This window comes from Gossypium raimondii, chromosome 3 (assembly GCF_025698545.1).
Source record: "Gossypium raimondii isolate GPD5lz chromosome 3, ASM2569854v1, whole genome shotgun sequence".
In the NCBI taxonomy this organism is placed as follows: Eukaryota; Viridiplantae; Streptophyta; class Magnoliopsida; order Malvales; family Malvaceae; genus Gossypium; species Gossypium raimondii.
The window spans coordinates 42,588,304-42,660,392 of NC_068567.1; the positions used below are offsets into that span (position 1 = coordinate 42,588,304).

A 72,089-nucleotide genomic window follows, 5' to 3' on the forward strand; every position below is an offset into this window, starting at 1 on the left:
AATAGCAATGGTTTGATCGTGATGACTTTCCAATGTATACTTCTAACTCTCATTTCCAGTAAGCAGAGGTGAATCCAGAACAAAATTTTAGGGGCGAATGAAATTTTAATTTTTTATAGTCCATATCTTTATAATTTTTAAAGAATTAAATTTAATTTTTATAATTTTAGGGGGGCCAAAGAACAATTTTACCTTTATTAATTTAAAGTTTTAAAAAAAAATTCAAGGGCCAAAACAAAAAATTTTGATTTTAAGGGGCTGTACCCGCCTCTGTCAGTAAGTGCCTTGGGCTTCACTTTTCTTCACATTTAAAATTATATATATATATATATATATATATATATATATATATATATATATATATATATATAAAATGCTAAATGCTATAAGAAACCTACATATTATGATGAAATTTAGTTAGCAATCACCTATTTATAATTGTGAGGGCACGGTAGTTAAAGATTTTAAATAAAAGATTTAAAATTTTAATTATGTAATTAAAATTATGATAAAATTTAATTATAAAATATAATATTTATCTAATTTATTATATTTAATTTTCTTATTTAATTAAATGAACACTTTATAATAAAATGGATAATATATAAAAGTTTTGAATTGTAAATTTTACTTAAGTTAACCAAATTATGTAATTATTTTTTTAATTTTCATGTTAAAGTTAAAATTAAAATTTAAAATACATAATATTATTGATCATATATAAATAAATATTTAAGTTATATCAAAAGGATAATTATCTAATTGATTTTCTTATTTAATTAAACATTTATCTAAATTTATAAATTATCACTATCTAATTAAAATTTAAATAAATCTAATTATTAAACATAATAATTATCCAATTTTATTACTTATGAAATAAAATTTTTATAATCAAATGGATAATATATAAAAAAATTTGAAATGTATATTTTACTTACATTTTAATTTTGCTTAAACTATCCAGTTACATCCAAATTTGATAATTATAAGTTAAAATTAAAATAGATAATATTTAAATTAAATAAAATGGATATTAGTCTAATTAATTTTATTTTTAATTAAATATTTATTTTAGATAATTTTAAATGTATGGTGATTTTTCTTAAACATCTAATGTAAATTTTAGAAAAATTAAATTAACTAAAAATTAATTCAATTTAAGCCATGAATAATTAAAACTAAAAAAATAAATAGAAAATCTATAATAGCACCACTTCTCACAATTTGCGCATGTATATTATCATATTCATATATACATAGATATCAACTTGCTCTATCCGTCAACAATAAATCCAAAAACACAAATAGAATTTGCCACCCAACCCCACTAAACAGAAGGTTGCATCTGATTTCTCGTTAGTAGTTAAACACTAAATCATAAGTGTTGGCACCATGTTTTTTGATAAAACGGGGTTGACTTGGTTTTTAAAAATGAAACGAAAATGGGAGTCGCCACCAATCTTTTTTGATGAGGTGTGATTGGGTCACATCGAAAAGTGGTTGTTTTTAATAAACGATTTAATTTTATTAAAACAACGATTTTGGTCCACGAAATTCAAAAAAATAGGTTCGGGAGTCGGTTACGTATGAGGAAGGATTAGCACCCTCGTAACGCCCAAAATTGGCACCTAGTTGATTAATTAATGACTTAGTGTCGAAGATTGAAAACTTTAAAGGGATTTAAAATAGATCCTTTATTGAAATGTTGAAAATTTTCGGGAAAAATGGCATATTTTACGTTAATCGAGAAAGAGAATTATATCCAGTAAGTTAGGACACAATATCTTGAATTCCCGATGCGCGAATGAATGCTAAAAATTTACTTATTTAAAAGATATTTAGCTATCTCGGATTTAAAAAAGGGATCATGCACAATAAGTTAGGACACGATCTTTTCTTAATTCCCGAGATCGTTTAAAACTTAAGGAAAAAAGGATCACGCCCAGTAAGTTAGGACACGATCTCTTCTTAATTCCCGAGATCGTTTAAAACTTGAGTTTGAAAAGATTTGTGTATTTAAATTTATTGTGAAAATCGAAACCCAGTAAGTTAGGGTACGACATTCTCGAATCTAAACACGAGATTTTGCTTATTCAAAAAATCATAATTTATGCATTGAATAAAATTACGAAATAGTAGAAATGAAACACGGTGTTAATGTGGGTAACAAAACAACATTGAACACGATAATGTAAGCATAAATAATACAAACATCATCGTAAATGAGATAAATTAACATCGAGTGAAACAAAATGCAGTAAATAAAATTAATAAAACTATAGAAAGTATAAGAATACGTGTGCATATATATATTTTAAAATTGTCAAAATATAACAAATATATATATAAATTATAAAATACATGTACATATGTGCATTATAAAATGTATATAAGTATACGTATATTTTAAGATTATAAAGTATATACAAAAAAGAATATATGTATGTATATATAGGGGTTATAAAATATAAAACACATATGTATGTATAAATATATAAAACATAAAATATATGTGCGTATGTATATTATAAAAATGTGACAAATTTAAATAATGATTCATAATAAATTTTGAATAATAATATATGGTAAATTCATACAATATTAATGATAGATTTAAAATAATAATATATTATAATATTGAAACAGTGTTGATAACAAACAAAAAATATATTAAAATTAAACATAAAAAGAAAGTTAGATTAAAAAATAAAAAATAAATATCTAGAAACAACAGAAAATGAATTTTAAACAGAATAAAAATCAAGTACACTAAATTAAATAGGCATGGATTAAATCATATTTAATTAAAAGCATGAAAATAAAAACAGAATTAGGACCAAAAGAGGAGCGCGCGGATAATATGGGGACTAAAGTGGGAAATATCCCAATCCACAAAACGCAGCGCTGCAATATGGACTAAAATGAAATCAGCAGGAAATTGTGCGGTCAAAACTAAATAAACAAAAGGGGCTATATTGAACCACAGTGCAAAAAGGGAGGACCTGGCACGCAAATAACCCTTCCAATACCAAAACACGCGGATCTAGCCGCATCTAGGTCGGGTCAACAGGTCTGGCTCAATATGGCACCGTTTTGGAGCCATTGGAACGGGCCTCAAACGGTGCCGTTTTAAGGTCTGTGTAAAGCTAAAAAAACAAACAAAAAAAAAACACAAAGGCATTAAGCCATTTTACAACAGATTTGTAAACCCTAGCCTTCCTCACGCCGTTCTCAAGGTCGAATCCCTTCGTCTCCGATGCGCGCCCAGGTAAGGTTTCTCCTCGCCTTCTCCTCTTTTTATTTTATGTCTATATTCTTATATATATACATGATTAATAAAAACGAAAAAAAGAAACATGCATCCGAAAATAAAATGAAAAAGAAAGAAAAAAAATGAAAACTTTCTCTTCAGTTTTGTGATTTTTTGATTGATTCTGTTCAAATTTTTTTTACATTCATTTTCTCCCCCCTTACATCATTTGATTCTTGGGCTTATAAAGCCGAAATACAAAATTCTTTTTTTGTTTTTTTCATTTCTTTTTCCTTTATTGTCTGCTTCTGCTTGTTGTTGTTGTTTTCGTCTTTCTCTGTCTGCAGGTACATGGCGAAGTTCACGGCTTTTTGCCGTTTTGGTGCAAGGCTGGAGACAGATTAGGTGTACGGCAGCACATGGGGGGCAAAGGGCTGCGGCGCCCTAGGATACTCTGGAGGCTAGGGTTTCCCGAAATTTTTAAGGTTTTTGGGCTTATCGGGCCCTAGGGTAGTGAGTTTAGGTCTGTTGGGCTTGTAATGTTTATTTTGTTTAGTACATGGGCCCGGACAAAGAAAATTGGGCTTTGCAATAAGTATTTCTATTATTTTCTTAAGTTAATAGGTATATTCTTAAGTAAAATTGTAGTTGCAATTACAAAATAATATATGTTTAAAAAGCTATAAAAGTAATCAATCATTGTAAAACACTTTTTGGATTTATAGTTAAAATTTATTCGGATTTAGTCTATAATAAATTTAGATAGAAATTTCTTTGTATAAATAATTGGTACGGTGAATGTGGACTAGAGTAAATGTCTCATAATTAAAATGATGCTACCCACAACCCTATTAACAAAAGCATCGACACCAACCCTGCAAATTCCTCCACTCCGATGAATGGTAATGATGCCACAGACACTAAACTTTCTTCAACCCAAACCAAAACACCGACTCGCCCAACCATGACTATCATGGAAGCTCTAACACAACTCATGAATATCCTTAATACTCCTTCAGTTAATCCTGCCACTGTAGCCTTGCCTTCAATTCTAAACCCATCATCCTCCCCTGCCACCCCACAAAACCCTAGAGATGATCTCTTAAAACAAACCCTCTCTTGTTTAGCCTCATAATCTCAATAAACTATTGTGACTATTCATCCAAATCAGACTTCCCAACAACAACATCTACTGGGTTCCAACACCACGTTGTTGAGATACAGGAAAAGATGTGTCTCATGGAGGAACAACTCCTTCGCTCAATAACGTCAATTCTAGGAACAATAGAAACCAAGGGGGAGCGTTCGATCGAATCAGGTGAAAACAATTTCAAGTTAATCGAGTTGATGAATCTTATTTTATCATCCTAACTTGATTTGAAATTTTTTTAATCAAGTCGAATGAAATGAAATTCGAGTCGAGTTGAGTCGAATCGAATCAAATCGAATCGAATCGAGTTAAATTAAAAAATTAAACATGTCAAATTAAAATCTTTTTATAGTATAACTAATTCCATGTTAGAGCACATAAATTTGAAATCATATATATCTGAAAAATTTCAAACCAAATAATAAAAAAACTTTAGTATAATAAACTTGAATCATTAATTAACTTATTTAGGTCCCCAAAATTATAATTTTAGAAAATTTTAATTTTTTAACTTTCTTTATATATTTTTAGAATTTTTTATAATTATTTTTAAAATATAAATTTTAGAACTTTTATAAATATTTAGAATTTTTGAAAATTATTTTGAATTATTTTCAATTTTAGTGAGACACTAATTTGCTCATTTTCAATCTTGATAGGGACAAAAAGGGTATTTATACCTATATCTTATTCGAATTATTTGAGTTATTCGAATTGTAAAATTTAACTTGATTCAAACTCAAAACTCGAATTACTTATTTGAGTTTACTCGAATAATTCAAATAACCCGATTCGATTTTTTCGAATCAAATTGGGTTTTGCTCACCCCTTATAGGAACGTCAATGTTTGCTAGATCAATAAAATTCCTACAATGAGCAATTGATCACGAAGTTGCACGTGGCAAAAGATGTTATACAAAAGGGTGAATTACCCCTGCAGTAGAACCAAAAGATATAACACAATCAACTATTTGTAAGGATAATAAAAGGCGTAATGATGATGAGATTTTACAAGATCCTCAGCCCGATCGAGAACCCCAAAACAAAACCTTCTTATTGAGGAACAAATTGCACCGCTTCGAGTAGAATTTTTACAAGAGGTTAAAGGCTCTAAATCTGATGAAGTTTCTTGGGGCTATGCTAACGAACCTTTAGCCCCTTCCTTGTTGACACATAACTTGTCTACCTCTTTCAAGTTTCTTAAGTTAACTCGTGCTAATATTGGAGACCCGGAAGATAACCTAGCCCACTACAACAACCACATGAACATTCTTGGAGCCTCGGACGCTATGAAATGCAGAGCTTTCTCTGTGACCCTTTCTATCATAGCCCAAAAATAGTACCTATAGATCCCTCCAAGATCTATAAATAATTTTAATTAATTGGCTGGGTTATTCATGAGCAGATTCTTAGCCAACAAAACCCGACAATAATCCTAGCTTATTTCATATCCATTCAAAAAAAAAAGAAAATGAACCCTTTTGTAATTTCATGACAAGATTTAATGTTGCAACTATGAGAACCAAGGGTGTTTACGATGCTCTAGCCATCCAAGCTTTCTTGGTAAGAACCACTTACAAATTCTTCCAATTTCACCTCATTGATAACCTTATAGAAAAGTTACTCAGCTTAATGAAATGGCCTATCGCTTTACAGAAGGTAATAAGATGGGATTTCATTAAGCTAAGCAAACAACCAAAGCAACCCAAACTTGATGTAATAGCCCATTTTCAGTGAAATCGGAACAGTGGTTTTGATACCACAAATCTGAGTCAGAAAGAAAAAAATTGTTTTAATAGTATTGCATGGTTTTCATTATGATAGGAATGACGTATGAAAATTTCGTTAAGAAAATTTTACCGATTTCATGTTTAATTGTTAGTAAGGACCAAATTGTATAAAATGTAAAAGTTGAATTCTAGTAGCTGGAGGGATCAAATAGCTATGAAATTCAAAAATTGAGGTCCTTATGTGGTAATTAGACCATTAAATGGAGTTAGTAGATAATTATAATGACTCATCCATGGAAATTCAAGAAAAGAAAAGGATGAAATTGGAAAGTTGAAAATTAAAAGATGATAAGTTAATTAAATGAATAAAATAATTTTATTTTCATCATCTTCCTCAAATTTCCTATGGAAACCCTAGTTAAGAGAAAGAAATTCAAGCAAGCTTAATTGGGTAAGTAATCTTGTTCCGTTTTTAGTAATATTTATATTTCGAAATCATAATAATCTAATCTAGCTAATTTGGGGATTAATTTGCAAAGTTATCAAAGTATTAAAAATTTGTCATGGATGAGTATGCTGAAATTTTGAAATTCATGGTAGAAAATGAAAGGTTGTTGATAGATAGACAACTTTTGTAAAGGAAATTTCTATGAAATTGTGATTTAGGGACTAAATTGAAAAGATGTAAAATTCATGGAAAATTTTTTATTTTTGTGAAAAACATGGACTGTTATTGTTATATGTCAAAATCAGTTACGCTTGGAATAAGGATTAAATTGCATGAATTTCATTTTCTGAGCCTAGGGATGAAACTGGAATTAATTAAAAGTATAGGGGAAAAATGATACTTTTGCCTAAAATATGAATTGGATTGAATTGAATATGAATTGTATTAAATTGAGTTAAATTTACTCGTATAGATCTGGATAGACCTAGTACGAATTGGATCGAGGAAAACAAAAAGTATTGGATTAGTAGATTCTCGTATACGAACAAGTGTCGAGATAAGTTTGTGTGTAATAACCCAAAATTCACGGGCATCGAAAAAGTGTAGTATCGGGCCTCCATCTTAGAAAATTGAACCTATAGATAATTATTAGAAATACCTATGAGTTTAGTAGTGCGTTTAATTAGGTTTCAATTAGGTGAATTTAGCTTAATTTAGGGCAATTAGCAAAAAGGATTAAATTGAGTAAAGGGTAAAAGTTTAATTATAGATTAAAAGAAAGTATAAAGGATCAAATGGAAATTAAGCCAATTCACAAGTTTGAGGCGGCATAAGTTAGGTAAGATTGAAGATTTTATGTGATATTTTTATTAAAATTTCATTGATAATCATTAAGGTTTAATATTAAATCATAAATTATATTAATTATTATACTATGAAATAAGTTAAACAAAGACAAATGTATGGTAGTGATTTAATACAAATGTATTGATAGAAATATAAACATTTGTAATAATTATATTAAATTATTAGATAGATATTTATTAAATAAATAATTAAAATTATAAGATTTTTGGTATGATAAACAAATTAGATAATGACAATTGTAATAAAAATATTAGTACAAATGTAAAATAAATATATAATTACTTAAAATTTAAGTTAAAAGATATTTATTAGATAAATAATTAAATTATAAGATTTTGTGTGATAAATAAAATAAATGATGACAAATGTATGTCATAGATGATTTACAAATGTAATAAATTATGTGTGTATAAATGTGTATATGTGATTAATTATACAATAGATATTTATTATTTATTAATATTAAATAAAATATGTTTACTAGATAATTAATTGAATTATAAGATTTTTATGAGGTAAACAAATTAAATAGAGACAAGTGTAAAATATATAATTTACCAATTGTAATATAAGTCTTTGTTATTAAATAGATTTTATAATAATAATAATTATTATAAACTAATATATATATATATATATATATATATATATATATATATATATATATATATATAAGTTATAAAGAAAGAAAAGAAAAGAGAAAGAGTTACGGAGAACCATACGAAAATAAGAAGAAAGAAAGAAGAAAGAAAAGAAAAGAAGAAACTAAGGATTAAAAGCTTGAAGTTTTAATTGGTAAGTCAATTAAGTCCTTTTATTTAATTTTGATATTTTAGAAGCTTTAGAATAAGGTTTTGATGAAACTAAGTTGATATATTGAAATTTCATAAGTTTTTGAGTATAGTTATGTTAAACAAATTGTGAAATTATAGATTTAATTAAATGAATTTCAAGTTAGAATTGATAAAGGGATTAAATTGTAAAAGAAGCTATAAGTTTTTGTTATAGGGATTAAATTGTAAGAAGTTTTAAATTAAGGTTTTATTATGAATATTGAATAGTTGAGTTAAATATGACAAGAAATTAAGTAGAAAAGAAGTATGAATTAAGTTGGAAAAGTAAGTAAACTTAGTTAGGATTAAATTGGGAATAAGTAGGAATTGAATAAAATTCAATTATTTATTATAATTTAATGTTGTAATTAATAGTGAAAATTATTATTATTTTTGTAGCTATCAAAGAACCCGAGGCATCGGTACTGAAAGGAAAGGAAAAAGTTGTCGAAGAGAAATCAAACAAATCCGGGTTTGTATTACTATAATTCAAGTTATTTATTATAAAAAGTTAATTTTAAATTTATTTATTTTATGGTAAGTAAATATTGAGGTAAGTAACTTTATTGAATTGAATTTAGAAAATTAATTGAATGAGAAATATGTGTTAGTATTGAATTGTATTTTGATTAGTGAATGGAAAAGTGAATATGATATTGAAAGTGAATTTTTGAAATGAACGCGAATTTGAATTGAGAACTGGAAACCCTATTAACTTGTAACGGCCTGATTTTTACCTAAATCGTAACAGTAGTTTCGGGACCAAAAATCCGAGTCTAAAAAAATATTTTAATATTATTTTCTGTGCTAAATATGTGTGAAAGTCTCGTGAAATAATTTTATTGTTTGTGTGCTTAATTTGAGAAAATGACTTAATCGCGTAAAGTAAAAATTTGAGGGTTAAATATGAAAGTGCTTAATTATTGTTGTCTTTATAAAATGGAGGTTTTATGTGGCAATTAGGCCATTTTAATGTTAGTGGGTGGCAATGGTCAAAATTAGCCTTATATTATATGTTATAAATATTTATTACTAAAAGGTTAATTTTGTAACTTAGTTAATAAATAAAGTTATAATAAAATAAAACATAAAAGATGGCTATTTTCATCTTTGTTGGCCGAATGGAGAAAAGAAAGAAACCATCCATGCTTTCTTTAGGTTTCGGCATTATCTAGCTTGATTCAAGATCATGAACCAAAGAAAACGGATTTGGATCGGGGAAAAACAAAAATAATCGAATAGTCGTCTATTCCGTCCGTCGATATCCGAGGTAAGTTTATAAGCAAATAGATGTTGTTAATTTTAATTAAATGTGAATTATATGTGCTGAAGTGACTATGTGAATAAATATATGTATTAGCCGAATGTGTACAAGCTTGGCAGCTATGTTTATGAATTCGCTTCGACTGAGTTACGACGTCCGAAATCCCCGTATGAGCCTTAGGAATAGTTAGGATACATATGTCATGACATAGGATTTCGATATGTGTTTTTGTGTAAGACCACGTCTGGGACGTTGGCATCGACTTGTGTTTACGTGTAAGACCATGTCTGGGACATTGGCATCGTATTTGATTTGTGTAAGACCATGTCTGGGACAGTGGCATCGATATGTGATTACATGTAAGACCACGTCTGGGACGTTGGCATTGTACTAGTCTTCCGACTATCCGAGTATCCTTTTTAATTCCGAATGGTTCAACGGGCAAGGATAAGTTGTGTACGAATGTATAAATCAGGCTAAGTGACCAGGTATGTGATAGTTGATTACCTATTTGAAAATAAGGTAAGTTGTATACTTGAATTGATGATATGAAGTTATGTGAAATATGAATTATGTGATTGCATATTTGAATATATATGTATTCGACCTTTGATGTATATATGCATTGAGGAAAGTGATGATTGGTTACATTAATGTTCAATTGATTATTCGGTAAAAAGGGAAGTTATTACAAATTATATAAGTTTTGATATATAAGTTGATAAAGTGAATTATATGTGAAATTATAATGGTTTATTACTAATTTTCTAGCTTAATTTACGTAAATGATTAAATGTTTATTTGCTTATGACTTACTAAGCTTTAATAGCTTACTGTGTGTAATTGCTTTCAATTTTATAGATTTGGAAGTTGGTTAAGAGCACGGGGATCGTCAGAGAAGTCTATCACACTATCGACTATTTTCGGTATTTTACTAAGTTTGAATTTAAACTTATGGCATGTATAGTCTAGTTAATATGTTTGATTTTTGGGTTGTAAATATGAGCCATGCGAAAATGGCTTATTTATTTTGTTAAGCATGGTTTTATGCTTTTGATCTAGTGATAGATATGTTGATTTTGATATTTCGGCTATGGCATATTTATTTATGTGAATTATGTTTGATATGTTTTGTTAAGAAGGTGGTAAATAATTCGGCATAGGTGAGCTTAGTTAAAGCATATAAGTGAAGTGAGTTTGGTATATATATGTTATGGTGTTTTAGTCATGTACTTCGATAATGAGGTAAATGATATTCATGCTTAATTAATCTTGGTTATATATATATGATATGTGTGATATGTCTGGTTTTGGTCTTGGTGTTTCAGCTATGGTTTATTTATAAGTAAATATATGTGAATCTTGTTTGATATGCTTTGTTAAGGTATTGTTATGTAATTTAGTAATTAAGTGACCTCGGTTATGGCATATAGGTGAAATGCTAAATAAATCATAGATGAAATGACAGTTAAATTTGGTTTGTAAGAGTAAATTTGCATTAATAAATTGATTTGAAAGAAACTAGTAATGTGCATATGTATGTACGGTTATAAGATATGGAAGAATATGTGTATATTTGGTCATGATCTAGACCTGTTTTGGAAGTGTGTTTTATGCTATAAATTGGTGTATGGATATAGGTTTGGAAAATGTGAATTGATATGTATGATTTTATTATTTGAATCGAGGTTTGATTAGGAAATGGCATATTTTGACTTATGATTTAATGGCTAAATCTTGTACAATTTATGAGGTTATTTATGGATGCCAATTTGTTATGAAATAAATTATGAATGTGGAGTATTTAATACAGGTACAATTTGCTTATGCAAGTAGACTTAATATTCGATTTTATATTTGTAAAATTATATGAATTGTATGGATTTGGATATGGCTAAAATGGTGTATTCATATGCTAAACTTGTAATAGATAAATATGCATGTTTTGTTAATTTAAATGATATATATATAAATGATTTTAAAGTAGGCTTAAAATTTATGAATAAGATACATACAAATTACGTAATGATAGTTAAGTGAGTAGTACAAGTTTGAATTTAGCTTTTATAAATTTATTGGATTAGTCGATTAAAGGATAAGTTGATTTGTATTGAGCGTGTATAGTTTATGATTGAATGATTTCATTGAAATGGTCATATGTGTATAATATAATGACATCAAAGGTATGTACGACCATAGTATAATGTTACTAATGTTGTATATGTGATTGGACATTAAGTTGTATACATATTGATTTCATTATGTACATATCTGAAGTTATGAAATGCAATGTTTGATATTTAGATAGTGAAATTATGTACGGACATATTTTCTATATATGAAAAGAGAAGATATATGCTTGAATATGATTTAATTATGAAAATATAATTAATACGATGGATTTAGGGAAATTGAATATTGAAAGTATTATATAATTTAATATGACTCGATGTATACAAGTTTGGTTCGAATTTGTTAATTATAGAATATGTTCGATTGAGCTTTGATGTATGTTTAAATTGAATTAGTTTGAATTTTGAAATGTGTTTATTTGTAATACATGCTTAGTAAGGTATGATTGATTTGAATTGTAATTATCATTTATATATTTGAATTTAAAATAAGTGAATTGAGGATATTCAAGTTTGATAATGTATCGCTATTCTTTGGTGTATGAAAGGTGATAAATGACTGTGCTGAACTATGTCTTGTTCGGTAATGCCTCGTAACCCTAATCCGGTGACGGATACGGGTTAGGGGTGTTACATAACTAGTCGGGATAAGTCGGATATAGTTGGCATGCCATATGATTGGAAGAGTTTAGGGATACTTCGACCTCGAGTCGATGAGACACTGGGTGTCATTATATTTCTTCGGATAGTTTCGATGAGGTACTGGGTACCAACTTTCTTCGGCTCTGCCGATGAGACACTGGGTGTCAACTTTGCTTCGAACTATTTGATGAGGCACCAGGTGCCACTCTGGTGTGTTTGGTTGGATCCGCGTATCCGCCAAAGTCTGAGTCTGTTAATAGGGGTAATTAAATGAAAATTTAAATCGAACGAAATGAATCAGTTGAGCCATTGAAAAGAAACATGATTGTGGAATATAATTTGAAAATGTGAATTGAATATGAAAATGTGAATAGAAAGCATGAACTAAATGTTCATGAGATAAATAATGGTTCAATGTGATAGCATATGATGTTAAGTAATGAAAAGCCAAATTGAATTGTAAATATTGAGAAATGAAAGTTATATATGAATTAGTTTGGTAAATTTTAAAGTTAAATGATTTAATTTACTTGGTTATTATATTATAATTTGAATTATAGCAATACCACCGAGTATGAAATACTCAGTGCACGGTTGTTTCTGTGAGCAGGTTAGTAGAAATTAAGGTTCCGGTTTAGCATCCAAAGCAATCCCGACTCCAGTACAAAATTTGGTGAAGTAATCTTTCTTTTGGTAAAGTGGCATGTACTTAGGTGTTATATCGGTCACTTGAAAATGTCTTATACTTTTGGTTGAAAATAATACTAAAATGATATTTTGATACTTGGTGTAATGAAATGGAAATAGAATTATCATAACATATTTGGTATATTTGGTAACAAGTTGAAATAGAATGAATGAAGTTTATTAATTTAAACAATATATGTGAATATTTATTTAGTAAATTACTAAGTTGATGTTTAAGATGTGTTTAGGTGTATTTGAATATGAATTTGTATGGATTGTGATATTGGTTTTGAATTGGTTGCGCTTTGAAATTATAAGGTTAAATATTTATAAAGGGTTTTATTGAATTTTTAAAAATAATAATAAAATGAAGTCAATTAGTAAAATAAATATTTATATGAATTTATGATTATATTATAATATGTTTGTTATTTATTTAAGAATTATTTGTAAATTGTCTGATATGTCCGGTGATGTCTCGTAATCTTGTTCCAGTTATGGTTTAGGGTTAGGGGGTGTTACATCATGTAACTAAATTGTGTACATTTATATGTTTGAATTAAATGTTATATATGTGAACTGTATAATTGTCATGTATATGAAATTGATTAAATATCTAAAAATCGATGGATACAAGTTTCCCATATTGGTTGTTGTCCTGCATATGTTACGGACACAACATAGCTCGAAAGAGCGTCCCGTTATTAGCCCTGTCGAGCTTCCCGTTATATGGGTCTTGTGAGTTTCCCGTTAATAACTCTTCGGAGCATTCCAATTAGTTGTGATCTTACATGTGTTGCGGACACACCACAACTCTTATGAGCTTCCCGATTATGGCTCTTTGTGAGCTTCCCGATAATGCTCGCTTGAACTTCTCAATATTAAGATATCTGGACCTTCCTGTTAATGGTTCTTCGAAGCTACCCAATATTGACTTGCATGAGCTTCCTGAATATGGCTCTTATGAGCTTTCCGATACATGGCTCACATGAGCTTCCCGTTATATGGCTCGAGAGAGTGCTACCCGTTTAAGTGTTCTTTTGAACACTCCTGAATATGAATTGACGAATTACAGATTCGTACACTTCATGTGTACTACCCGATGTCCATCGATATTTCATAAGGTTTAACGAACAAAGTTCTGATATAATTTATGATAAGGTCTAAATGAATTAATAATTCTATCTACCTGAAAATTTCAAGGAAATGTTTATACGATGAGCTCATCTCTGTTACTTACTTGAAATGCATTTGAAATATATGACTAACTTGCTTGAGGATGTATGTGTGTTAGGTTATTGATTAATTTGATTTGGATGTACTTTGTATGCTTATTTTAAATGAATATGAATGGTAAGTCAATTTCCCGTTATACGAACTTACTAAGCATTAAATGCTTACTCTGTTTTGTTTTATCTGTTTTATAATACTCAGAAGCTCGTAAAGGTTGGAGCGGGTCGGAGCGGGTCGAAGCAAAATCACACTATCCTTCAGTTTTTCTTGGTATAAATAGCAAACTTAAATTAGGATATAATGGCATGTATAGGTTAAGTTGGTCAAATGTTGGCATACACATGTTTCGGTTGTAAATAGCCAATGGAATGGCTTGTAATGGTCATGTTTTGATATATATATATATGGTATTATCATGTTTGAAGTATGAATAAGATTATGCATATATGCATTTGGTATCTAGTAAGTATAAGTTTTGGAATGATATAAAAATAAATTGTCTATTGGGGTGCCTTTGTATATATAAAATGTCAAGTTTAAGACTTGGTTTTGGTTTGGTTAAAATGTTTTGAGTTGGTTGATAAATGTGTTAAAATGTTGATGTAGGTGAAAGACCAGTTTGGGTGAGAAATAAGGCTTGGGAATGGTCTTATTTTGTCCACACAGGCAGAGACATGGGCGTGTGTCTCAGCCGTGTGCAACACACGGCCATGCGCACAGGCGTGTGGTTTGGCCGTGTGTCCCTTGCATCTGAAAATTTGAGAAACACAATGCTTCAAATTGCTCACACGGGCAAAGACACGGGTGTGTGTCTTTGCCGTGTGTTTCCTGCACCTAAGAAAAATTTTGAAATTTCATGAAAAATTCATTGAGTTTCCGATTTAGTCCTAACTTGTTTCTAACACATACATTGGGCCTCAAGGGTCCATTTAAGGGACAATATGATTGATTATGTTTGATTTTGGATATGAATAGTAAATGATATGAGTTAACTGTTTTTGATCTGTAAACTTCGGTAACACTTCGTAACCCTATTTCGACAACATATATGGGTTAGGGGTGTTACACTTGACCTTTTATTAAATGGTCCCCCCTCCACATCATCATCCAACAACAACTCATGAACATTAACAACGGCAGAGCAATTTTCCTCTAGTTGGTGAAATGTGGTTCTAGTAGTATAACACACTACAACAAAGGGATAGGCGAATGGTTAATACAATAGGTCCAACACGTTATCCAAGACTCGTGACAGACAATCGCCCTTACCAACATCAACGAGAACTAGTCCCATATAATCGGTATCGCACATACCATCAACTTAATTGCTCACTTGCTACCATATTTGAGCAAATCAAGTGTCAAGGAATTCTACCAAATCCACCAACCATGCCTTTCAACCCTCACCAAGATGATTTATCCTTTCACTGTCATTACCACAATGTGGGAGGTCATACTACGAATCAAAATATTCAGCTCAAGGATGTAATAAAAGATATCATCCAAAAAGGATATATACAATAATATGTTGTACAGATGTTTATCCGTTGAATAAGACAAATGACTAAAAAGAAAAACCTTTTAATAATCGATGTAAAGATAAAAGGGACACGACCTATATATAGAATTGTTGATGTTTTCATCAGAGTGAATAAAGTATAGGCTAGTTCAAACACCAAGCGAAAAGCCTACCAACTTAATATCTTATCCATTTCAACATCAATTAAGAAGCCTAGATCATCCCCTTAGTGTTTGAGGTTTTTAGAATTAAACGAACGGGAAATCCTAGACTCAAAAAGGAATGATCCTCTTATTATTTTTGCCACCATTTCATTCTTCTAGGTAAATAGAATCCTCATGGACACAAGGAGCTCTGTAGACATTTTAACAACTAAAGCATCCAGAAAATGGGTCTCAAATATGCAACAGGAACAAAAGTCGACTCGATATATGGTTTTTCTAATCAACCAATCATAATTAAGGGCTTTATTACCTTTTCAATGGTATTAGGCGATGTGGAACGCACAATCACGAAGATGGTAGATTTCCTAGTAGTAGACCATTCAACAGCATAAATACTTTTGGCAGGCCAATAAAGAGTTTTATTATTACCTTTTGTAAGTCTCCCCTCATGTGTTTGGGAGCAGAGTTTTATTATTACTTCCCTAAGCTTCCCCCAATACATTTGGTAGCAGGGTTTTGTTATTACCTTCCGTGAGTCTCCCCCTATGCATCTAGGAAAAGGGTTTTGTTATTACCTTCCGTGAGCCTCCCCCTATGCATCTAGGAAAAGAGTTTTATTATTACCTTCCATAAGCCTCCCATCATACGTCTAAGAGCAAGGTTTAATTATTACCTTTTGTAAGTGTAACAACTCATTTCTTGTGGTACCAGAAACGGTGCTTTTGGAACCCTATTTTTTGATGATTGAGTCAAGAAATACAATTTATTAATATTTACAAGTCTATAAAAAAGTTATATTGAATTCTAGTCCGAAAATTTTAGTGATTAGTTGGTTAATTAATATACAAAGACTAAATCGTAAAAACTACAAAAGTTGATTACTATAAAATTTATGTGTTGAATACTATAATAGCATAATGGAATGGTTTTAAATGGCAATTATGTCATAGTTGTTTGTAGTGGATGGTTAAGTGCTTTTGTTTTAATAAAATTTTGTTAAAATGTAATAAAATAACAAGTTAAAAGTTATTAAAATATAAATAAAAGTTGTCATCATTGCCATTTTTCTTTCCCACCATTTCTTTACCATTGTTAAGAAAAAAAAAGATTCAAACCCTTCTAAACAATTGTCCCTTCCATATCAAGAAATGAATCAACTAGTAGATAATCGAGGAAAAAATAAAATAACAGATTAGTCCCTGACACTTCTTCTATTGTTGTTATCACCTGATAAGTTCATACAATATCGTTATATGTATTTTTGTAATGTTTATTGTAACAACCATAATCTTTCTCCGTCATCAAATTAGGTTCACGGGCGTTATTAACCAATCACAACATTTACCAACATAATAATCAATGGTGTAAGCTAACTATTAACAACAATATATTATATAGTGGAAGATCATGCCAACCAAATAATTTCATAATAGTGTTTTATACAATCGAATAATGAATCATTCTATTCAAAGCTAAACTTGGTCTCCACTGTCTACACTCTTAATACTATTTATCCCCTCTTGAGAGCTAGAAGTTGGATACATAACAAGACTATTCCAATGATTAGCATCAGAGTATTGGTCTATACTCTGCCTATTTACTTTCGGTGATATTAGTAGAATAACCTACTTCACCTAATTTAGGTTTGCTATTTCATTCCAAATTAGAGTAAAAATACTCTTACAGTCCTTAATACAAGTTTGTAGGACCTTAAAAATAGTCTTAAACCAAACAGGGGCTAATTTAAAATAGGAAGTTTAAGGTAAATTTTAAAAATACCTAAAAACAAGGGTCACATGGCTGTGTGGCCAAGCCGTGTGGAACGCCTCAGACCGTGTAGAACACCCAAAACCGTGTGTCTTTGGAAGTTGGGACTCACGGTTGTGTCCCAACCCGTGTCTCTACCCGTATAACTTATTGACTTGAGACACATGGCCGTGCCCCAACCCGTGTGAAAACTACACTTATACTATTTTACAACACGTTTAGGGAATACGTCCGTGTGTAACACATAGCCATGTGACAAGCTGTGTCCCAAGCCCTGTGTACCTAAATATACCTTAAAACTCAAGTTTACCAATTCATACTTACTTGGACTTACTTGGACACTAAGCAACTCAATTACCAACCATTTGACCTATTCAAAACAAATTAACATGCTAAAAATAGGCCAAATCAATCATCTAATATGCCTAATCAATGTACCCTCATTGGTACCACATTCTATATCATCAAACAAACTAGCAAAGCATCAACCATTCAAAGCTTTCGTTCATACCAAAATTTGTCATAATTGGACTAACATTTACCTACTTAAGCTACTAAACTTTAAACTAACACATACCAAAACATTAAGCTAAGCTATTATACCAACATAGCCTCAACCACTACCATATATACACATAATCATCATTTCACTAGAAAACCAAAACATTATCACATTACAAACAACCTCAAACAAAGGCTTTCTAGGTACATGCCATTACAATTTAAACATCACTACACTTGAGCTCGGGATTCGTGGTTGGATGCTGTGTTGACGATAAGCTGAAAGTACGTAACCTGCGTACGGAAAACAAAACCGCACGTTGAGTATAACTTAGTGGTATCTCTATAATCCGAAAGTAAAAGTAAAATACAATACAATAACATGCTCAAGTTATAATAAATAATGTTATGCCATACTACCTCAATCATAGTTAAATTCATTTCATACTTAATTAAACATCATTCCTTAAATATATATTCATTGACTACTTTAGTTCCCAATTCACATTTCATTATATATTTCACTTCATTCTATCACACTTGTTTTTCAATAGTATTGCCATTTTCAAAATCATTACCATCTCAAGGCATTATCTCGAGTTTACCATTTACTTCCATTATTAACGTGACTTGGATTCGGACACATGGATTCCAACCATCTCATTTTCATATCAAATCCAATATCCCATGCAATATACAGTATACAATATTTTATTTTATAACTATGCAATTTAATACATTGTCACTAATAATCATTCAATTCAAATTCACATATCATGAAATTGTTTCAAAGAAATAACTCACCTTATATATATACTCACATTATATCGATAATTACCCAGATCACATCTTTCTTACTCGGTGACAGAGGCAAACCCGATACAAAATTCATCAGGATTTGTCCCATTTCCACTCGGGAATCATAATCGGCTGCAGTAACCCAGATGGTACCTGATGCTCAGCTTTGCCTTGCTAACAGATTAAACTTTTCGAAACAAATTTCAAAATATCACGTTTCATGCCATGCCACTAATAGAGTTGTTTCAAATCATTATACATTTTCGTGCTTCTCGGATAAACAGATAAACGACTACTATGTACGTCATTCAAAATCATCTGAATCAACTCTAAATTTCTCAAAACACATAATCGACCTCTAAATCTTAAACAGACATCAGAATTAACTTGAAACTCTGAATCAGGGTTCGAATCATATTGAGCTCATTTTGGTAATATTTAATTATCAATTTTCTGAACTTCATAAATCTGCTGCAAAAACAACAGTCTCGCTTTCAGCTCAGCTACAACCGAACCGGTGTCAGGTAGAGTCAACTGAGTATTTATTGCACGTATAGCAAACAAAGATTTTTGACTTAATGCATCAGCAACAACATTTGTTTTTCCCGGATGATAGTCAATTACTAACTCATAATCTTTTAGCAACTCTAACCATCTTCGTTGTCGCTTCAAATCTCTCTGAGTCATTAGATATTTCAAACTCTTATGATTAGAATACACATTACATTTCTCACCGAATAAATAATGGTGCCAAATCTTCAATGCAAACACAATGGCTGCCAACTCTAAATCGTGTGTCGGATAATTCTTTTCAGGCGGCTTCAATTGTCTCGAGGCATAAGCTATGACTTTGTCTTCCTTCATCAAAACAAAACCCAGGCCATTCAACGATGCGTCACTGTAGATCACAAATTCTTTACTCGATTATGGCTGTACTAAAACTGGAGCTTTAGTTAATAGGGCTTTCAATTGATCGAAACTTTTCTAGCACTTCTCAGTCCATTCAAATTTTACATCTTTCTGAAGCAATCTCATCAACGGAGTCGCAATCATTGAGAAGCCTTTCACAAATCATCTATAATAGCCTGCGAGTCCCAGAAAGCTACGAACTTCGGATACATTTCTCAGAGGTTTTCAATCTATTATTGCAGAAATTTTACTCGGATCAACTCTTATACCCGATGCTAACACTATATGTCCCAGAAAATCAATTTCTTGTAACCAGAATTCACATTTACTGAACTTTGCAAATAACTATTAATCTAACAGAGTCCGCAATAGAATTCTCAAATGTTCGGCATGCTCAGTTTCATCTCGTAAGTAAATCAATATATCATCAATAAATACGACAACAAATCGGTCTAAATACGGTCTAGAAATTCAGTTCAAGTCCATAAAGACTGTAGGAGCATTCGTCAGTCCGAAATGCATAACTAAAAATTCATAATTTTTGTACCTCGTTCGGAAAGCGGTCTTTGGCACATCGGATTCTTTTACTCGCAACTGATAGTAACCAGATCTCAAATCTATTTTTGAAAATACAATAGCCCCTTTCAACTGATCAAACAAATTGTATATTCTGGGTAGAAGATACTTATTCTTGATTGTCACTTTATTGAACTGTCTATAATCAATGCACGTTCTCATAGTTCCGTCTTTCTTTTTCACAAATAATACCGGAGCACCCCAGGGAGAGAAACTCGATCATGCAAATATTCTATCGGTCAACTCTTACAACTGAAATTTTAATTCTTTTAACTCGGTCGGAGCCATTCTATATGGAGCTATTGATATCGGAGTAGTTCCCGACACTAGTTCAATGCCAAATTCAACTTCTCGAATCGGTGGTAATCCTGGTAGCTCTTCGGGAAATACATATGGATACTCACACACAACTAGCATAGATTCAATCTTCTTTTCAGTCATTTTTGTATTAAGAACATAAGCAAAGTAAGTTTCATAGCCTTTTCTCACGTAACTCTGAGCTTTCATCGATGAAATCACAGCCGGCAACCCATTCAGATCATCTGACTCAATCCAGATAATCTCATTATTCTGACATCTCAAATCGATCGTCTTTCATTTGCAGTTCATAGTTGCATCATGCAACGTTAGTCAATCCATACCCAGAATTATATCAAATTCATCAAATGGTAACAACATCAGATCAGTCAGAAAGTAAAAATCTTGAATCATCAACGGATAGTTCTTGCACACTTTATCTATCAAAACACACTTGCCTAAGGGGTTCGATACTCTAATTACAATTTTAGTAGACTCTACAGGAAAAGTTTTACTGGATACTAAATTCACACACATGTACGAACTAGTTGATCCTGGATCTATCAATGCAATCACATTAGTATCATAGAGAGTGAAAGTATCGTTAATAACATCTGGAGACGAAGCTTTTTCGCGAGTGCAAATAGCATAAGCTCTGGCAAGTGCACGAGCTTTAGATCTAATAGCAGTGTCTTTAGTTCCTTTCTGGCTACTACTCACATTACCCGTGTTTCTGGGTGGTCTACTTCTAGCTTCCTGTTACTCGGTCTTATATTCTGCATAGTGTCTTTTTTAACCAACTTGAGACAATCATGAATAAAATAATCTAACGATCCACATTTAAAACAGGCTCGATCACTCAATCTACAATGTCCGGGGTGACGTTTATCACAATGTCTGCACTCAAGTCGATTAGGTCTGATGTTACCAATACTAGCTATTGAGGTAGCCTTCAAACTCACAAGTGTTCTATCTCGATCTCGTTTAGAATAACCCACAACAACCTTTGAAATATCGACTGAAATGACTTACTCGATGATCTTTTTTGTGAATCTCTAGCTTCAAAGTAAGCTTTTCTTTTCTCTTTCCCAAGTTCTTCAGCTTTGCATGCTCGCTCAACAAGTACCACAAACTCTTTGATTTCCAGAATCCTGACTAATAACTTGATGTCTTCATTTAAACCATTCTCGAACCTCTTATACATGATTACTTCGGTCGATACATATTCCTGGGCATATCTACCGAGTCTCACAAATTCTCTCTCATATTCTGTCACTGTCATGTGCCCCTGTTTCAACTCGAGGAATTCTTTATGTTTCTGATCTATAAATCTCTGACTGATATATTTCTTCCGAAATTCAGTTTGAAAGAACTCTCAAGTAACACGTTCCTTAAGAACCATAGATACTAAAGTATTCCACCAATGGTACGCGGTATCTCTAAGCAAGAAAACAACACACTTGATGCATTCAACGGGAGTGCAAGATAATTCATCAAACACTCGAATAATATTATCTAACCAGAACTCAGCTCTTTCAGCATTATCATTAACAGTAGCTCTGAACTTTTCGTCCTCATATTTACGAATCTTATCGACAGATGACTTACTCGAACGTATCGGATCAATAACTTGGAGAGCTACAGGAACTTACGGGGGTGGAGGTTGTTGAGCAGTCGGATTCGTTCAAACGAAATCTGTAAACCACTCATTCATCATTTGGAAAAAGACTTGCTTTGCCTCTTCTTTGTAGCTACTAGCAACAATTCTAGAATCAGATTGTACTGCCCCTTGAGTAGGAGTGGGCGCATTACTTTCAACATCGTCAGCTACAGCTCGTTTGGGATCCATTTGCTATACGAAAATACATTTTGAATTGTCAGGAATTCATCACACTATCGTAGCATATAAATATGGCATGTATAGCTAAACTCTCACACGCTACTTTAGTCCTAGAATCGACCAAACCGTAGCTTTAATACCAATTAAAATGTAACACCCCTAGCCCGTATCTGTCACCGGATTAGGGTTACGAGCATTACCTAACACAACACAGTCTAACACAGTCATTTATCACAATTCATGTCCACTAATCATATCTCATATAGAAACCATACTTCTTTTCCGTGGAAACCAATTTCACAATACAATTCATACACTGAAATTTAACTAAGTCATAATCATTCTACTACTCACATTTCGAACCAACTAACATACACCGATTCATATTATATAATAACGAAACACATCCACCAACTAAATCATACATAAATACTTCGAAACATACTTCCTAAAAGAGCTTATAACATGACTGAATATACATAATAATTAGTATCTCTAACAAGCCATTTCGCATGGCAACTTATATACAATTCAAAATTTGCCATAGTCAATAGATGTCATATGTCACAATATCAAGCTTTTAAAATACCGAAATGGTGATTGATAGTGTGACGATAATCTTTAATAATCCCCAAGCTCGAGCTAGCTTTATGTATCTATAAAAAATTGGAATGATGCACAAAGTAACTTGGAAGCTTAGTAAGCCATAAACAAATAAATCATCTTAAACACATATACCTTTAACTAACTCATATAAATTCATATTATCACATTAAGTACTAAACTTACCTTAATATTTCATGAACATATAACTTCACACATACTTGAACCATTTAGCTTATATTTACATTCGAAATTTTTAAGAACACACGGAATTCATATAAAGCTCATACAATGACATATCTCAGATACGGTCTTACATGTTAAAGCATATCGATGCCACTGTCCCAGACAGGGTCTTATACGAATCATATACGATGCCAATGTCTCAGACATGGTCTTACACATTTTCTCACTTCGATGCTAATGTCCCAAACATGGTCTTACATGAAATCACACCTCAGAAGTCCTAATATCATGACATCAATATCCAATACATTTCCTAAGGTTCATTCAGAGCTTTCGACTTCGTAATTAAATTAATTCATGCACGAAACCAATCATCTAATGCTCAAATCAATTCGGTAATATATATATGTATACATATACAAATAAATTCGGCAATGTATATCCAAATACAAATCAATTCAGAAATGAATATCTATATACAAATCAATTCGACAATGTATATCTAAATACGAATCAATTCGACAATGTATATCCAAATACAAATCAATTCAGCAATGTATATCAATATACCAATCAATTCGGCAATGTATATCCAAATACAAATCAATTCGATAATGTATATCTATATACAAATCAATTCGGCAATGTATATCCAAATACGAATCAATTTGGCAATGTATATCCAAATACAAATCAATTCGGCAATGTAGATCTATATACCAATCAATTCGGCAATGTATATATATGTATACAAATCAATTCGGCAATGTATATCCAAATACGAATTAATTCGGCAATGTATAAAACATATACATTTGAATAAAAAAATTATTTACTTATGAACAGTACAGAAATGAACGGATTGGATCAACTACTCGTCAACTTTTGATTTCCCCCGATCTAAATCTGATTTCTTTTTTTCTCGATCTATATGAATTCAAATTTAACTCATTTAATCACATATTCATTCAATTTCATCCAAAAATACCTATTTGGACATTTTTGCACTTTAGCCCCTAAAGTTTCACATTTATTCAATTTAGTCCCTATTTCACAAATACATAAAATTTACACAATTCAATATAACCCAAGCTTAGCTAAATTACTATAGTGCCCCTAGTAGCCCAAAAATTTTATTTATTTCATATTTCAACCACTCAATTTGCATATTTCAGAATTTAATCCCTATTTGACATTTTTGTCAAAAATCACTTTACAAAACATATTAATCTATCAAAAATTATTCATTTTCCATCATCAAAATTAAAAAAAATCAACCTATCATCAATGGCAACTCACAAATGCATCAACCAATTCAAAAATTAAGGCATGGGCTAGCTAGAACACGAAGTAACGATCTCAAAAATATAAAATCATCAAAAACGAGACAAAAATGCATACCTAATTGAGCTTACAAGCTTGGCCGAGTGTTTTGCATAAAAATGCTTCTTTTCCTTCTAAAAATTGGTGGAAGATGGCAATGGAAGATGATGATATTTTGTTTTGTTTATTTTTAACATTAATTACTATTTTACTTAATTACACAAAATGTCACTCCAATATCATCCACTAACTCACAAATGACCTATTTAAACTTACGTACCTTTAATTTAATGTTCTATAGCTATTAGACACCTTTAGCTTATAGAACACAACTTTTATGCTTTACGCGATTTAGTCCTTTTTACCGAATTAAGCATTCAAACAATAAAATTTCTTTACAAAACTTTCACACATATATAATCACATGTTTTAAATACTAAAAATAATATTAAAATAATTCTTTGACGTAGGATTTATGGTTCTGAAACTACTGTTCTGATTTAACTAAAATCGGGCTGTTACACCATTGACTTTCAGGTTGTTACATTTATGTTGAATTGTGTATTTTGGAATGTTCAAATGTATTCTTGAATGTTACAAATTGGTACAAAGGTGAAAAAAGGACTGGATTAAAAAGTGTTATATTGATGTGTATTGAGCCTAAATGAACATAGGATAGGATACAATTGGCATGCAAATAGGGTTATTTCACGCGCTGTATGGGTTTGATATGAGATGAGATGATGACGTACTATTTATTCACTAAGCGTACCGAAATGTAGCATTTTTTGTGGATTACTAAGCTATCTTTACAGTGATCTAAGCGTGTTTTTGGGGAAGGATATGTAACCCACGGGCTTGGCACCTAATGCCCAGGTGTGTTTATGGATAGTATGCATCGTTTGAGCAGTCAGGTGTGTTTTAGGTGGTTACCCGTATATCAATATCTGTTCATTATAGTTCATCAGGCTAAACTGATATTATTGAATAATGATGAATGGTAAAAATATTATAATGAGATAAAGTATAGTTTTACAATGTAAAAGTGCATATGTTTAATGGTTTGATGATCTAGATTCGATTAAGATTGGATTATATTGAATGGAATGTTTTCTTCATTATGTATATGATGAACTCACTGATGATATGAATTGTGGTAATAGGGCAAACTCTGGCTAATTTTCTGTTTCTTGTAGTTATCATTTTGCGGAACTCGATGGCCAGATCATCCAGAAGGTCACACTATCCAGCCTCCATTTTGGTAGACTTTTAATCGTTCAATTCGATTATGTGGCATGTAATATAGGTTGATTTGTATATAAGTGTTTTGTAATAGAAAAGTGTGAATGGTTTTATATCAAGTATGTTTGCTTGATGGCATTTGGTGTTCAATCAGGTGAGGTTTGTTGGAGAACAAGATACAATAGCTTGATGCCTAACTTGGATGTTAAAAGCATGAGTTGTAGGATGGTTATGGTGTTAATCTTATAGGTTATGGATTTGTCATTTTTTGTTAATAATATGTGATTGAAAGATGATATTTTGGTTATGTGTAAGGCATATGTTAGGTCGTTATCTATTTTGGCAATGAAATGAAATGTATTTGGTGTTGATTCATGTTTGTGATGGTACATTGAGGCATGTTATTGTGCATTTTGAATAGATCTAAAGATTGGTTAAGTGCATACTTATGGCATATGTGAAAATTTGGTTTTGTAACTTGCATAATAAGGTACCTAATTACATACATGGGCTAACACACGGTCGTGTGCCACACACGGCCATGTGACACGGTCGTGTGCTCTTTATAGATTGGGAGGTTTTGGTTAAACATAGTTTTAGTTTGTCACACGGGTTGGCCATACGCCTATGTGGCACTATAGATTTGGTCAATGGATTTTTCACACGGTCTCAATCTCTCACATGGCCTAACTACACAGCCGTGTGATTATTTGTAAGATTTTGCATTTAGGTCCACACGGCTTCAGTGAGTTTCACAACTGTGTGAGTCCAGCTTACACGATTGCATATTGTAACACGGCTTAGAAACACGGCCATGTAACCCTATTTTGTGATTTTTTTCTCTATTTGTTTAAAAGTTTGCAATTTAGTCTTTATTTATACTCGGGTCAACATAAGAGCTTTCGTAAGCTCGATTAAGACTCGAAATTGTTGTAAATCATGTTAAATACGAATTATGAATTGTTTCGTTGATTTATTGAATGTTAAAGTTATAAATTTATGTGATTTTCTCTGTTAACTATTGTAACATTCTGTAGCTCGGGTCCGATGATAGGACTGAGTGAGGAGTGTTACAGTAAGCCTCTTCTTATATGTCTAGAAGTAAGTTTTGTTATTACCACCTGTAAGCCCCTTCACGCGTTTGGAAGTAGAATTTTATTATTGCCTTTCGTAAGCCTGGTAAGAAAGCTGCTACATCTTAGTGCCCTTCTCATTTCCTACTCCATCGTCATGCATTTACATTTGATGAAAACCATCTCTGCTCATTGTAATCCCTTAAATGTTCTGAGATTTGTCTTTTTTGGCTCTCGATCGTTGAAAGCCTCTTAAAAGCGATTATAGTTGGCTTATTACTCATTGTTTTCATCTTATTGTTGGCGTAAAAGACCTACCCCTTGCCCCTCTGCGACGAAGACTTGTTAGTCCTTCCCCCTCTCTTATAAGTCTGACAATTTTTCGATTGAAGAATGTGAAAATGATGAACAGAAGAAAATTTTGAAATAGCTAGAAAATTGAACAATAATCTTAAGAAAAAAATGAAATGACAAAGTAGTCTCGGACATAATAGAAGATCAATTTATAGACTTCTTAGTTATCCCTCATAAAGGTTTCATTTTAGGACTTGAGGTCATGACTAATAACATCTGGCCACTTAAACAATGTCAGATGCTCATCGTCATGATCATTATTTCCCAAAAGAATGTTGCATTTATGAAAATTGTCCGATGGTGCCTCATTTTCTTTGGCAAGATAAGCCTTTAAGAGACTCTCGGAGCATGTGTCGCAAAAGGCCATTTTATGTCCTCCCGCTCGATTGGGGGGCTATTATTATACCCTTCCACCAAAAAGACACGCGTCAAGTCTAAAAGGCATCGTTGACTTTGCATTGACCCTCTGAGCACAACCACTCGACCCACTTCAAATGAAACCTACCACCCATGTTCATAGGAGAATATTATCCTAATGTGAACAAATTTCCAAGACAATAAGGAGTCTAGTTAAGCTTAGTTACCTCATACTGACAGAATCCCATAATACGTGCCCATGATTATCCATTACACATTTAACGGGATTAAACACGGATCTAGCCTATATCATACAAGTGGATAAGAGGAATTTTTCCTATAAATACCCTAGCAAATTTTGGGCAAGAGATCGACCCTTTTTTATACCCTAGAGTTACTTTGAGCATTTATCTTTTCAATCAACCTACCTTCTTGTCCTTGTTTCGGTTCGATCCACCTTGTCTTCCTCCTTTATCATACTTTGTGTCAACAAATTCATACGTAGCGAGACTTAAATCCAAGTAAATTTGGATTGAAAACCCACACATAAATTTTTTTAAAAAAACTCGAATATAAGATCTCAAAATTCATTTAGTCTAATTAATGAGTGTTGAATGCAATGGTAAGATAAATTACATTCCCGAAAAGAGAACACAAATTTAAACATTTGAAATAATATTATTAGAAGGGTTAACTACGAATCTGGAATATAAACAATAAAATCAACATCAATAATACCAAACAATTTGTTTAAATCTAACGTTACCATTAAACCAAAGCCTGATTAACATAAAAATCTTAATAGTTAAATTAGAAGAAAATCAAAAAACGCAGCAGCTTAGGCCTATAGACTTGTACACTTATAATTTCCAATGAAATTAGAAAAACTTTTTCCAATATGGTTGTACTTGGTTTGCTTAGTGGGTATTGAAGGGCACTTTAAATTTAATACATTAAATATATATTTAATATTGTCTTAAAATAAAGTTTATTTAATAAATTAGCACACACGTAAAAATCAGCTAAGCACTTTGATTAGTGGAATTGTGGAGGCGTTAGTTAAGAAACGTGGGGGTGGCAGCGGCAGAGTGAATGCATTCACGTTTTATTATATCGCCGAAAACAAAATTTGGACCGTTGGATCTGATTGGAAATACGCTTCTCTTGGCCGATTTTAAGCCGCCTCTAATCCAAGGGCGAGCCGCTTTAATGGAAACGCATGGGCCCCACCACATGACGGTACTAGGCTTAAGTCTTAACCCTTTCGCTTCTATTTTCCGCTCAATCGATTCACAAAACCATAAATTAATTTCAATCGTAATGTTACTACAAATCCTATTTTACGTTCCATTATTATTAGAAATTTTAATATAAATGTGTGTTTAGAAATAATATAAATTAATAATCAGGTAAATAATTTTAAATTAACTAATAACAACAAATGAAATATGTATAATTTAAAATAAAAAACAGATTAAATTATTTATTATTGTATTGTCATTAATCCTGAGTCGGTGTTGAGTTAACTTGTGACACCAACTCAATCAAATACATTATTAATATATACAATTGATGGAAGTAATAAAATTAAATGCATAAAAAAATCAAAGTCAAGCTTTAACTGAGTGGTAAATTAAATGTTTTTCTAATGCAATTGATTCGAGTTCAAATACTTCCATATGCATATATTTATCGGTTTTTAAATAAAAAATTAAAGTACCTTCAAATAGTAAACTTATTTTAATTATGAAAGAACATTTTCATAATTTTTCTAATCGAGTTGGTGACCCGAATGAGGTGACACCAACTCAACCGAGCTTAAATAATATTATAAATTATTATTTAAATATATAACTTGAATTCAAATCAATTTAGGTTTTATAAAATAAATAATTATTATTCTTTTAATCCAATCCAATTTAATTTATATTTCTATATTTTTATTATAATATAAAATAAATTGTATTTATAAAATAGTTTTGTACAAAATTTCAACTCATATCCTCTTCTTACCGTCAAATAGGAGCGAAGCCATAAAATCTTTTAAGAGATTTGGAATTGAATTATAAAATTTTTCGAAATTAAAATGTATTTTTATATATTAATTTATAATTTCATCATTTTGAAGGAATTAAATAAAATTCTTTCATATGTTTGAAAGATTAAAGTGCAATTTTATTATTTTTAAAATGATTAAATTAAATATTTTGATTTAGAAGGGTTAAAATCTTTGTTAGCCTTTGGTGTTGCTTTTGACCTTAGACATATTTAAATATGCTTATCTTCACCGGATATCAATTGAACTAAAAAAAATATTTCTATATTTTTATATAAAATAAGAGTTAAGATTTTAATTCTGTGTTAAATAAGTGGGGGCATGGAAGGGTAAATTTGGGAACGTATACATATAAAAATTAAAAAGACTAAAAGGAGAAGCTCTTTTCCGGCCCCAAAAGTCTTAATTATCGTTATTTTTCCGCCTAATGATTTACACGCTTTCTTCTTCTGCTTCTTTTGTCACTTTATCCCTTTCAAAGTTGATTGGATAATTTAGAAGCCTTGGAGGAGGGACAAAGTGGCCTAGTAATTGTATTTAATTAAAGCCAAAACAGAAGATGTTAAAAGATTTCATTTTATGGGTAGTCTTCTATCAACTCAATGTTTTGGGATACAATAAACATAAAATGGAAGGTAGAAGTATATTGGTAATGAATTGATGTAAAGCATATACAAATTACAAAATTCATTTTCTAAATTTAATTTGCAAATCCCAACCCCAATCTCAATATAAACATGTGCAAGAGTAAGTTAGCTTATATATGTAGGATCACCAATCTCAATAATATCACTAATTAGGGCTCAACAAAATTCTATTTTTAATAACAATATAATTTAGATATTCATTAGCTTTTTCTTTTTTTCTTTTTATGTAAATTTCCATGATAATTAGCACAAATAAAAGAACACACATATTATATTGATTTCATAATTTGATTTTCTCATATACTATGCATCATAAAAATCTTATCTTTTCTTTCACTTGTTTCAATCCCTACAAATAATACTTTTTCAATTAAAATTGAAATAAAACCATGAAAATCATCCTTCATTATCAAAGCATGCAAGTGGAAATTTTTATACACTCTTTGCTAAATGGTTGTGAATGAATAAAATTCATCAACAATTTTTTAAGTAATATAAAATTATTTATTTACCTTAACTTTATATATTCCTGTTAGGATAATTACTATTATCGGTCCAAAGTTCGAATAGATTTGGGTCGAATTGTAATAAGCTTATAGGATTGGCTCACAAGCTAGGTTCACAAGATCCGGTCGCAGGACAGACTCACAAGTCGAGCTCGCTTTCCCGGCGGGGTTACCCATACAATTCGGGCTCACATAAGATCTTATGAATACGTGTTTAATCTAGAATAAGATGCATGTCTATATGCATGAGCCCTACTTAACTAGTACGTCATGTCAATGTATAATATTCATTTTATATAAATATACATATACAGAAACAAGAAAAAACACTCAACAATTTCAATAATAAAAGAAGAAGAATTTCTTTTCCTTTCATGGCTCTTTTGACTTTTTTTAATTCGAAAAAGAAAAGAAAACCTACAAATGGTAGGAGTTAATCGATTTTAATATATTATTAAATAATAAAGGAAATTATGTAATTAAGAGAATATTTTTATTTATTTACATTTCTATTAATGCATTTGTAATTAAACAATAATTTAAAAAATAAATAAGTCTAGAATATGATAGAAAATGATGGAATTAGGGAAGGAACATGATGATGAAAGAAAACAGTGTAAGAAATTAAAAGAAGATGAGAGAATAATATATTAACAAATACATTGAGAAAAAAACAATGAAAAAGGGCTGTCTACATATGAACAGCTCAATAATACCCTCTCACTCGCCAATGACCTGCGCTATTCTTTCATTTCAATAGCCTTTTCCGGCTCTCTATCGCCCCCCTCCCATAGCTCTAGAGATTATTCCTTTCTTCTTTCTTTCTCAAACATTTATTATTTTCTCATAATACATATAAAAAATCATCCTTCTTTTATACTCTTATCTTTGTCTTATATAATCTCAGGGTGCTAGAGCAACAAAAATACGACCATATATCAAAGGGGAAAAAAAAAGAGATTCAAGGGATAATACGATGACCAAGTTACCTTCTTTGTTTCTGGTTTTGACTTTGGTTTCTGTTTTTGTTTGTGGGTTTGGAAAAAGGATACCAATTCTGTCATTTGATGAAGGGTATAGTCAGTTGTTTGGAGATGATAATCTAGTTCTCCATAGAGATGGTAAAGCTGTTCACTTGTCTTTGAATGAGAGAACAGGTTTGTTTGTTTATTTATTTTCTTTTTGCTGGTCTCTGGTTTTGATATATTTGGGGTTCCTTTTTCCTTGTTGTTTTAAGTAAAAAGGAAGTGTTTTTATTTTTTGTGTTTGGCTTTGTTTATGGCGTAAAAAACAGGGTCTGGATTTGTGTCTCAAGACCTTTACTTGCATGGTTACTTCAGTGCCTCAATAAAGTTACCTGCTGATTATACTGCTGGAGTTGTGGTTGCTTTCTATGTGAGTTAATCTCTATTCAAGATTAATCTATTTTTTTCCTTTTTATCTTACAATTATTTTTGTTAGAAGGTTTCTTAACAGGCTTATTAGAAGCTTAATCATATGGTTGCTGCTAAAAAAGTAAAAACTCCTTTTTTTTTTATTAAAATTTTGAAGTATTGATACTGGGATGAATTTGCCACTGCTGTCTTCACTATCTTCAACGGTTCATCTTGAAAACTGTATTTTGTTTTAACGTTTTACCCTTTTCAAGTTTTTTTAAAAAAAAAATTCATATTTTTGTTTAGGAATCTGATCCAAACCCAGATGGTAAAACTTGTTAAAGTTTCCTCTTTATTTTTGCTACCAATTATTTTTAAAGATAAACAAGAACAATTGATTAAAATTAATACCAGATAGTTTTACCTTTAATATGTGTAAGAATCCCCTCATTTTTTTTTCTGAGTGCAGATGTCAAATGGTGATATGTTCGAGAAGAACCACGATGAAATAGATTTTGAGTTCTTGGGTAACATCAGAGGCAAAGATTGGAGGATTCAGACCAATATTTACGGCAATGGAAGCACCAGTGTTGGCAGAGAAGAAAGATACAATCTTTGGTTCGACCCTGCTGATGATTTCCATCAGTACACTATTCTCTGGACTGATTCTCAAATCATGTAAGCATAAAGAATCCCCTCCCTTTTCCATTTTCCTTTATTCCTTAGTCTCTGCTTCAACCACAGCCTTTTCAACTGTTGAATTTTTGTATGATTTAAGTGTTCGACTTGCCTTGTTGAAGAGTTTGATGTTGATATATAGGGTGGGGTTTTCTTATCTTTGAAGGTTTATATGTTGTACAATTTGTATCCCCTGTTTTATCCAACATCTATGGTGATGAGTTTAATGTTGTGTCTTTTTTATGGTTATCATTGTTTTTGGTTGCAGATTTTATATAGACAACATCCCCATTAGAGAGTTTAAAAGAACGGCTGCAATGGGTGGGGACTTTCCCTCTAAGCCGATGTCGTTGTATGCTACAATATGGGATGGGTCTGATTGGGCTACTAATGGTGGCAAATATAGAGTCAATTACAAATACGCTCCTTACGTAGCCGAATTTTCCGACCTGATCCTCCACGGCTGCGCAGTGGATCCCATTGAATTTTCGTCGAAGAAGTGTGACACCACCTCTCAAAGTTTGGAACTTTCTGCCACTATCACCCCATCACAAAGAAGCAAAATGGATAGCTTTAGGAGGAAGCACATGACATATTCTTACTGCTATGACCAGACCAGATACAAAGTTCCACCTGTAGAGTGTGTGATCAATCCCCGTGAAGCCGAAAGACTGAAAAGGTTCGATCCAGTCACGTTTGGAGGCAGGCGTCACCATGGGAAGCGACACCACCGCAGCAGAGCAAGCCGGTCCGAAGCTGATACCATCTAAAAAATAATAGACCATTGGTAGATTTGATTTCATTACATGTTGGGGCATTATTTCCTCTCGGTTTGATTTATAAAATAGTTGGGGGTCAGTTTTGTGTATAGAGAGAGAGGAGGAGCAGGAGAGCAACAAATATTTATCTCAAAGAAGGTGATAGAGTTGTTTCTTATCATAATATATGTTTGATGATGTGGGTGTGTGATGTGTATAGTTCCATTTTTATCATTGATGTTTGTCTCTCTGGCTTTTTACAAAGATTGAATTTGGTGATGACTGTTATCCAATAAGCACTTGAGCATAGAATATGGAGTTCTTACATAATTATCTCATCAAAGCCATCTTTGGTCTCATTTTGTGTTGTTTATGTGTATGTGAAAGCAGAGAGATCAGAGGAAATATTGTCAAAAGGGTAGTTGGAATCCAATGTGAGATGGATGTGACAAGTGGTGGGGGAGTCTCAGGGCTTGCAAATGGCTTTGTAGAGTGAAAATAATATGTGATGTGGATTCTGCAAAATAGAGGCAAAGGAATTTCAAAGTTGAATGTTCAAAGTTATGGCTTTGAGGGTCTTATCAGAGGCCAGCAATTAGGGTAGTTGGGACTTCATTTATTCTTTTGCTTTTTATTTCTTCGTTCAAATATGTTTGTTGGATAACTTTTTTTCCCTAGGAATAGGAATATGGTAGTTAGGCGAAAATTAAGAAAAGGGGTTTTATTATCATTCAACAACCACTTAAAACAATTTATCTCATTAATCATGATTTAATTTTAAAGAAAACTCACCAAGGGCTAAGGCTGATGGAAGGAGGAGTGAGTTTAGCGTAAATTTTCGTTTTTATCATTAAACTATTCGAATGTTTTTATTTAAGTCATTGAACTATTCAAAAAATTTCATTTAGATCAATGAACAAATTATAATTGTTTTAGTTAAGTGATCAAAACGTAATTTAATAAGTATAGTATAGCCGGTAAATTCATTAGAGGCAATCAAAAATTGGTGAAGGCAACAGAAAGTGTGGTGGAGTATAAGGAACCTTTTTGTCTAATCACACGTTATAACACTAAATTTTAGAACAACATTAAGTCATCAATTTACTGTTTTGTTTCTTAGAGATTGGACAATGAAAGATTGCTTCATTTTCTAAAAGCAAAAAAGAAAAAGAAAAAGAAAAGGTTTGGCACAAAATTATGTGAGAAAATTCTCCAAATTTATTATAAGAAAGCACAATCAGAATGTTAATCCAATCAGCTTTTCTAACAACCAAATCCCCCTTTTATATATATTATTTTTTATTCTATCTTTTTACAAATCTTAGGGGACTGTGTCATTAGTAATTTATGAATAATATATGAAATTCAAATTGGTTTGGGCTTAGACTTACTTTGGAAAGACTTCATTGTAGTAGCAATAGTTATTCATGGGTCAAGTTTAGAACTCATAGTAAGTTTGGCCGGTTTGAAAACTTTGTTTTAAAAATATTTTTAATATTAATATAATGAAAATGATTTTAATGATATTGGGGTTAATTAAGGTGGTGGTTCACACATAGTAAGTCGTGTGAAGAACCACTAAAAATAAAAGTTTAAGACAAAAAAAAGCTGGAAGAGAGTTGTCGAGTAATGTTCCGTGTTACAAGTAGAGGGGTATTTCTATCTTCTACCTCAAGTCATTTTGCTCAAGTGTTGGGAAAATGTATCGTTAGGTATGAGTTTCATCCATCAAGCAATCTATTTCATAAGTGAAGAGGGTATAGTAGCAAGTGGTCAATTAGAAATATTATTGGAGTCGATGTGCCACTAAGAACTCTTCTCTTTTAAATTTAGCCTATTCCTTTTAAAATTGTCCTAAATTTCTATATAAAAAAAGGGTTACATTGTTTGTAATTGTTTTGTTAGTCTTGTCCTTGAGTTTTAATTTTCCTCATACTAAATGTAGTAGTCTATGGGCGAAAATTTTAAAATCACCAACTAAATAATGATGTTAAGATTGTTGAATGTATGTTTAATAATTAAGGATTCAACATGATTAATGGCAAAACATGAATATTAATTAAAATAATATATTTTAAATATGACTAATAAAATAATTATGAATGTAATAGGAATAAGTTTATTGGGTTTGATAGAACAAATTAATTATAAGAAAGTTTAATTATTAAAGTAGTAATCTCATTTTCTTATAATAATAAGTAGGGAGAGCATAAGTTGTTTCGGTTTTAGGGTTAAATAGCTATATGATCTATTTATTTGGTTATATTGGTCGATTATTGGTTATTGAATTTCATAATGGAATCGATTGACTTAACTGATTCAATTATTTTTAATTATTTAAAACATATTTATATTTTATAATATATAAGTTGGTAAAATATTTTTATATTTTCATTAGTTTAAATATATTTTATAATACATTTATTTGAAGTTGATTAACCGACTTAATGGATCGAACCGATTGATATTATGTCGATTTATATGATATAAGTTGATCAATTTGATTTTTGTATATGATGGTTGGTTAAGTTAAATAAATTAAAAAATTGATCGAATTAATTGTTTGGATATTCTTAAGTACAATGATCTTTAATTTAGTAAACATATTTGAGTGATAAATGTAGTTGCATCTTAACGTGTTATGTTTGATAATACAATTGCAATTACATAACTAATTAATTAAAAAAATAAAAAATTCAAAAGTTATAATGAATAGTTCCCCACGAAATTGTTTAAATTCTCAACTCTCTAATTAGACTATTAGAACAAGTAATTAGGTACTTCCACTGCATTCAATTTAATGATGCTCATTAATAACTGTTGAGGAGAGATTAACTCTTTCGAAGAAGTCTTCTAAGTATCGTCTTTGGAGATATTGATTTAGTTTTTCAACAATGAAAAGTATCGTCCCCGAGGGAGAGTTTTGTTTCTCACTCCATGGAGAGCCATGTTCGGTTCACAAAGGGGAGCACTTCAACCCCAACAATTGACCTACATAGTATAGGTCAGGGGTTCGAATCTCACCAAAGATGAAACGCTCACGTCACCTCTTGGTGGGTGGTCATATGTCCACGTACGGTTGAAGCGTTCCTCTCCATGAACTGGACACGGCTCTCCCCTCCCCAGAGAATAATACCTTCCATTATTAAAGAATCGGATTGTCGTCCTTGGAGACGATTCTCCTAAAAAAAAAGCTAATCCCTCCTAAATAATCATAATGATTACTCCAACATAATTACAACAATTTAGTAAGTAGTAAAAAAACATGTTGATTTTGCAAGTATTTACTCTTCGGAGTTGAAATTGGTGAAGACTTAAAATATTTTGCAAGTAATCTACGAACAAAACTGATATAACTTGTATTTTTATATTTATATTTAGAGTTTCTTATTTTTAATTTTGAAAAAATGATGTTTTAATGAAAAATTCGAATACTGAAATACTTGGCTTTTATAAGAAACATTTTTAATTATATTTTGGGATTTGTACGGCCAATTCTGAACTGGAATTGTAAAGAGAATACATAGTCATCCAAAAGCAGTCACGTAAATCATTTGGAAAGCTACAGTTCACAATCCTTTTAAAGCAGCATTCACCCAAGTACTAGGTTTGAAGGGTATATTTGGTTGGTCCAAATGCATAAATGATGAATCTCCAATGTACTCTCCCATACCCATATTTGACATTTACTACTCAACCCATTATGTGCTGAATTAACTACCAGATTCAGCTGCCTCTTTTCTCTCTATCAGTTTGACGAAATTAAGAACAATTGTTTTGCCTTCCCAAGTTATGATACTCTCCGGATGGAACTGTACGCCCTACAGTTTTCGATCAATGTGTTAATTTCATCACCATAAACTTGCTACTCTAATTCAGACAAAGTTATATAGATGAGTCGAGTGAATTAAATGCATGGTTTTAGAAGGCAGAAACAAGGAAGGCGCAAAAAACCAGCAGCACTTCTCTTTTGTTGATGGTAACGTATAGTTACTGCAATTTTTCGAGCTAGGAGTGCAATTAATTTAGGTGAAGAAATCAGTTCTAACATAGCAACGAAATCATTGAACCAATGTGTTCCGAGTAAAAAGCGATGGTAGTTCTACCTGAACATGCTTATAGACTTTGTGCCGAGCAGCCATAATCAGTCCATCTTCTGTCCAAGCAGTAACCTCGAGTGCTTCCCCGGGAAAACTGTCCTTTTCAATCACAAGGCTGTGATATCTTCCTGCATTGAAGGGGCTGGAAAATGCATAATAATAGAAAGAATTACCAATAATTTGAGGTGAAATTAATGAAAATAAAATGGGAATTTTTTTAACATACAATGCAATATAACACATGCTAAGCACAAGGTAGTAGGATATAGGAAAATGGAAATACATAGTATTTCCTAGAAGTTGAAACTTGTTACGAGAAAGTGATGTTATGGAACCACTAGAGGTACAGAAAGATAGCTTAAGAAACAAATATGATCAAGTTGATAGTTTGACTACAGATAAAACATAATTGAAGCACAGTCGAAGAATTTTAAATCGAGAATCACGTTGGAAGAAGTAATGCATACTTTGACAATCCAGCCAACAACCCATCTTCCCCCTTCTCATCATGATACACGACAGAACTTTTGCCATGCACGACACCGTAGGGAGATCGGACTATCTTTCCTGCATTTTCAATGAAGTCAAAGATCACTTTAAAATCCCACCAGCAAGCAGCTAATCTTCCATGATTTTCATAAACAAATAAAAATAAATGTCAATTTAGCATTCTTAGCATAAATATTGTGTTGTGTAGAAACATTATTAGCATAAACAACAGTTGCTTAAGGTATCCTAGAATGCTCACCTCCAAAAGCCTCACCGATGCACTGCAAACCCATACAAACACCAAACAAAGGTACAATAGGTCCAAGTTCCAAAACTGTTTGCAATGATATTCCAGAATCTTGGGGTGTTCCTATATGAAGGATAGAATACAAAGTATACATCAAATGCTTAAATATGAAAATTCTCATGTTTAATTTATTTATAGTTTGAAAAAAACATATAACAAACTATTACCTGGACCAGGAGAGATAAGCACTCCCCTAGGATTTTTCCTACAAATATACCAGAAAAGTGTCGTTATTGAATCAAATATTTCGAGATTATATGTTAACAAGTAATCATTCACCACTCAAGTAGCCATCATGTTAAATGAGTGGATTATAAAAACACATTGCAGCAGTAAGAAGCTTAGTTCTTACATTTTTAACTCTTCTACTGTCAACTCATCATTTCGATAAACCTCAAAATGACATCCAAGCTCTCCCACATACTACAAAATTATAGGTAAACTCTTGAGGATATTCAACATGATGAAGAAACAACATTTCAAGTACTAAAAATTCTGTAATGTAAATTCTATTATTCATTTCGTAAGGTGATGATAAAAACGAAGAGTAGACCTTCTTAAAAGGAGAAAGACAAGAATCAAGCAGGGACGGTCCCCACATTGGTGTGGTCAAATATAATTCTATTCCCTAATACTGTCGGTTTCTCAACATTTTTTCTTACCATAAAAAAAAGGGAAGATAAAGTCATTTTTTATTGCAATTGTGGCAATCTCTGACCAGAGACTTTGCACTTGCTGTTGAGTACTGAATTTCATTGGTCAAGACCATCAAATTGGACCTCCATTATAAAGGATACCGAATTCTAATCACCACAGCATAGGTAACTTTCAACACAACACATCATTTTTCTGGTTGATACCCACAAACCATATTTGCCTTCAATTGACAATTAGCCATAACAAAATTACAACGTTACTATACCATATACATGCATGTATACATACAAACAAACAAACATATATGATATATTATAAGGAAAAAACATATCTAATGAAGTACTTTCTTCCTATTATAGTCAATTTAATTGGGTTTCTTAACTTTAATAAAATTATCAAGTCTTCCCTATATTCTCACGCATAGTGAAAACTGGAAACAAGTAACTCTATATTGTTTTCGTAAAGATTTGTAGGCAATCAACAGCGTTTCAGAATCAAGGGAAACTCAGAGAAGACGCAAGATTAGACAGAGAGAAGGAAACAAAATTTTGAAGATGCAATTAAACCTGGCAAAGATTGTAGGTGAAACTATCATAATTGTCAATGACGATAATGGGATTCTTGCTGATTTTCTTGTCTTCCGGAATTGAAGATGTTGAATCCGCTACAGCCGATGCGAATGAGAGTTTTCCCACAACCCCACTTCTCTTGATTGGCAAAAAACAAACACCTGCAAAGCAAACCAGAAAAAGAACGTCCCTGTGATAATCTGTACGAGAGAGAGAGAGAGAGAGGGAGAGAGAGAGAGAGACTTGATGAAGGAGAGAGCTTGGAGAGGTGAGACAGAGACGGGTTTTGAAGGGATTTAGCAGAAAGTGAAGGTTTTGGATGAACCAGAGATAAGTGAGTAATAAAATTAGCCGCCATTTTTCCAGTAATGAGTGAGAGTATTAGAATGTGGGAAGGGCAGTTCAGGTTCACCGTTTCTCGGAGAATCAGACTTAGAATGATTCAAGTAGTGAGAATTTTGTTTATATAGGAACATCTTTTCAATGTTCAGTGTTGAGATCCAGAAATGGAAATATGTAGTGTAATTTGGACAATTCTTTTTAGGATGGGTGAATTGTATTCTCTTCATTCGTTGTTTCTATGGATTATGGAAGGAAATCTGAATTCTTATTGGGAAATCTAAAATATGATTTGCCTGGAGCCAGCCTGTTGCTACTTTTATTTATGGATTAAGGATCAAATTCAACCTTTTTTTTTTTAATTTTGTTTATTTTATTATTGCAATCTAATATTTATACATCAGAATAAGTAATATGTAGAATTAATTATTTTGTTAGTCACACCTGCTTTTAACAATAAAACAATAAAAATAGATAGCATTGTTAACAAAATGACCAGTTTATGTTTTAATCTAATGTAGGCAGACTAATTTATCTATTTCTTGAGCATAGAAAACAAAATGTAATCCAAATCTTAATATAAAAGTCATTTAAAATAATTATAGGTGTCGAAACCATTTTTATTTTTTTTAAAAACCAAAAAATTAGTCTTCGATAAAAATTGGAAAAATTGAGAGTCGCCACCAATCTTTTATTAAGGTGTGATTGGGTCACCTAAAAACGACTTTGGTCTACGAATTTTAGAAAAACGGGTCCGAGAATCGGTTACGTATGAGGAAGGATTAGCACCCTCATTACGCCCAAAAATTGGTATCTAGTTAATTAATTAATGTCTTAATGTCGAAAATTTGAAAAATATAATCCTTAGCAAAAACTCTTAAATATTACGTATTAAGACCCTTATCATTTCAGAGAAAGAAAAAGCCACACCCAATGCGTTAGGGCACGACATTCTAATTTCCTCAAAAAAAATGAATTAGGCCAGAATACTCGTATAATAAAAATTTAAAAGAATATCCATTTATTCAAGATTTAAGAAATCGCGGCCCAATACGTTATGGCATAATTCCTCCAAAATCCCAAACTCGGAGTATTTCCTTTATTATTTTTTAGAAAAAATTTTCATTTCGAGAAATCAATGCGTCACATCCAATACGTTAGGACACAACGTGTTGAATTCCCAATAATGAGTTCTTATTTTTGATTAAAGAGAAATGCTTGATTGTTAGATTTAACGAAGAAAATCGGAACCCAATACGTTCGGGCTCAATTTCCTTGAAAATCCTAAATACGAGCATTATCTCAATTTGAAAATTTTCTATTTTTAAATTTGAGTAAAAGATGATGTAACGTTATATTATACGTACAAATGCTATAATAATAAATACAACAATAATAAATACATCAATGGCATAAAAATAATATAAACAAATAAATAGACGAAAAATAAAAAACAATAATCCATGACATGCAAAACATTAAATGTAAACAAAATTATACAACGAATGAGGAAAACAAACAAAATAAATAAAGATCAAGACATATAATATACACATGGAAATTATGAAGATTAAAATATACATATAATTTACAAATAAATTTTTGGTTATAGAACTTATATATATATATACAATACATAATATATTTATGAAAATAAAGAAAATATATAAACATATATATATATATATATATTATAAAATAGGTGTTTAAAAAATATATATTTGAGCATTAAAAACTAAATAATAAATAAATAAATATGTATATATATAAATAAAAATTATTTGTTTTTAAAAAAATTATATATGCGTGGGCACATCTATAAGTAATAAGTGTATACATATAGATTATAAAAAAATTACATATGAATAAAAATAAAATAAAATAATTATATTATACTACAAAGATAAATATGCGTATGTAAAAAAAATATTTTAAAAAAATAATTAAATATGAAAAATAAAAAAAACTAATTAATAAAAAAAATAAAGAAAATGAAAAAGGACTAATTTGAACTGTAAATAAAATTTCTGAGGCAAATCTGTAAATAAATGGAGACTGAAGGACCAAATTGAACGCGCGTATTACACGGAGGGACCGGAAGGGAAATTTTCCCTACTTCCCTAAACCGCGTCGTCCAATCAGGATCGAATTGAATTTTAAAATGAATAAAAGGGTAAATTTAAAAATTAAAAAAAACTTAATTGTAAAGATATTAAAAGGCGGAGGGGCTAAAAGTGTAATTTACCCCTCCACATAAAAACACGCGGATCCTGGGTCCGGGTCGGGTCGACATGCGGATCCCACCCTTCCAAACGGTGCCGTTTTCAGTAGGCTATATAAGCCAAAACTTAATTTAAAAATTTTCATTTTTCCTTCTTTTAAAAAAACTTCAGAAAAGGGTTTCAAAAATGCTTTCCTCTTCCTTGTCCTCCGGCTAGGGCCCAGTTATCGGACGGTCACCGGCCACCGCGCCAGCCGCAGATCTCCGGCGCCGGCACCACCGTTCGCGGTGGCCGGAAAGGTGAAAATACCCTCATGGACTCTTTAGACTCCCCTAAGCCCAAATCTGGGTCCAAATTCGTCACAATTTCAACAAAAAGACCTCAAAAGCCTAGGAAACCCTTCGGTTTCCCAATCGTCTATCCTAGGAGACGAACCTCGACCGCCCTAACGGTGTTTCAGATGCGGGCAAAGATAAGTCTTTTACCCTTTATTTTGTTTTATTGCATTAAGTAAAAAAAATAAAAACGAAAATAAAAGTATCAACCTTTTTATTTCTTGATTAATCCTCTGATGAAGTTTTTGTGTTTGCTGTGAAAAATATTTGCTACTTCTTTTATTGATTGTTTTTTCGGATCCCGTTTACAATGTGTTAATGGAAATAAAAGTATCAACCTTTTTATTTCTTGATTAATCCTCTGATGAAGTTTTTGTGTTTGCTGTGAAAAATATTTGCTACTTCTTTTATTGATTGTTTTTTCGGATCCCGTTTACAATGTGTTAATGGCCTTTTTATAGCCATGATGATAATAAAAATAGGAAATAAATCATATTCAGTATCTTATTGATTTGTGATCTTTGATTTTTGTTTCCTTTTGTGTTTATTTCTTGCAAGCGAAGACGCGAAGGTATGGAGGCTTGGCTGCGGTGCGAGTAGTATGAGGCGGCCATAGAGATCCTTAGAAACCCTAGGGTTTCTGACTATTTTGGGCCACTAATTTGGGCCTCTGTAGTTTAATCGGGTTTGGGTTTGGGCATATTTTGTTACAGTTGGGCAGTTTCATTTGGGCCCGTTTATTATTTGTACCCAGGGCAAAAAATCGGGTATTACAGCTGCCCCTCTTTGCTCGTTGTCGTGTAACGGGAACGGAGCAAAGATTTTAAAAATGCCCGATTTTGCCCAGACATGCTGGACCTTGGTGCTTTTCTTCTTCAAATAGCCTCGTCCCTTCCTACTGCATCTTCAGAGGTATAGGAACTAGTGCTTCAATCTACTCCTCTGCAACTTCAGGGAGATAAGGCTAGATGTGATCTGCTCTCTGCAACTTCATAAAGATAAGATCCAAGATTTATGGTTCTAATCTGCTCCATTGCAACTTCAAGGAGATAGGATTATTGGTTTTAATCTGCTCCACTGCAACTTCAGGGAGATAAGATTTGCCATCTTCAGTCTGCCTCGCTGCAACTTCAGGAGGATAAGACTTGCTTAGTCTGCTCCACTGCAACTTCAGGGAGATAAGACTAGATGCGATCTGCTCTCTGCAACTTCAGAGAGATAAGATCTAAGGTTTTAATCCGCTCCACTGCAACTTCAGGGAGATAGGATTATCGGCTTTAACCTGCTCCACTGTAACTTCAGGGAAATAATATTTGCCATCTTCAGTTTGCCTCGCTGCAACTTCAGGAGGATAAGACTTGCTTGTATAGTTTGCTCCACTGCAACTTCAGGGAGATAAGACTAGATGCGATCTGCTCTCTGCAACTTTAGAGAGATAAGATCCAAGGTTTTAATCCGCTCCACTGCAACTTCAGGGAGATAGGATTATTGGTTTTAATCTGCTCCACTGCAACTTTAGGGAGATAAGATTTGCCATCTTCAGTCTGCCTCACTGCAACTTCAGTAGGATAAGACTTGCTTGCTTAGTCTGCTCCACTGCAACTTCAGGGAGATAAGACTAGATGCGATCTGCTCCCTGCAACTTCAGAGAGATAAGATCCAAGGTTTTAATCCGCTCTACTGCAACTTCAGGGAGATAGGATTATTGGTTTTAATCTGCTCCACTGCAACTTCAGGGAGATAAGATTTGCCATCTTTAGTCTGCCTCACTGCAACTTCAGAAAGGATAAGACTTGCTTGCTTAGTCTGCTCCACTACAACTTCAGGGAGATAAGACTAGATGCGATCTGCTCTCTGCAACTTCAGAAAGATAAGATCTTTGATTTAATCCACTCCACTGCAACTTCAGGGAGATAGGATCATTGGCTTTCGATCTGTTCTCTAGGGAACATGACCTATAAAAATCTATTCTATGAACTTAATTATGCCTAGTGATTAGGATGTTATGACCAAAATGAATCCAATGCTCCTAATTAGACATGTATAAATGACATTTAAATGAATGCAGAATGTCATTTTCTGAGAATTATCACTCAATTATTATTTCTAGTTTATTAAGGTTTTGTTGCTAACGCCTTTTGCTTGGCTGACATCACCAAAGAAACACTCATCAAATTACCCTCCATTGTGAACTTCAAAGCTCAATCCATTAGGACGCAGAACTTGTATCATCCTGCTTCCACTGTAACCTAAGGGTAGGAAAGTTTGACTCTTCTCCATCTTCTCATATCGTAATTCAAAGATGGAGATTATGAAACTCTTTTACACCATTCTCCGGGTGTCCTACCAAATGCTCATGCATAAATGAAGGATTTTCTTTCCAGAGGGAACTTCCAAGACTTCTTGCCATCTCATTCGATATTTAACCAACTCCAAAAACAATCTTAACTTAGACATTCTCTTTAAACTTGGTGTGTTCTAAACAATAGTCTTGTTTCAGGTTTAGAAATTCTCATAGTAATATGCAAAACTTCTTTTGTGAAAGTTTATTAGTCCATCCATCATTATTCTAATGCAACATGCTTGCTCAAAGATCAAGATACTGACTAAGAAATTAGTTCAAGGGATAACTCGAATAATAGAAAAGGAATTTATTGATAGCAAGTGTCTTGAAAAGAAAAGTATCCAAGAACATCGAAGAACTTGGTATAAATAATATGAAGACTAGGTGCTTTTGGATATCGCCGCCTGAACTTCTCCGTGTAAACCAAGAACCATTCTAAATTTAACATGTGTTTAGGAGATCCACAGTACTTTGTCAATGCCCCAAGACGTCGTATATCCTTTTCTTGTTGGCTTAAGTGTAGCAGGATCACCATATGCCCCAATCTAACAGTGTTTGAGCCGTCCTTTTTGGGTTTTCAACTCAAACCCCCTTTGGTCTCAAGGCGCCCTTTCGGGTTTTCACCTTGGCCACTCCCTTTTATTTTTTTAGGAAATCAGAGCACTCTTTGCGGGTTTTCACTTTGATTCCTCCCTTCCTTTAAGTGAAATATTTCTTGACCGAATCTGAATTTACAGGATTCGGAAGATTTTTGCCATCCATTTCACTCAAAATTAAAGCGCCTTCGGAAAAAGCCTTTTTCACAACATAAGGTCCTTCCCAGTTTGGCATCCATTTCCCTCTGAAATCTTTTTGTAAATGGAGGATTTTCTTCAGCACCAGATCCCCTTCATGAAATTCTCTAGGATGGACCTTTTTGTTATATGCTCTCATCATTCGTTTCTGGTACATTTGACCGTGACGAATTGCTTTTAGTCTTTTTCCTTTTACCAGATTTAACTGATCATATCGAGATTGGATCCATTCAGCCTCATCTAATTTTAGCTCAGCCAATATCCGGAGAGAAGGAATTTTAACTTCAATGGGCAAAACTACCTCCATTCCATAAACCAAAGAAAAAGGTGTTGCCCCAGTAGAAGTCCTGACAGATGTTCGGTAAGCCAGAAGAGCGAATGGTAACTTCTCATGCCAATCCTTGTAAGTTTCAGCCATCTTTGCCACAATCTTCTTAATATTTTTTTGCCGCCTCTACTGCACCATTCATTTTTGGACGATACGGTGACGAACTATGGTGTCTAATGTTGAACTGACTGTAGACTTCCTCTATTGTGCTGTTATTCAGATTCAGCGCATTGTCAGATATGATTCTTTCAAACATTCCATATCGACATATGATCTATTTCTTAAAAAACTTACTAACTGCTGACTTCGTGACATTAGCATATGAGGCTGCTTCTACCCACTTAGTGAAATAGTCAATAACCATAAAAATGAAACGATGTCCATTAGAAGCCTTCGGTGATATTGGTCCAATGACGTCCATACCCCACATGGAGAAAGGCCATAGAGAAGTCATAACATGAAGAGGTGAAGGAGGCACGTGCATTTTATCTCTATAAATTTGGCATTTATGACATTTCTTGGCATGATTGATACAATCTCTTTCCATGGTGGCCCAGTTATATCCAAATCTCATGATCTGTCTAGCCATTGTGAATCCATTGGCGTGCGTTCCACAAACACCCTCATGGACTTCTTCTAGAATTTCCTTAGCCTCTACAGCGTCCACGTATCTCAACAGTACTCGATCTTTTCCCCTTTTGTATAGGATCGCTCCATCTAGGACATAGTCAATAGCTAATCTCTTCAATGTCCTCCTATCATTCTCCATTGCCTGACCAGGATATTCATGATTTTTCACATAGAGTAATATATCTTGGTACCAGGGACGATTATCATTCTCTATTTCTTCAATGTTGTAACAGTGGGCTGGGATCTCATAAATACTAATTTGAATGGGCTTCATGTCCTCCAACTGATTTACTTTAATCATGAAAGCTAAAGTAGCAAGAGCGTCAGCCATCTGATTTTCTTCTCGTGGGAGATAACAGAAGGTAATGTTGTCAAACCCTTCGATCAATTCCAAAACCAATCTCCGATAACGGATCAACTTAGGGTCTCTTGTTTCCCATTCTCCTCTTAGCTGGTATATTACCAATGTTGAGTCTCCATACACTTTTAGTGTCTTAATTCTCCGCTCTATGGCTGCCTGGATACTCATGATGCAAGCTTCATACTCAGCCATATTATTAGTGCAATCAAAGTCCAATTACTAGTGAAAGGACGATAATCTCCATTTGGAGACACTAGGACTGCTCCAATCCCATTGCCTAACGCATTCGATGCTCCGTCAAAGTTTAACCTCCAAGCATGATTTTCTTGGGGATTCTCTTCAACATTTGCCACATACATCAAATCTTCATTCGGGAAATCAAAGTCTAGAGGCTCATAATCCTCTAAAGCTCTGCTAACGAAGAAATCTTCTATCGCACTCCCTTTGATGGCCTTCTGACTTACATATACTATATCGAACTCAGATAGCAAGATTTGTCATCTAGCCATTCTTCCATTCAAGGCCGTTGACTCCATCATATACTTCAAAGGGTCTAATTTTGAAATTAGCCAAGTCGTATGATAGAGTAAGTATTGCCTCAACCTCTTAGTCGTCCAGATCAAGGCGCAACATAATTTTTCGATAGGCGAATATCTCATTTCACAATCGGTGAATTTCTTACTGAGATAATATATCGCCTTTTCCTTCTTTCCGGTCGCATCATGCTGACCCAACACACATCCCATGGAATTTTCGAACACTGTTAAATACAAAATCAAGGGTCTATCTGGGTTAGGTGGTGACAGCACCGGAGTATTGGATAGGTATTGCTTTATCCTCTCAAAAGCTTCCTGGCATTCTTCAATCCAAACACCTGGATTATGTTTCTTCAAAAGGTGAAATATGGGGTCACATTTCTCGGTCAACTATGAAATAAACCGAGCAATATAATTTAAATGTCCTAAAAAACCTCGAACTTCTTTCTGAGTACGCGGTGGCGGTAAATCCCGTATTGCCCTAACCTTATCTGGGTCAATCTCGATCCCTTTCTCACTAACCACGAACCCAACAGCTTTCCTGACCTGGCTCCAAAAGTGCATTTTGTTGGGTTGAGTTTGAGCTGAAACTTTCTTAGTCTTAAGAACAATTTTCTCAGGACCTGCACATGCTTATCCTCTGTTCTGGATTTGGCAATCATATCATCAACATAAACCTCAATCTCTTTATGCATCATGTCGTGGAACAAGGCTACCATGGCTCTCTGATATGTTGCTCCCGTATTCTTTAATCCGAATGGCATTACTTTGTAGCAGAATGTTCCCCACAAAGTAACAAATGTAGTCTTTCCCATATCTTCAGGGTGCATCTTTATCTGATTGTATCCTGAGAAACCATCCATGAAGGAAAACAATGATATCCCGCCGTATTATCAACCAAAGTATCGATATGCGGCAATGAGAAATTATCTTTTGGGCTTGCTTTGTTCAGATCTCTGTAATCCACGCACATTCGTACTTTTCCATCTTTTTTAGGAACTGGAACAATATTGGCTACCCATTCAGAATGTTTGACCTCTTATAAAAAACCCGCATCAAACTGTTTCTGGACTTCCTCCTTTATTTTAAGCATAATATCGGGCCTCATTCTTCTCAGTTTCTGATGAACTGGCTTACAATCCTCCCTTATAAGTAGACGATGTACCACGATGTCAGTGCTCAATCCAGGCATATCCTGGTATGACCATGCGAAGACGTCTTTGAACTCTCGGAGTAATTCAATGAGGTCTCGTCTTGTCTTTGCAGAAATCTCAGTTCCAATTTTCTCCTCTTTTCCTTCCTCCAAGCTCACAACTTCTACTGATTCTTTGTGAGGTAGAATTTGTTTTTCCTCTTGTTCTACCATCCTGAACAAGTCCAGAGATAAACCACAATCTTTATCACCTTCAAAGTCGTGCGATCCCTCTAAACACATGTTTCGTTCAAAAGGACACTCTGAGTTCGTAGCGGCGTCATTCACGTCGTTGATATACATGGACCTAATATGGTTACAAAAGAATTTATGAATTTATGTACAATTACTTGTGTAATGATTATAAATGAAAGAATATATTTACTTGTATGGAAAGAATGAAAGAATATTTGCTCGAAACGATTACAAAGATGTTTTATTAAAATATTCAAACATAAGCATATTTCAAAAAAGAGTTCTTGTTATTTCTAGGCTAAAACAACAAGTTTGTTCTGAATATTACTCTGAGACAGTTCTAAAGACTTTAGGTATTTCTTTCGCAGTCCAATTGTCTAGAACAATCCCAGACTCATAAGGACGAATATCTAACCAGCTCCTCTCTTCATTCTCATGCTCATGAATGGCATTGATGTGCATATTTCCCAACGTCTCTTCAATGCTTTCCTCAACTGGTATCTTTCTCTCAGCATGAATAACTCCTCCAGATAAAAATGTTTTGGATACGTGTGGAATTATCATTGGCTCCCATTTGGTTTCCTCCCCACTTAGACGCGCCCTTCTTCTTTCCTGTCTTTTTTCTAGCTCCTTCTTTCTCTGTCCTCTGTCTGGCTTGTATCCTAAGCCAAAGTGATCTTGCTTTCCTTTCAGTACTGACACCTCAATCCTCCCTTGAAGATATCTCTCCAGCCCTTTTCCCGGTAAAGCTCCTTTTCCTACCAACAACTGCAAACCCATCTCTGTAGTTTTGGATAATTTAGGCACCAAAATTTTGCTTTCTTCAGGCACAAATGCCGTATTTACAAACTCTAAATATCAAAATGAGCATTCTACTGACTCATCATTAGTCTTCACGTACGGCATCTCATTGGATACAACTGCTATTATATCCTCTTCGGCGTTGATTGTCACTAGCCGACCTTCAGACACTAACTTCAGCTTCTGATGTAATGATGATGGTATTGACCCCGTCGAATGTATCCATGGTCTTCCTACTAAACAATTGTAAGAAGGTTTGATATCCATCATAATAAAATCTACCTAATAAACTTTTGGGCCAATCAGTAGGGGTATCTCAATTCTTCCCATGACCTTTCTTTCTATACCGTCAAACGCCCTCACCATATTTTGGCATGTTTTCATGTGCGAACTGTCTATGGGAAGCCTGTTGAGTGTGAATAATGGCAACACGTTCAAAGCTGATCCATTGTCAATTAATACTCCTGGCAAAATATGCCTTTTGCATCGTGCCGTGATATGTAAAGCTTTAGTAGATCCCACGCCCCCAGGAGGTATTTTATCATCATTGAAGAATATAAAATTATCAGCACTGATATTATTGACCAACCGATCTAACTTGCCGACAGAAATATCATCGGCCACATAGGTCTCATTTAATATCCTCATCAACGCACTTCGTTGTACTTCTGAATTCAAGAGCAAGGTTTGTACGGTTATGCGAGTCGATTGTTTATGCAACTGTTCGACCAACATTGTACTCACTGTGCTTCAAGAATTTAAGGAATTCCACGGCTTCTTCCTCCTTCATTGTCTCGTTGATAGACAACACAGGCTTAGTTATTTTCCCCTCTCGTTCCACTATTATGGCCCTTCCTTTCACATGTTCTGGATCGGTACTCACATCCTGGTCCTTTGTAGTCTCCATTCCAGGGACAGTTGTATTGCACTCATAGTTCCACAGAACCTTCCTACTATCTTGGTAAGAAAAGGTTGCAGGTTTCTTTATTATGATTCTTGGCATTACTGGCGCTCTCACTTCATCATTCCTTGGTCGTGAGATGATGACCATAGGCTGAGTTACTCTTGGAACATTTGTGGATTCGGATGTGCAAATACTCCCCTCCTCCTTAGCTTCTTCATAAAACTCTATTTCCTTGTTATCTATCAGGCCTTGAACCAAGGCTCTGAATTCTGTGCATTCTTGAATCTCATGTCCCTCCTCATGATGGAACTCACAGTAGTTTCCCCCTCCTCAAAGTTTCTTTCCAATACAAGTAACCCTCTTTCTACCATCTTCTTCCAGATCCATCTCAATGGAATCTTCACTTCTGCGATATCTTCTTTGATTTTCCTACCCATGTTACCTCCTATCATATTCACTCCATTTTCATTATGATTAGGTAACGGACTCCGTATTGGGCGAATCATCCACTTTAACAATACCCATGCTTATGAGTCTTTCTACCAGCCTCTTGAACGCCGTACAATGTTCTATAGAATGCCCCGCGATTCCCACGTGATAATCGCATTGTGCATTTGCATCATACCACTTGGGGTACGGAGGCTGCAGAGGTTTCAAGTGGTAAGGGGAAACCACGTGCGGATTGAATAGATTCTGATATAATTCCCCATACGAGATCAGAATTGGCGTAAATTGAAGCTTCTCCGTATTTTTCCTTGTGTCGGATCCTCGTTTTGATGATCCTTGTTGGTTAACAACCACTTTTCCCGGTTGATTCTCTGTAATCGTCTTTGAATATGAACTTGTGTTGTTGACCTCATTTTCCTTCTTCTTTGAGGCCGACCTCCTGCTACCCTCTCCAGCATCTATCTTCCCGCTTTTGATAGCATTTTCTATCATTTCGCCATTCATAACTATGTCAGAAAAGCTTTTAGTAGCACTTCCTAACATATGTGTAATAAATGGGGCCTTCAATGTGTTAACGAAAAGCATCGTCATCTCTCTTTCTAGAAGAGATGGCTGAACTTGTACGGCGACCTCCCTCCATCTCTGTGCGTATTGCTTAAAACTTTCGCATGGTTTCTTTTCCATATCCTGCAGAGTGATCCTATCAGGTACCATGTCAGTCACATGGCTGTACTGCTTTATGAACGCTTGTGCCAGATCTTTCCATGAATTAATCTGGGTACGGTTCAATCGATTGTACCACTTGGATGCTACCCCTGTGAGGCTATCCTGGAAGCAATGTATCAAGAGTTGGTCATTATTGACATAACCGATCATTCGTCTGCAGAACATGGTAATATGAGCTTCTGGGCTACTAGTTCCATTGTACTTCTCAAACTCTGGCATTTTGAACTTGTAAGGGAGTACTAAATCTGGGACCAGGCTCAATTCTTTAGCATCCATCCCATAGTAGCTCTTCGCACATTCCATCACCCTAAATTTCTCTTCCAGCAATTTGTACTTCTCCTCTAACTGTTTTGGCAACTCATCATTCATTTTCTCCTTTCCAGCCGTCTCATCGAAATTAGGGATAGCAGGATTAACAAGGTTGGCTCCGGGGTTAGAGCCTGATCCTGCCTAGAGATTCATTAGCATCGCAGTGTCGCCCTGAAATTGCTGAGGATTAATGGTAACAGAGGTCCTACGCGGGTATATCTCAACTTGCTGGGGGGGTAAAGTCTGGAGGATGGACAGGTCCCTCATTGTCTCATTCTTCAACATTGAGCACAGAGCCTTTTCCTTTATCAGTTCCCTTGTTGAACCATTGAGCTAACTGAGCCATCATACTCCCTTGAGATTCCATCATTAGAATCTTTTAATATTTTCAAATGCATATGAAGTAATGCAATGCATGAATACAAAAAAGACGTCAATTTTGATTCAACTCCATTTAAGACAACTTTACTAGAAAGCAAATTTCTTTACATAAAGTGAATTACAAATAAAGCTTTGCCCTATTGCTCAGCATTCTAATCTTCCTAAGTAACACACCTAACTCTTGCCCCCGATCTGATTCTAATTCATACTTCACACTCAGCATGTCTGCTTGTACTGCCAAAGCTTGTACATGATCAGCTACTTCTCGGATCTGGACCACAGCTTCCTCCATAATATGATCTCTGCTCCTAACTTGGTTCTGAAAGTAGTGTAGCTGTTCCTTATTACGATTTTTATTTGCTTCCAAGTGCTTGATCCTGTTTTCACAATTTTGCAACGTCGTTTCTAGCTCTTCGGTTCTTTGCTTTATTTCCTCAATCTTGCTCAAGCTTGCTTTTAACTCTATTGCGGAATTTCGATTTTGATACTGACGAAGAGATCCTTCCAACACGATCACCCTATCCTTTAACTCACCTTTTTCCTTTTGGCTTTCTGACAAACTCTTTTCTAAAGCCTCGTTTCGTCTCTATATTTCTTAGAATTTCTGTTCCCATCTATCGGTTTTGTCCTTTTCTTCTCGAATTTCTGCTCGCCACTATTCTGATGTTTTTCCCAGCCCAACAGTTCTCATTGACAGACGCAGCTTTTTATAATCCGTCTTCAGACTACCCACCTCCTCCTCAGCCTTATTTTTCTCTTTCCTTAATTTCTCAGTTTCAAGCTTCTGAACGTCCACGTCCAATCTCAAGTTCGTCTTTTCTTCCTCCATTTGCTCTATCTTCTTTTCTAAATCTGCATTTCTCTTCTCAAAATCTCATCTTATGATTTCCAACTCAGAAGGAATAACTCGCAAATGCTCATCTATTGGCTGGTGACCTTCTTGATTTACCTTGGGCATATTGTCGTTGATTCCCTTACCCCCACCATTCATTATACTCAGGAGTTGTCATCGGTCTGACAGCTAACCCCTTCATTCGGTGAGTCTGTTTCCACGCGCTAGACATCTCTTGAATCTTCTTTCTATAACCATCATCTTTGTATGAAAATTCACAATTATCTATCCCTTGGGTCGCAGATATAAATTGTCTTGACCTATACTATCTCAGCACCAACAACGGGGCATATCCACTAGCTCCCCAAATCCCAAGTAGTAGAACCCAATCGAAATTACCACACCTATATAGGATCTCATCTGGAAGTAACCAAGGAGCTCTCCACTCAACATCTTCCTCCTGAAGACTTTGAAGAATCCCCATCCACTTCTCCTCTGAAATGTCATCTCTCCTCGGCGTAGCTACTATCTCCTTTAGTGGTGAATAATTTTCAGAGAAAACCCGATACGAAACCTTATCCACCTTCCAAAAGTGACTGTGAAACCATACAAGTAGAAGCTGTGCACATCCAATAAATCTGCCCTCACCTGTTTTTCGGCATGCACTCATTGACCTGAAGGTTTCTGCCAAAATGGCTGGAATCGGTGTGACCTTCTTATCAAGCCGGTCAAATAAATCGGTGACTGCTTCATCCACATGCCCCAAGGCCTTGGGGAAGACAACCAAGCCATATATACTTAAAGCAAAGACATCTAACCTCTTTCTCACATCTGGATGTGTTAGAATTGCATCTTTCAAACTTCTCAAAGGAACGCATTTACTATTCCTCTTTTGCTTAATCCGTGCAGCAACCCACTGCTCACTCATCCCTATTATACCTATCAACTTCTTTGAAAAGGTTGGCACATTTACCGCCCTCAAGTAGACCCTGTCTACTTGAAACTTTAAACATCAGAGTAAAGCCACATATTCTTCTATCGTAGGCACCAAATCGACATTCCCAAACGTGAAACAACTGTAAGCAGGATTCCAAAACTGGGCGAGGACTCGAAACAAATGCTTGTCTACCTTCACATCAAGCAAATAAGGCAAATCCCCATAATTTTCATAAAATAATTGTCTAACCTCATTATTCCACTGATCCCAGATTTCCTTCAACTCCTGCAAATTATTTTGAGTTACACTGATGCGAGTAAAATCCCATAATTTCGATACATACCCATCGGCCAGGCTATCACCCTTTTCTTGCTGCGTTGTTTCAGACCAAATTCGGACAGCCGCATTATCCTCCACTTTATCAAGAAACCCTTTTTCCATGACAAGCTTTCTATCTAGCAACTGAATCTGAACTGACGCCTTTTATGATGAAATGAAATGCCATGTCATGCAAACAAAATAAAACACAAAAGTTAGTATCAAATATAAGCATATAATCAAGGAAGAGTAAAACGTCTATTAGGACATCTACTAGGGTTTAGTGTAGTTCTACCTAAGGCAAGCTCCTAAGGCTTATTATATGCGGTTTGGCTCTAAAATAAAGGTACCCGAACCAGTAGATTCCTTGATCTTCACCCATTATAGGCTCATATAGTTCAAGTTCGGTTCAGGGGAACACATTTTCCCTATGACTATACGGAGATGATAATATCACGAAGGCATAGGTACCGATGTATTCCAAAAGCGATCCACTATCCTATACGGAGGTGAAAACCTCACGAAGGAATAGTTTCTCACTCCCACTTAAAAGGGTAAAATCATTCAACTCATGTAATGTATAATGCAAAATAATTTAAAGTACTTAAATCGATTAAGCATAAAAATAATGAATGCAGGAGGATTTTTAAAACGAGTTTCATTTTTTCGACTATAAGACAAAAATTAATCAACTTTGTGGCTCGACTCTCTTTTTTTTAAAAAAAAATTCCCCAGTGGAGTCGCCAAGCTATCGAAACTATTTTTATTTAAAAAAAACCAAAAAATTAGTCTTCGATAAAAATTGGAAAAATTGGGAGTCGCCACCAATATTTTATTAAGGTGTTATTGGGTCACATAAAAACGACGTTGGTCTACGAATTTTAGAAAAACGGGTTCGGGAATTGGTTACGTATGAGGAAGGATTAGCACCCTCATTACGCCCAAAAATTGGTACCTAGTTAATTAATTAATGTCTTAATGTCGAAAATTTGAAAAATATAATCCTTAGCAAAAACTCTTAAACGTTACGTATTAAGACCCTTATCATTTCAGAGAAAGAAAAAGCCACACCCAATGCGTTAGGGCACGACATTCTAATTTCCTCAAAAAAAAATGAATTAGGCCAGAATACTCGTATAATAAAAATTTAAAAGAATATCCATTTATTCAAGATTTAAGAGATCGCGGCCCAATACGTTAGGGCACAATTCCTCCAAAATCCCAAACTCCGAGTATTTCCTTTTTTTTTAGAAAAAATCTTCATTTCGAGAAATCAATGCGTCACATCCAATACGTTAGGACACAACGTGTTGAATTCCCAATAATGAGTTCTTATTTTTGATTAAAGAGAAATGCTTGATTATTAGATTTAACGAAGAAAATCTGAACCCAATCCGTTACGGCTCAATTTCCTTGAAAATCTTAAATATGAGCATTATCTCAATTTTGAAAGTTTTCTATTTTTAAATTTGAGTAAAAGATGATGTAACGTTATATTATACGTACAAATGCTATAATAATAAATACAACAATAATGAATACATCAATGGCATAAAATAATATAAACAAATAAATAAACGAAAAATAAAAAATAATCCATGACATGCAAAACATTAAATGTAAACACAATTATAGAACGAATGAGGAAAGCAAACAAAATAAATAAAGATCAAGACATATAATATACACATGGAAATTATGAAGATTAAAATATACATATAATTTACAAATAAATTTTTGGGTTATAGAATTTATATATATATATATATATATACAATACATAATATATTTATGAAAATAAAGAAAAATATATAAACGTATATATATATATATTATAAAATAGGTGTTTAAAATATATATATTTGAGCATTAAAAGAACTAAATAATAAATAAATACGTATATATATAAATAAAACATTATTTGTTTTTAAAAAAATTATATACGCGTGGGCACATCTATAAGTAATAAATATATACATATATAGATTATAAAAAAATTTGCATATGAATAAAATAAAATAAAAATAATTATATTATACTACAAAGATAAATATGCGTATGTAAAAATATATATACATATATTTTAAAAAAATAATTAAATATGAAAAAGAATAAAAAAACTAATTAATAAAAAAATAAAGAAAATGAAAAAGGACTAATTTGAACTGTAAATAAAAATTCTGAGGCAAATCTGTAAATAAATGGAGACTGAAGGACCAAATTGAATGCGCGTATTACACGGAAGGACCGGAAGGGAAATCTTCCCTACTTCCCTAAACGGCGTCGTCCAATCAGGATCGAATTGAATTTGAAAATGAATAAAAGGGTAAATTTAAAAATAAAAAAAACTTAATTGTAAAGATATTAAGAGGCGGAGGGGCTAAAAGTGCAATTTACCCCTCCACATAAAAACACGCGGATCCTGGGTCCGGGTCGGGTTGACACGCGGATCTCACCCTTCCTAACGGTGCCGTTTTCAGTAGGCTATATAAGCCAAAACTTAATTTAAAAATTTCATTTTTCCTTCTTTTAAAAAAACTTCAGAAAAGGGTTTCAAAAATGCTTTCCTCTTCCTTGTCCTACGGCTAGTGTCACGGGGCTAGACCTTTCGTCTCGCAATCCGTGCGGCCTTAGGCGATCCGTTTGCTCCAAACTCGCCCAAGTCAGCCTTAACTCGATGAGGATTCTTTAAGAACTCCTCCAAGGCACCAATTGAACAGCGGAAGCGATTTTATGCCAAAAGAAGCTAAGCAAAAGAACAACAGAAAGAGCGCTCGCAAAGTGTTTGAGTAAATGCTCTCTACTTCTCTTATTCACAAAGAATAATGAAACAATTCAGGAGTCAGTACAAATGAGGGGGAGGCTCTCTATTTATAGTTGAGCTCCCCCAAAACCGACGGTCAAGATACAATTACATCGACGGATGAGATTTAACCATATCCCTTAATTTTAGGGATTTACAAGATAAGCCTTATCAAATCTAATCTAATCTTTACAAGATATGATTCCCTCTATCTTCTAAGATTAGTTACCATATTAGCCTAAGTTGCCATCTCTTCGCTATCGGGCCAACCAGGCTTCAATCTGACAGGCTTCTCCAATATCTCTTTGAATCGGGCCAGTTCTTGTGGGCCAAATGATCCCCATCTGAGCAACAGACCTCCATTGGATGCATTTGGTGCGCTGGTCACAGGCTTTGAACTGCGGCCCGTGACACTAGGGCCCAGTCATCGGACGGTCACCGGCCACCGCGCCGGCCGCCGATCTCCGGCCACCGCACCGGCCGCCGATCTCCGGCGCCAGCACCACCGTCCGCGGTGGCCGGAAAGGTGAAAATACCCTCCTAGGCTCTTTAGACAACCCTAAGCCCAAATCTGGGTCCAAATCCGTCAAAATATCAACAAAAAGACCTCAAAAGCCTAGGAAACCCTTTGGTTTCCCAATCGTCTATCCTCGGAGACGAATCTCGACCGTCCTAACGACGTTTCAGATGCGGGCAAATATTAGTCTTTTACCCTTTATTTTGTTTTATTGCATTAAGTAAAAAAAATAAAAACGAAAATAAAAGTATCAAACTTTGTATTTCCTGATTAATCCTCTGATGAAGTTTTTATGTTTGCTGTGAAAAGTATTTGCTACTTCTTTTATTGATTGTTTTTTCGGATCCCATTTACAGTGTGTTAATGGCCTTTTTATAGCCATGATGATAATTAAAATAGGAAATAAATCATATTCAGTATCTTCTTGATCTGTGATATTTGATTTTTGTTTCCTTTTGTGTTTATTTCTTGCAGGCGAAGACGCGGAGGTACGGAGGATTGGCTGCGGCGCGAGTAGTATGAGGTGGCCATAGAGATCCTTAGAAACCCTAGGGTTTTTGACTATTTTGGGCCACTAATTTGGGCCTCTGTAGTTTAATCGGGTCTGGGTTTGGGCATATTTTGTTGCAATTGGGCAGTTTCATTTGGGCCCGTTTATTATTTGTACCCGGGGCAAAAATCGGGTATTACAATAGGTATTTATAAATTTAAATTTATGTTTTTATATTTTCTTTAAATATAAAATTCATATGGGATTCCACCCTCGTGATTTAATAATGATGAATATCAAATCCAAAAATAAAATTTGTAAATAGTGAAATAAATAGGTGGTAAATAAAAGTAAAGGAAAAAAATTAAAATTAAAATTGCTAAAAAGAAAATCGTAATTAAAACTTGAGCAGTCAATATAATAAGAATATAGTTAAAGGCAAAATGTATTAGTTTTATTATTAACAAAATTTCATTACTTCCCAAAAATTTTTATGATTTAATTTATTAAAATAAAATATAATAATTTATCAATTGCATTAAAAATTAAAAGATTCATGGAACAAGTAACAAATACTCAATTAAAGTCATTTAGACTAATTTACATATTCGCATAATATATTCGACCATGTTATTTGTCATAAAGATTTAGAATAATTAAATAACTACGAATTTAAAAATTTTAATTGATAAAACAAAAGTTTCAAACTATCAAATATGTTATTTACATTTAATAAACATGAATATTTGGTAAGAAAGAATAAAATGAATTAAATTTCACAAACATGAACCTCAATTTTCTTTTTTTTTTGATTAAAAGAAAAGTTTAGTAACTCGTAATAAAAGAAAAACACAAAATAGAAACTCCGAAATTTCACTCTCTTCTATTGAAACCTATAGGCAACTTAAACCCTAAAAGAAAAATAAATAAAAATGGAATCTTATTTGTTTCCCTCGAAGTAAAAATAAAGATAATAATATCAAAGTCTATATTTAATTTTCCTAATTAATCCTAACTAAAACCATATGCACAATTGTATTTATTAATATATTCCATATCGATTACTTCTGCACAAGGAATTAGCAGTGAGTAGAATGAGCTTCTTGGACATTACATATATAATAATAATTACTTGTTATTATTTATTATTATAAAAGATTAGCCCAAATTAAAAGTGATATAATTTAGTTAAAATTTATTGATATTTAGTTATTAAATAAAGTATGAGTCATAGATATTCTAATAATTAATTTCTAATTGATGATGGGCTGATTAAAATTATGGTTAATGTGCAAAAGTTATATATTAGAGTTATGGTCCTCAAATTATACATATGTAACTTTTCTAATATCTCATATTTAGAAAAGAGAGAGCAACCTTCTCTAAATTACTTGTGTGCTAATTTGGAAGATCAAAACCATAAGATCTGAAGATTTCAAGAAATCAATAAATTCAGATATGCTTCCGCATCTACTTTGTTTTTGATTTATTCTTGATAATGTGACATGATAGATCCTAGTTTGTTAAGTTTTATATTAGATATTGTTTTACGGTTCTAACAAATGACATCCAAGTCTCGTTATGTCAAATAATTGAGAATGAGTTATTTTTTTATTATATACAGATGAATTCATTCTTCATAAATTTTTTTTTTGGATTTATATTAAAAGTTTGGGTTTGAAATAAAAATTGCACAAGTTCTAGGGTTATATGTCGAAGCTTTAAGTTTTAGAATTTGGAAGATTTGTGTGATGTTAAAAATGAGTGGATTGAGTTTGTTGACTTGAATCAAAGGCGATTAGTCATTCATATACATCAAAATGATTTTATTTGTTATATTTCTTATTGCTTCAAAACCTTGTTGCCGTTCATAGAAGTTGTCGATCAGTTCCACATACGTGCAATATTTACTTTAATTTCAAGTGTTGAATGTCTCCCCTTGCTGCTATCTCGTGTCATCCACTTTGCTATTGTTATGCTCTTAAATTGGTGCTATCCTTAGTTTCGAATTATTGCTATCAAAGGTTGTTAATCACTTCGATCAGCGGCTGCCAATTACCTCAAGTGAGGTAGCTAATTGATGTATTAATCCATGGAATATTATACTTATTCCAACATTCTGTATATATATATGCATGGCATAATATATTATATTAATGATTATTATATATAAACGTGGTTTGCTCATGTTTAAGATATTAAAATATGCTTGTTGTATGCTTGTATACCAGTGTATATATATAGTCGCTGCAACTTTTTTAAGTCAGTTTCTTTTATAAAAGAAATCGCTAAATCATATGGTTTTTTTTATGCAAACTCATGATAATCATGAGTATTTAGTTCAGTCTAATAAAATTTGATTTTGAATTTTATTATAAAATTTTAATGGCTGCTTGTAATTTATCAAAGATTAAGGTATTCGATTTCTCATTTAGTAATGAGACAACTTTATTTTGGGTTAATGATATGAACATTTTAAATTTGAATATTGATATGTTTATATATATTTTAAAATAACTTAATTGAAATAATAAGTTGTCAAAGTGACTTTTATTATTGAAATTATTTTGTTTTAAAATACAAAAGGTTATGTGCATGTAACTTAAGCTACGTTAATATTAATTGACCCAAATGAAGGTTAATATTTAACAAAATTACATGTGCAATTGTAGTAATAAATTTACATGTAAGCAATAAATTGGTCCAAAGATTTATTGTTTGACAAGTTTTTATTGTCAGTCTTTGATTACTACAATAAGATATCATTTACAAGTTAATATTTTTGTCCAAAGATGAAATATTAATGGAGTGCAAGACATCACTTACTTATAGTGCTTGGCTGTATGGACATAGACCTGATAGTAAGAGAAGAACAACTTGCACCTCTCACTGCGACAAGCACCCTTGATGTTAAAATGGATTTTGAAAGGTGGGATCGTTCAAATCACACAAGTCTAATGATCATGAGCACAACATTCTAAAAGCTTTTAGGGGCACAAAATTTGAAGAGATTACTCATGTTAATGGTTTCCTTGACGAAATGGAGAAGCATTTTGTCAAAAAACGATAAGGTTAAGATGACATCACTTTTGACTTCTTTGATGTCGGTAAAGTATAAGGGTTAAGAAAACTTGAGGGAGTACATTATAGAGATATTTCATGTTACTTCAAGACTTAAGGCACTTAAGATCAGGCTTTCTGAGGAATTGCTTATTCTTATGGTTTTGGTATCACTTCTTGCACAGTTTAACCAATTTAAAATTAGTTGCAACTGTCAAAAGGAGAAATGGAATCCAAATGAACTCATTTCTTATTGTGTGCAAAAGGAAGAAAGGTTGAAATATGATAAGTCTGAAAGTGCTCATTTGGCCAGTATCTCTAAAGACAACAACTTACATTTTGAATAGAATACCCACTAAAGCAGCTGCAAAAACACCTTACGAGCTTGAGATAGGTCGAAAGCCTAGTCTAAAGCACTTTTACATCTGGGGATGTCCAGTTGAGGTAAGACCTTATAGGTCACATGAAAAGAAATTGACTCCAAAATAATGAACAACTACTTTATTAGTTATCCTAAGTAATCTAGAGGATATAAGTTTTATGATCCCACAATTAGGAATATTTTTGAGATAAGAACTACAACATTTTTTGGGATGTTGAGTTTGGACGAAGAATAAATGTTAGAGACATTGCTTTTGAGGAGGAATTGGATTCTAACTCAGTTCTTGCTATCACTTTTCACGATATTATGTTGTATTTCTCCAAAAACATAAGGATGACAATGGAATGATGGAAGATGATCCGATCAACTTTTGCTAGACCATGAAAAGTTTTAACTTTCAAAAATGGATTGATGTCATGCAAAAAGAGTATAAGTCTATGCAAGACAATAAATTTTGGGAACTTGTCCAATTACTTGAAGGTGCAAAATTAATTGGTTGTAAATGGATATTTAAAACCAAGAGGGATGCAAATGGTAATGTAGATAGGTATAAGCTGCATCTTATAGCTAAATGATATGCTCAGAAAGAATGCCTTGATTTTACAAAGACTTTCTCTCCAGTTTCATCGAAAGACTCTTTCAGGACAATCATGGAGCTTATTGCTCATCTTGATCTTGAGTTACATTAGATGGACGTAAAGACTGTATTTTTCAATGACGACATTGAAGAAACGATTTATATGGTACAACTAGAAAACTTTGAGTTAGGAGACCCAAAGAATATGGTTTGCACATTAACAAAATCATCTGGTCTCAAACAAGTGTCCCGTCAATGGCACCACAAGTTTCATCAAGTAATTGTCTCGTTCGGTTTTGAGATACATATTGTTGATGATTGTGTATATAATAGATTTAGTGGAAGTAAGCATATATTCCTGGTTCTAAATGTCGATGACATTTTGCTTGCCACTAATGATATAGACTTATTGCACGAAACCAAGATGTTTTTATCTAAACATTTCAGGATGAAAGATATTAGGGATGCCTATTTTATTTTAGGAATTCAGATAGATTAAGACTTATCTCGGTTTATTCTTGGATTGTCACAAAAGAGCTATATTGATAAAGTACTCAGAAGGTTTGGCATGGAAGATTGTAGGCTATGTGACACCCCTGTTGCTAAAGGAGACAAATTCAATCTTACTTAATGCCCTAAAAGTAACCTTAAAATTCAAGAAATGAAAAATATTCCCTATGAATCAACTGTTAGGAGACTAATGTATGCTTAAGTATGTACGCCTCTGGATGTTGCGTACATTGTTGGGATGTTAGGCATACATTTAATCAACCTGGTATAGACCATTAGATAACAACCAATAGGGTTATAAGGTATCTTCATAGAACAAAAGATTACATGCTCACATATCAGAGGTTTGATAAGTTAGAGATGATAAGGTATACAGACTCCGATTTTGATGGAATAGTGATGCAAAATTTTGTCACTAGGGTGCAAATTGTGACAATAATTGGTAGTCCTTTGTTCCAATAACAACAGGAGCACATCGAAGTCAAAATGCATAGACTTTAATTTCCTGGTTGTTAAAGTAAAAGTTCAGAGTGGTTAGGTGCCTATAAAGCATATTGGATTAAACTCTATGATTGTGGACCCGCTTACTAAGGGACTACACCCAAGGTTTTATAGGAGCACGTGCTCATATGGGTGTAATGTCATTCCAGGATATTCAATTTTAGTGGGAGTTTGTAATTTTAAATTCATTTCTGTTATAAACACATTTTAGGTTATTTCAACTTAAGGTTATTTTCTGTAGAAATAAAGTTTATTTGGTTTAGTCACACTCTGATTTTGGTAAAGTTTGATCTCACTAAGGCTAAGGAGGACCAGTTGAAAATAGGCATGTTTGGATCATATTGCATGTAATTTCCATGTTACACATCCATACTTGATCTATGTCATTTGGTTGTGTTATTATATGTGATCAGAGATGAATTTATCTACGATATATGTAATGAAAGTCACATTGGTTCTATGTTAACATAATTAATGGATGAGATTGTTCGAAATACCTTTTGGATATGATATTAAAGTAATGAAATGTAATTATAAAGTAATTAATATGTATATGTGGTCCAAGTGAGAGATTGTTGGAAAATATGGACATCACATATATAATAATAGTAATTACATGTTATTATTTACTATCATAAAAGATTAGCCCAAATTAAAAGTAATCTAATTTGGTTAAGGTTTATTGGACTTTAGTTATTAAATAAAGTATGAGCCAAATATATGTAGATACTCTAGTAACTAATTCCTCATGGATGGTGGGTTGATTAGAAATTATGGTTAACATGCTAAAGTTATATATATTAATGTTATGGTCCCCAAATTACACATGCGCAACTTTTTTAATATCCCATCTTTAGAAAAAAAAGAGTCACCTTCTTTGAATTACTTATGTGATAATTTGGAAGATCAAAATTATAATATCTGAAGATTTTAAGAAATCAATGGATTTAGGTACGCTTCCGCATCTAGTTTTGTTCTTGATGATCTCATATGATAGATCTTGGTTTTTTAAGTTTTATATTAGATCTTGTTTTAAGGTTCTAACAAAAATTTCCTCCAAGATGTTAGAACTTAACTCTAAATTTCCAATTTACTTCATAAAAATCAAAATCTCATGATTAAGCATTTTAACTCCAAAAGACAACGAAAAACATCACAAGCTAAACAAAAATATGCAGCTCGTCAAATTCCTCAAACTTAAACCTTGTTTGTCCTCAACTATAGAATAGTTCAAATTCATTAATTCTCACATTATTCTCCTTTCTTCATTTCAACTGATCCCGTACACTTTGCTTGAAAAACTAAAATTAAATACAAGCAAGAAATAACCATTTACAAAACAAAGTTCTTATAAACCTCACACGAATGATTAGTCATTTTAAAATAAAATGTAATAAAATTTGATACTCACTCATTGGGCCTACTGTATATGCTTAAGGTGCTTGATAACTCAAAAAAAAAAAAATCTTTTTTGATAATTGGGGGAGGGGAATGGGATTGCTTGAGGTCGAACCCAAGCTTTCATGCCTACAACATATTATTTTTGCCACTGGGTCAAGAAAATTAATGTTTTGGGTACGATGATACCAACATTAGTGCACTAGATCCAATTAGAACTTCGTATTTGTATCGCCCCAAAGTTTTGATTTGTAATTAGTGAAAGTTTGTCATGTGATATATACCTTCTTTAATGGTTAAGGGTCTTGTTTATGTTTTAGAGGTCTTTGGTTTGAGGCTCTGTGGGGGCGAGTGGAGTTATTTTGTTTTTGCTAATGACTTTGTAGGATGTTTTGTAACACTCCTAACCCGTCTCCGTCGCCGAATTAAGGTTACAGAGCATTATCGTACAATCAAAAATATTTAAACATCATAACATTTAATAATTTAAATATATTATAAACCATTCATTATCATACATTTCGTCCCTAAATCGAGTCTTTGAGGCCTTAGAAATAGCTTAGAGCAATTCAGGACTAATTTGAAACAATTTGGAAAGTTTAGGAAAAAGTTACAAAAATTGGAAATAAGGTCACACGGCCATGTGGAATCACCCTAAGTCGTGTAACATTCAAACAAGGGACACACGACCATGTCCCAGCCTGTGTCCTCACCCGCGTAACTCACTGAGTAAGGTCACACGTCCATGTGCCAGGTCATGTAACTCTCTAAGTTGCCACACATACCTGTGTGCTAGGCCGTGTAACTCACTGACTTGAACCCTAAGTGTAATGACCTGATAGTCACGGGTGTTAGAAAGTGCATTTTCGAGACTCCATTACCGTAAATCGAACTTGTAAATATTTATTAAAAATATTTACGGAGCTAATTGTGTAGTTAATTAGGTTTAGGTTAAGTGAATTTGCATGAATTAAGAGTAATTAGGTATAAGGACTAAATTGCATAAAGGGTGAAAGTTGAATTATAGATTAAAGAAAAATTAAAAGGACTAAAGAAGTAATTTTGCCATTGACTTTAAATGAGGCGGCATAAGGTTTAATATTATTATAAAATTTAAAGTTAAAATATATATTATAATATTATATCTTAATGTTTAAGTATGTATATTATATATTACATTATATAATAAAACAAGGAAATAAAAGAAAAGAAATAGAGAAAGAAACATAGAAGCAAAAATGAAGCGGGAGAAAAGAAAGAAAGGAGAAAACTAGAGTTTCAAAGTTCCAAGTTCAATTGGTTAGTCAATTTAGTCCTTTTTCTTTTAATTTTATGTTTTTGGAATCTCGGTATTAAATACTACTCGACCCATGTCAAAAATTTAGAAATTATTGAGTTTTTAAATGTTGTTAATATTGAATAGTTTTAGTATTAGGGATTAAAATGATAGGTTTTAAGTTAGAAGTGAAAAATGATTGAATTGTAGAATAAATTGTAAATTTTGAATAATAGGGACTAAATTATAAAAAATTCAAAATTTAGGGATGTAAGTGAAATTAGAGAGTTAAATCTAGTTTAAAGTGGAAATTGAATGAAAATATAGAATTGATTGTGAAGAAATAAAATTAGTCTCGATTTAGGGACTAAATTGGAATTTAGAAAAATGTTGAGTAAAAATTGAAATATGCAATATGAAATTGAATTATATTGTGATTATGAATTTTAATTGTTTTAATTTTGTAGCTAACGTCGTACCGGAATCCTCGACTAAAAAGGGGAAAGATAAAGTCAACGAGGAATAGCTCGAAATTTTTGGTTTGTATTTCTATAATCCGAATTTAGTTGTTAATTGTTATAATTCAATTTAATGTATATGGTAAGTGTTGAGGTGAGAATTATTGTGTTTTGCAATTGAAATGGATTGATTTAGTATACGATGAATTTATTTAATTTATATTGATTGAATTGGTATATATATATTGAATATATTGATTATTTGAATTGAAATGAATATTGGTTGTATTTGAAAAGTGAATTGAAACCCTATTAACTGTATCGGGCTGAGTCAGATATAGATGGCATGCCATAGGACTGGAAGAGTTCAGGAATTTCTTCGACTTCGAGTTGATGAGACACTGGGTGTCAATTTACTACTTTGGATTAATTCGATGAGGCACTGGGTGCCAATTTACTTCGGTTTAGCCGATGAGACACTGGGTGTTAATTTATTACTTCAAATTATCCGATGAGGCACTAGGTGCCAAACTGGTGTGTTTTGGTTGGATCCGTGTATCCGTCCGAGTCCGAGTCATGTTAATAGAGGTAAATGAATAATCAATTTTTATAATTGATATTGAAATGGTATGATATGAGAAATGAAAGTGAAATAGTGAATTGAAAATAAAATGTGAAATATGTTTCAAATATATGGAATATTTGAGTTATATACTCATGAAATGACTATGGAATGGATATTGCAATTGTATAATGAAATGTGAAATAAATTGTGAAAAGCTATTTATATAGAAAGTACGAGAATTGAGATATTTTTGAAACAAATGAAATATGATATGGTTGTTGTAATAATTAAATATTAATATGTGTTTATATTTCAATTGTATATTTGTAATTTCTTATCTTTAAATATTCAGATTACAGAAATACCACTGAGTTTTACTCAACGTACGGTTTTGTTTTCCGTGCGCAGGTTAAGTACTAAATTTTGATCGTTGATTTAGCATCCAACAACGATCTCGAACTCAAACGTGGTGATGTTTTTCCTTTTGTGTCGACATGTACCTAGGGTGTCTAAATATTAATCATTTTGTGGATTGATTGTAAATAAGATTATAAGTTAATATTGGATGGTTATATAAATATAAATATGTGTTTGTGTTTGAGGTAATATGATGGCAAGTTTAAGTTAATGTTTAAATGAATATGAAATAGGTAAAATAGATTGAATTTGGCATGTTTACAAATTGGATTTGAATGATGTTTTATTGATATGTTTTGATGATATATTGTAGTACTTGTGAGGGTACATCGGTTAGGCACCTAGGATGATTGTTCTGACATATTTTCGATGTGTTTGATTGTGTTTTGAATTGGTTAAACGAATGATTTTTGAGTTGCTTATTGTTCAAGCTTGCAGGGAATGGTAAACTTGTTGTTAAAGTACATTTTGAGTCACACGGCCAGACACACGGGCGTGTGAACCCTGCAACTTTGAAAATTTTTAATATTTTCAAAAAATTCTTTGAGTTTCCAAATTAGTCCCGATTTATTTCTAACATGTATTTTGAGCCTCGAGGGCTCAATTAAGGGACTATATGTATGAGTTTAATTTATTTTTGATATGATTATAATATAATAAGAAATGTTTGTAATTTAAGTCTGTTTTATCGATAAGCTTCGGTAATGCTCCGAAACCTTATTCTAGCTACGGATGTGGGTTAGGGGTGTTACAGTAAGAAATCCTCAGATGACACACGACCGTGTGCCTCATATGGCTGTGTCACATGCTTGTGTCCCAAGCTGTGTGAACCCAAAATTTACCTAAAAATAACCATTTCATGCATAACTTCTCAAACCACTTAAGCCCACATTCAAGGGGTTGAAACACCATTAAAACTTGCATAAACATACCATTTCAAGCATCCTAAATTACCTAACCAATATGCCATTCAAATGCACCACAATTTGCATCCAAACATCTCTTACCTAAACATGTCCATGTGCTACATTTCATGCATACAAACCTAGTCCATATAAGTACTAAAACATACTATATATAACCATTTTCAAACCATCCAAACATACCATAAGAGCCTTATTTACAAGCTTTAACATGTGACCTTAAAATGATAAATTTTGACAAACACTTAAGTGCACCAACCAAACATAATCTTCAAAACATAAACATATCAAAACACCATTACACAACATCCTATACATGCCATTATAAACCTTGGTCAAAATACTCAAAAACTACCGAATCGACTTCGATCTGCATAGTGTGATAGATCTCTGACAAATTTTTGAACCGGTCGAGCTTCCGATAATCTATAAAACAAAGGAAAGAAACTACGTAAGCAATAAGTGCTTAGTAAGCTCATATAAGCCTTAAACTTAACTTACCATTTCTATAGTACAATTCATAGAATAAGTATAAACTAAAACCAATGTCATAAGCTTAATGTAAGCCTATACAACATCATCAAAACTCACAAGTTAGTGTACTTGTTCATATATATATATATGAAATCAACCATAAGATATGTGGTCTACCATGTATAAACATAACATTTTACATCATCAATGTTACCATAATGTCATGTTTCATAGTATTTGCGTACTTACCATTTTCTTTTCCTTTTCTTACCTGTTGAACCATCTAGAATTACATTGGATACTCGGGAAAGCTCAGATGAAGTGTGCCTTTACATATAACTGTAACCTTTCCTTTACATCAATGCTCACATGAGCTGTGAAATAGGCTTGCTCACATGAGCTGTGGGTCGAAATGTGAGCTACACGATGCTGCTCACACGAGCTATGGAGAATCTACAACAAATACAGGACCTCATCCATCAGTAGGACATTCAAGATCAGTACTCGAAACATGAAATCCCTAATGACATGTCATTTATATCCTAATAATTCTTAAGGTTCAACCGGGACTCAATATCCGTCAATTCATCATAGCATTGATACGTTTATATATCGATCCATTTACATTTAAAATAACATAACAAACATTCAATTTAGAAAACATTAAAATGATTACAATTCATAAAAACTTACCTCGATAGTTAGGGGCATAGTAGTTTAATCGAACTAGTCCGAAACTTGAGCTTTTCCTCGATCTAAGTCCGAACATGGTTTATCTTGATCTAAATAGATGATTTCAATAAATTAAGTATTCCTAGAGTTCAATTTAATCCATATTTTATATTTATTCAAAATTACCAATTTACCCCTAACATTTAACTTTTTCACAATTTAGTCCTTGAGCTTATAATTAGAAATTTAACCATTTTAATCCTCCTCATAAGCTAACCAAATTTCTTAAGGACTCATATCAACCCACTACAACCATTATTTCATAAATTTAACATGAAATTTTACTATTTTCACAAATAAATCCCTAAATGCAATTTCATCAATAATCACTTAACAAAACGTATTTATTTTTCAACAAAGATTCATAATTCATCAAATAACATAAAAACCTAAACAAAAAATTTCATGAAAAGTCCCTCAACCTCTAAAAATTTTACAAATTAACCCCAGGCTAGCTAGATTAAGCTAAAATGAACTCAAAAATAAAAAAATCATTAAAAACGAGGTTGAAATCACATACCATGCAAGCAACAAGCTTAACCGAATGCTCCAAGCCTTTTTAATGATGTTTTACGTTAGAAAAGATAAAAATGAGGAAGATGATAGGTTGTCATCTTTTAATTTCTTAACATTTTTATTTAATTATCAAATTACTTAATTAACCTTTAAAAACTATCAAAATTTTATTAAAACCTATCCATGCATTTCCACTAACTCATTAAATGGTTTATTTACCATTCAAGTCCTTTATTTTAAGATTTCATAGCAATTTGAACCTTTTAGCTAATAGAACTCAACTTCTACACCTTTTACAGTTTAGTCCTTTTTACCTAAATAACCAGTTAAACATCAAAATTTCTTAAGAAAATTTTAATTCGACCTTAATATAATCCCATAAAATTTTAAAGAAATATTAAAATAATAATTCACTCGTCGAAATTGTGGTCTCGAAACCACTATTTTTGACATAACTGAAAACGGGTTGTTCCATGTTCAGCTTGTGGAGTTTGGGTTGAAATTGAACACTAAAAAAGAAGAAGAAGAAAAGAAAAGAATCTGTAGGATAATAACAATGTTAGGGGGTTAGTTAAGATAAGTTGTGGATTTTTTGAGGTATATTATTTTGCTTTATCTTTAAAATAATCATAAAAATAATAGTCTCAAATTTCCTTCCCATTTGCTCACGTTTCAATTGGTTTTACCCACTTTCCCATTTCTTTTGCTTTAGGTTTGTTCCTATGGAGTAATTGCAAAAATCTGTCACTTGCTTTCTTTTTTTTTTCCACTCCAAAGTTTTGGACTTTCTTGTTTTGATGCTTTGAGTTCTCTAATTACGGTTATTAATTTGTTTACTACTCCGTCTCGTGTAAGTAACATGTTCTTGTTTTATTTGGTATTTCTTTATATTTGGTTTTAGATGTGGTGTGTGTAGTGAAGTATTTCGTATTAATTTTTTAAGGTTTTCTAAGTGACATTCACGAGATAATTGATCCTCCAGCAATCTAGTTCTGTGGTGTTCGACTGTTGCGTTGTGGGTAGGTCGTTTATCATGGCATTGGGAATTTTAATTTGCATAGTTTGGCCATGTTGTCGATTTCACATTTAGATTTGATTAAGGAAGGTGTTAAGTGAATGTATTTTCTATCAATTTAGGTTTGTGGTTTACTTGTGTGTGATTTGACATCAAAATCTAACTAGGTGTGTAACAAAAAACTCGAAAATAAGCGAACGATGAAAGCCAAAAAATGACACTGTCGACGCCACACGGTCGTGTACGACACATGGCTGTCTAATAGGCCGTGTGTGGGACTGCGTGTGACGTACAATCTGGGCTATTTAGGTTGTGTGGACCATACGGGCGTGTGTGAGGCCGTGTGGGCCACATGGGTGTGTGGACCCAAAAATTTAAAAATTTTTCCTAGGGCCGTACACGTCGCCTCTATCGACTGTAGGCCTTCCGTAGGGTCGGTATTTGATTAAATATACTATAAAACATGAAAATTTGTCATATGTTAATATAATTTCTTATATTTAAAATTATATTTGAGATGTCATATGATAAATAAAACTGAGAATAATGTTATATGTGTGATTTGTATTAAATATGTTATGTATGATTTCTGCTCTCATTATGCCTGATTTTGGGATGGGATATATATTATGTGGAGGAAGTGTTTCTATGAG

General features: G+C 32.9%; 2 protein-coding genes across 3 annotated transcripts; one reads left to right on the forward strand and one right to left on the reverse strand.

Moving 5' to 3' along the window:
• Window positions 1–31,637: 31,637 nt before the first annotated feature.
• LOC105794327 (probable xyloglucan endotransglucosylase/hydrolase protein 28) lies at window positions 31,638–34,065 on the forward strand. The gene is made up of 4 exons (XM_012623458.2): window positions 31,638–32,114; window positions 32,252–32,352; window positions 32,803–33,011; window positions 33,280–34,065. Exons 1-4 carry the CDS (start codon window positions 31,934–31,936, stop codon window positions 33,779–33,781), a joined length of 993 nt encoding a protein of 330 aa, XP_012478912.1. The 5' UTR covers window positions 31,638–31,933; the 3' UTR covers window positions 33,782–34,065.
• A 3,186-nt stretch (window positions 34,066–37,251) lies between these two features.
• Window positions 37,252–40,508, reverse strand: LOC105794328 (anthranilate synthase beta subunit 2, chloroplastic). 2 transcript variants are annotated; one of them, XM_052628382.1, is made up of 8 exons: window positions 40,304–40,508; window positions 39,889–40,052; window positions 39,018–39,088; window positions 38,833–38,870; window positions 38,618–38,728; window positions 38,337–38,436; window positions 37,876–38,011; window positions 37,252–37,590 (listed from the first exon to the last, which is right to left on the reverse strand). In XM_052628382.1, exons 1-8 carry the CDS (start codon window positions 40,458–40,460, stop codon window positions 37,483–37,485), a joined length of 885 nt encoding a protein of 294 aa, XP_052484342.1. In that variant the 5' UTR covers window positions 40,461–40,508; the 3' UTR covers window positions 37,252–37,482. The 2 variants fall into 2 exon arrangements, with proteins under 2 accessions (XP_052484342.1, XP_012478914.1); XM_012623460.2 differs by having other exon boundaries at window positions 40,135–40,507.
• Window positions 40,509–72,089: the final 31,581 nt, after the last annotated feature.

Excerpts from the sequence above, each read along its gene's own strand:
- LOC105794327 (XM_012623458.2), top strand. The coding sequence starts at position 31,934 with ATGACCAAGTTACCTTCTTTGTTTCTGGTTTTGACTTTGGTTTCTGTT. Across the intron at positions 32,115-32,251 it reads GTCTTTGAATGAGAGAACAG|GGTCTGGATTTGTGTCTCAA; the intron begins GTTTGTTTGTTT and ends CGTAAAAAACAG. Across the intron at positions 32,353-32,802 it reads GAGTTGTGGTTGCTTTCTAT|ATGTCAAATGGTGATATGTT; the intron begins GTGAGTTAATCT and ends TTCTGAGTGCAG.
- LOC105794328 (XM_052628382.1), bottom strand. The coding sequence starts at position 40,460 with ATGAAGAGAATACAATTCACCCATCCTAAAAAGAATTGTCCAAATTAC. Across the intron at positions 38,871-39,017 it reads ACAGTAGAAGAGTTAAAAAT|GAAAAATCCTAGGGGAGTGC; the intron begins GTAAGAACTAAG and ends GTATATTTGTAG. Across the intron at positions 38,012-38,336 it reads TTGTTGGCTGGATTGTCAAA|CCCCTTCAATGCAGGAAGAT; the intron begins GTATGCATTACT and ends TGCATTTTCCAG.